Source organism: Saccostrea echinata, unplaced genomic scaffold, assembly GCF_033153115.1.
Source record: "Saccostrea echinata isolate AGI-Se365-2 ecotype Australia unplaced genomic scaffold, CSIRO_AGI_Sech_v1 ptg000054l, whole genome shotgun sequence".
NCBI lineage: Eukaryota > Metazoa > Mollusca > Bivalvia > Ostreida > Ostreidae > Saccostrea > Saccostrea echinata.
In genome coordinates, this window is record NW_026889803.1 from 58488099 (window position 1) to 58555000 (window position 66902).

General features: G+C 32.3%; 1 protein-coding gene and 1 long non-coding RNA gene across 2 annotated transcripts; one reads left to right on the top strand and one right to left on the bottom strand.

The window, feature by feature from the left end:
• The first annotated feature begins 7815 nt into the window (after positions 1–7815).
• LOC133206290 (uncharacterized) lies at positions 7816–24159 on the top strand. The gene is made up of 4 exons (XR_009723735.1): positions 7816–7921; positions 9295–9394; positions 17736–17820; positions 23722–24159. It is a non-coding gene; the product is annotated as an uncharacterized LOC133206290 (long non-coding RNA).
• An 11280-nt stretch (positions 24160–35439) lies between these two features.
• LOC133205048 (paired box protein Pax-7-like) lies at positions 35440–46152 on the bottom strand. The gene is made up of 6 exons (XM_061340790.1): positions 46032–46152; positions 43132–43650; positions 36818–37153; positions 36571–36686; positions 36279–36450; positions 35440–35741 (listed from the first exon to the last, which is right to left on the bottom strand). Exons 1-6 carry the CDS (start codon positions 46150–46152, stop codon positions 35617–35619), a joined length of 1389 nt encoding a protein of 462 aa, XP_061196774.1. The 3' UTR covers positions 35440–35616.
• Positions 46153–66902: the final 20750 nt, after the last annotated feature.

The following is a 66902-nucleotide window of genomic DNA, read 5'->3' on the forward strand; positions in this document are numbered from 1 at the left end:
GAACAAAATAATTGTAATCTGTGCTTATTCATAAATATATACTGAATAGCATAATATTACATGTATTAGGCTGGTGGTATCGTTCTTGCGGAGATAAATTAAATTATTTGATAATTTACCTGCAGTACTAACTCTAATTTCCTATTATACGTGGGGTAGGGTTGGGTTGGAAATGGGAGTAAGGTGTTTCTAAGTTCAAACTTTTTTCACAGCCTAATCCAACCAGCCTTTCCTGAACAATTTTAATAGTAAAAGATTAATTGGGGGAGGGGAGGAGCCCCCCCCCCTCCAACCACGATACCACATCTTTGATGTCTATGGCAGCGGATACATGCATGCATATATGTACATACAAATTTATGTACCTGACAGCATCCCTCTTAGATTTCTTGTACATAAAACATAAAGTTGATTTGGTCAAGCCCAATATAGCAACAATTTTGAAATATCTTTGAAAATAAAGAGGAATTAAGGGCTACAAACTGCTAAAAAATTCAAAGGGACCAGATTAATATTTTTAATCGGGTTAGAACTGGGGTTTGGGTGCAGGATGTGTGGAAATATTTTGTGGTGTATATTCCATATAGGCAAAAAGGCTGTAGGCTACACATCATTTTTTTTTAAGGATAGAAATTTGGTTGAAAAGGGGGGAGAAAAGTTGATGATAAATGTTGTCTATTAATTTCATTTTTTTGCAAATGCCAAAAAAAAAAAAAAAAAAAAAAGCATTTTTGACAATGCGCATTTTTGTACCCATACTTACAGTCTAACTTTCTGTTTAATGACAAAAATATTTCTATAACTGGAAATAAAAATTAAGCCAAGTTCAAGTGTTATATTAGGTCTGCATCAGCCTCCTTGCTTACCCATTACTTGCGCCTCAAGTTAAATCTGTGACATCACACTAGCCGACACATTACATGTAGTAGAAAGTAATAATATTATTATACGCCAATGACATTCTAAACAATCTATTACTAACACTGTACCTTTTGGCATGAATGGAGGATTAATTAACAGGTTATATCAGAGATGAGCATATCAGTTAATAGTTATATGTAATTAAATAATAAAAGATTGAAATTAAAAAATAAAAGAGACCCGAAGAAAAACCGCTTGTTGACAAGCTTGAACAAGTCCTGAATCATATGAAACATATCCTGATCAATTTAAGCATTTTTTTTTTTTTTTTTTTACATATAATGAAAAAAAAAACTGTTTATCTTATGCAGTTGCCATGGAGAAATTAACTTGCTTATATACTCTCAATTTAGTTATAAAACCATATAACAAGCAATAATTTTTTTTTTTACTTTAATAAAATTGTTATGCAGAGTCTACATGTATTACTTGTATATCTACATATGTACATTAGAAACTTTCGGTCGGGTTCAGTTTAATTTTGATCGGGTTAGCTAATACATTGTCGAGTCTTTTGATTAGACTGGCTTGCCTGTCTGATATGCGCGATATATTTCGAACGATAGAGACAGGCAATACCAGTCTATTGATCAGCATGGAGATGGTTTGATGGTATGATAATATTTTTACAGTTTCATTTTCTAAACTTTCCAGGAAAGTTTCCTGCATTTTGTACAATGGCTATTTATATGCCGTATATTTTCCCATGAATTTTTTTTTTAATTATGTTTTAAAATTCTGACCATTTTTAACTGCCTAGGGTGAGATTTATGACAGAGACATATAAAACCAAGTCTCTGAATAAATTAGATTTTGTTTACTTGTTTGCATTTATGCATTTATTTTTATTATAGTGTGTTCGGTACCACATAACATGCGAGAATACCTTCTCCAGTATGTTGGAGAAGATTAGCAAGAAAAAAGCGGGTGAGAAAATGAGAAGTTGACAGAAAAAGATTTTTTTCGTTATGGAAAGGGACATGTACAACATCCATAATGGTAAGAAAAGATAATTATTTATAGTCATATTTATTTGTTTCTATAATGTTTCTTTCGATAACTTTTCACTCATATTGAAAAGCCAGCACTTGAGAACCTCTGTACTCAGGACCCTTGAGCAATGAGTAATTTTGTTCATGCCAGCACCTACTACAACATGGGACCTCAGTTTCATTTGAACACCAGTCTCCACATCCTGCAGTGGGATTCGAACCCCTGATGTTAGGATCAACTCCTATATCTGTGACTCTAAACAAACACTTTAACCACTGCGCCATGCAAGCAGCTAATCATACATGTATTCCTTATGATGTGAGCTAGCATTATGAAAATTACACGTGCTGTAGAGCATAGGTTGCTACATAGTTCTTTGTATGTTGCACTAAAAAATATGGTGTTCATCAATGATTCATTTTGGTGTGTGTCCTGCGTAAGTTATGCACAAATTTTGCTCAGGACGCATTATTTTAATAAATTTACATCCCAATGGATGCAATAAATTTATAGAAGAACGTGTATTATTTGGTATAATCCGATTCTAAACTTGACCGATTGCATCATATCCATGTGCTAAGCGATATGCATGAACAATTTTAACAGGTATATATAAGGTTGCCAACAACAGGTCAGATTTCACAATTGCAGCCAATTAACCAGCAATTATCAGAAAATATTTGAAAGTTAGATAGCATAGTTGGATTATCACTGATTATGTCTATACTGTGGAACATTTCTGAAGCGAATACTATACCTTTGTAAAAGCTATACATGTAACCTGTATCATTTTTTTTTTGTTTTTTCCTTACAAGCTAAGAAGTTTAAAATATAATCATTTTTATTTGACTGTTTTTTCATTTCTTCTTAAAATTTCTTTGCTTCATTCTGCTTCTGTGCATTTTATGACTGATATATTACAATGTGTGAGATCGTATGTACGATCTAAACATAGAACCAAAGTGCACAGTTGACAATATATTATATTTATGACACAAAATCATGTACTCTTACTTGGACAATTGATAGTAAAATTATAGAACTACTCACAGCAACAATAAAGCATTTGCTCTTTCGTGCAATAACTTTTTATATTTCACCAGAATTTCCTCTGTAATATCTAATATATGACCCTTGGATTTGGATGCACTGATTTTGTCATGGGACTCATTGTTGTCATTAAGGGGGGTCCTTTGGACCCATGATAACCATTTTCAAAATGAATCACTGGTTCATAGGTCTGGGACTAAAAGTTTATGAGGGCATACTATCTTAATATCACCCACCCATTATCGTCTGATCAGCATGATCAGTACTATTTAGCAGGAAAACAAATATTTGAAGAGACATACTGTAAAAATAATTTTGTAAGATCTTGGAAAACATGTAATTTTGGAAGTAGATTGACATATAAGTATATAATTTTTTTTTGTGGATAACAGTTGATTAGGGTAGGTGGTCACTGGTGAGATTTTGACCCATTATCTGATTATTTTTCATACTTAAGTTTTGTTCAAGTATATGTCAGTGTTTGTTATGCTACAACGTTTTCTGGGTAATTTTCTCTATGGAATACCTTTTTACAAGATTTCTTTTTTTTTTTAGAATTATTTATTGAATTTGCAGAATACATGTGTTCGACTTACAAGATATATGTGTTGGGTTATTTTGCTAGTTAGAACAATCTAACTGTGTCTCGGAACAAGCCCTCGATCACCACAGTTGGAATATGTCCCATATACTAGCAATGTAGCATTTTGGAAAGGATCCGCTCAGAAATGATTTTGAAGAAAAAAAAAAATTGCACTGAAAATAACTATCAAATTAATCATTACAAACCTTTTTGAGATTTTATAATTATGCCTTTTAACCTAAAAAATAATCCATATAAATAAGAAAATTCAACTCATTTTCTCAACCTTTTTTCCTCGCTTCAAATTTACACACCATGTTGAATTCGGAACTCTCTGGATTGTTCATTGAAAATGCAGTCAGTCCAAGTTATCGAACTTGCTTATTTTGCTACATTGCCAATACACGGAACAAATTCTATCATTAAACCAGGTCCGTAGGACAATATCATTTTAATGATTAGAATGTTCTATCTAGGTTATTGAGATCACAACAACAATATATAAACAAAATTAAAATTGAAATTATAATTCGCATCATCTCTTTTAAAAAAGAAAATATAAATTCCAGGGATCGACATTAACGGTTGTCCGATTGCCCGGGACAAGTAAATTCTTAGTTCGGGCAAGTGAAATTGTCGACATACTTGTCCGATCGGGCAAGTGAATTTTTCTCATACAAATGTACATATTTAGTTTACATTAATTTATAAATAAAACAATAGATTGAACACTTGATTCCCCCCACACACCTGACTGACAATGTTTTCAATTGAAATTTCTTGGTAGCGTTTCTGGATTATACCGTTCATTTAAAAAATCGAGTTCATTATTTTCTTTCGTAGTAAATACGCTCTACGTCTAACAAATTTTGTTAACTTCTTATTTATTTATTTATTTATTTATTCATGCACAGAATATAAGTACGTTGTAACACGATGTATCCTGATCAAGATAAGAGGTACTAAGTATGTTTCGTAGCAACTATCTTCCTTCAGCGTTGCTTCACAGTTATCTCTGAGAATCACGAATCGCAAAATGATCCTACCGCAAATAATTTTCAAAAATATGAATTTTATTAAAAGGAAACGGAGGGTTATTGCTGTATGGCAGTGTGTGTTAACAGGTTATATTTACAGCGATATACGTTTTTGTACAATTTTTTTCAGGTATCTCAAAATGCCAAATTGACAGTAGTGTATTTCGTCACATTTTTTTTTTCTTTCCATAACATTTACAGAATTAATAATTTTTTTCTTAACTTCTATCCTAATTTTGGGCAACCAAGTTTTCCATTCGGACAAGTCAAAGTTTGAGATCACTTGCCCGAAGGGCAAGTGAATCTGAAAGTTAATGTCTATCCCTGAATTCATATTATTTTGTAAAACCAAAAAATATTGGTTTAAATATACATGTACTGACAATGAAAAAAGAGACAATAATTCTCAAATAAAGAATAATTTTAAAACATTGAGTGCACCTACAAGCACAGATCCCATGATTTGTAATAAAATGCACACACAGGCATGTAAACTGAAGGAAATCAAACATAGATTTTTACTGATTAGCTAATATACATGTAGAACTAGTTTGAAACTAAATACTCGTACAAATACAAAAGAAAAAAATAATTATTTTCCAAGCAAATAAAATGAAGAAATTAAAAGTTTTTGATTTTATTTTGATTTAAAAATTATCAAAGAATATTTAAGTCGAACTTCATGAAAAAGAAAAGCTGAAATCAAAATATTTGTATCAATTTAAATGTCATGCTTGATAAATTTTGGAAATACTGACAGATACACCCTTTTATTATATACCCAAGTGTGTATCACTCAATTTTACTGTAGATTTCGTACAATCACTTGACGGTGTGATCCGACTTTCTGGATCACCACACTGTGGTTTTCTGAATCCGTATCACCCCTCTCTGATACTGATGACGTAGTACACAGAAACATGACGTTATTTTTCATGCGCATCAAAAAATTCCTTGACAAAATGGTTTGTTTAATAGAAAAATTGATCTCAAAAGTTTTTTTAAAACTATATTTTGCTAGTTGTAATGGGGTATATAATAAATTTATCATTATAACAGTAACTTGATCCGAAGAGCCGTATCACGTCTTCGTGTCTCGTTTGATCTGATGATCCGCGCCTGTCAACTCGACGTGATATGACTCTTCGGATCAAGTTACTGTTATAATAATGTATATGCATAACACATATACATGACTAAAATTGTGTAAATTTTTAGAGACTTTGGATATGCATGGTGTCAAACTTTGTCTCATTTTAATATAAAATGAAAAAATTATAACCGATTAAAAATATTGTGATCTGTATTGTAGCATAAATATTGTGATACCTAATATAGTATATTAGATATAGAATAGTAGACAAAAGTGTATTATCCCAGCCCTTTATATTTGCAGTGCAGTATAAAACAGTTCAATTATATAATAATGAAGTCAAGAGAATATGTAAATTAATAGATTTTGTTTTCATTTTTGCAGGAGTGTCTGATGGAATTTGTCATTTCATTAATAAATAATGCTGATAAAGATGCAAACTCAGCAATTGTGCCTAAAAAGTGACAGCTTTGACAAGGAAATATTATACATATATTACATGGCTTCGAGGGCAACATACCAGAATATTTGCCCCCGAGGTGACAGGAAAGCCCTGGAGTGTTATGTCGCCCGATGCCGAAGGCAGAGGGCGACATAACACTCCATGGCTTTCCTGTTACCGAGGGGCAAATATTCTGGTATTGTTGCCCGAGAAATCATGTAATATATGGTATATAACATTTTTAAAAAACCAAAATCGGACATATGTATTGAAGACTATGAACCTGTGTAAATATCTGGAAAAAACATGCAAATTGTTTTTTAAATACATGTAGTTGATTGGTGGGTACCAATTGTTTCGATAATAATGCTAAGGAACATTAACACTATTGTTGTTAAAATGATAACGGGGGACAGCTGAAAGTTATGAAGGCTGATTTCTCTTCCTCTATAAATAATTCCGAAATATTCCGTCTTGTTTCATTGCAGAATGTTTTCAGCACGCTGACACTTGTGCTTATAACTTTTGTTGTATTTACGGAATTTTTCTCCTCAATCAAACTATCTAGTTCCTCTGAATTTAAATGAACAAAAAAAAAAAAAACGTAGACGTTTTCCAGACATTTTCATTTTCGCGGAACTGTTTACGTTTGCTTAGCAACTGCCTCTGTGAATTTCGAACCCGATTTAATTAATATGCAGAATGATTACACGCGAGGGAATATAACGGTGTTCAGGAGGGCAACATAACTGTTTCCGGTGTAATATAACTATATCCGGCGTGATTCAGCAGTTTTTCAGGGCATATGGATAAAAATATCATATTTGTGATATAATGGGAAAACTTCTTCAAAAATGTTATATTATACATATATTACATGGCTTCGAGGGCAACATACCAGAATATTTGCCCCCGAGGTGACAGGAAAGCCCTGGAGTGTTATGTCGCCCGATGCCGAAGGCAGAGGGCGACATAACACTCCATGGCTTTCCTGTTACCGAGGGGCAAATATTCTGGTATTGTTGCCCGAGAAATCATGTAATATATGGTATATAACATTTTTAAAAAACCAAAATCGGACATATGTATTGAAGACTATGAACCTGTGTAAATATCTGGAAAAAACATACAAATTGTTTTTTAAATACATGTAGTTGATTGGTGGGTACCAATTGTTTCGATAATAATGCTAAGGAACATTAACACTATTGTTGTTAAAATGATAACGGGGGACAGCTGAAAGTTATGAAGGCTGATTTCTCTTCCTCTATAAATAATTCCGAAATATTCCGTCTTGTTTCATTGCAGAATGTTTTCAGCACGCTGACACTTGTGCTTATAACTTTTGTTGTATTTACGGAATTTTTCTCCTCAATCAAACTATCTAGTTCCTCTGAATTTAAATGAACAAAAAAAAAAAAAACGTAGACGTTTTCCAGACATTTTCATTTTCGCGGAACTGTTTACGTTTGCTTAGCAACTGCCTCTGTGAATTTCGAACCCGATTTAATTAATATGCAGAATGATTACACGCGAGGGAATATAACGGTGTTCAGGAGGGCAACATAACTGTTTCCGGTGTAATATAACTATATCCGGCGTGATTCAGCAGTTTTTCAGGGCATATGGATAAAAATATCATATTTGTGATATAATGGGAAAACTTCTTCAAAAATGTTATATATCCATTTATAACAGTTACTGGTACTGTCTGAATGCAGTGAAAGGATCCAGATGAACAGATGAAGAGATTAAGTACAATGTACATCAATTACTTGGATGAAGAGAATCTGCAACATGGGGTAAGGTATATTTGCTGCTTTATTAGTTATAAACTGTAAAATTAATTTGTTAGCAGAAAATAGACACAAAAGCTTTAATTAAAGCAAATCAGGGGTACCAGTAAATACTAACTTTTAAAGCATGCAGATACTCAGTGATAGACTGATAGTTTGATAGTATCATAAAAACCAAAAGAACTTCAGTGACTTTGAATTCCTGATAGCCCTAGCTGTTAATGAACTAGTTGCCCATTACAGCCTTTGGCTGCTTATGGAGTCATGACTTGATTGTTGCGGGAGGGGGGGGGGAGGAAATGAATTCCCAGTGGAGATGGGTATGAAGGTTAAAAATAGGGCCACAAAGAACCAGGTTATGGTGAGGCAGACTTGCCTCCTTACATTTTATTGTAATTATTTAACCCTTCACTCTTTATGAGTGAAATAATTCTCGAATGGGACATAAAACAACACTCAATCAATCGATCACACTTCACTCGCTGTTCACAGCACTTGTTGCTCTGTACTGGGCTCACTTAAGCAGGTTAAGTTCAGTTTGGTGTTTACTAGTCATTCCAATGATAAATAAGTCACTAGAACATTTTTTGTGAGTCGACTGCACACCAGTGTAACACCTAGGGATCAATTTACCTGGCATCTGTCTGTCTGTCCATCTGTCACACCTTATATCTCGAGAATTGTAAGAGGTTTAATTGTTTTTGATATTTGGTTAATATTTTGCTTGGCACTATGACTTTTTTAAATACCATGGTTGCCAATCTTGTGACCCTTGAACTTACCTTTGACCTACTTATAAAAAAGTTTGAAGTGCCAATATCCAGCATATTTTTGATAATTTAAAAGAGGTAAGTCTATGCTATGCTATGTGCACAATTTTTCATAAATTATAATGAAAAATACCAGCATTACAGTTCACTTGACCTTGACCTTTGTTTTACTTTTCAAAAAATACTTTGAATGGTTAATTTAACTTAAATGTTTTGATTTTCTAGAAGTAGTGTTTTGATAATTAGCATTGATGAGCTCATGACACTCTACTTTGAAACTTTTTGATATCCAGTTATCACACAAACTAAAACTTAAATCCTTTGAAAACAAATCAGGATCAGTATACCACAATGGGTGGTAATGTAGACTGACAATTGCAGTAAAGACAGCCTGAAATCTCTTTAGAAAAAACTGTTGAAAAGATTGCTGACCATTATATGGTGACGTCTCTATTTTAGTGAAAAATTCTTATTAATAAACAGGATGTAAAATGACATACAATTAAACAATCAATCCAACTACTGAGTGGGCTTTCTAGCTTGTGAACTACCAATTATGTTCAATTGGAAGTAATATTTGAATGTTTAAAATGTGATTGTACATTGTAGGAAATAATGTTCCTAAAGAAAAGTCAAAGAATGTATACATGTGAGATTCTGAAGTAGCTGTACATGATGAGTAGGAATTTGAAGTGAATTATGGGAAAAGGTATGTAATATTCCATTAGTTTGCTTTAAAGTTAGTGATTTTAACTCTGAACACACTGTGTAAAAGGAATTTTTCCACAATATTCCTTTATTCATGCTATATTGTAGGGTCCCTATATAAGCCACTCACTTAATCACTGTTCAGTGTAATCTGTTGTCACCTGTCTGTATAGACAGACTGAAGTATGCTACATAGCTCTTGGTAGCAACAAAAAATTGCTGTGTACTTCTTTCATGGCAGGAGAGAAAGATGCCAATGAAACTTACAACAGTTGCACAGGTCAGTGCAGTATACAAACATACACAAGTACACGTAACTGCAATAAAATAAATAAACAAAGGCAATGCAAGATAACCAGCATGAGCATGTGTCACCATTCCACTCCGATACCTGTGACAATAAAGCAGTCAGGTGTAACAAATGCGAAGAGTATACCCCGGTGCTGATATAGTAGATGATACATAATTGAATATGGTGTATGCCTATTTATGAGATGTGTTCAGCTTTAATTGATTGTTTTTCTCTGACAGTATGTACCATAGGTCATAGTCATTTATGGTATATGCAGTGGCGCCATGTTTATCCGAACACTTTTTGTTCTATGTTTATAAATATGAATTTTGAACCACCCTTCTTAGGTCTATTCAGCTATGAAACACACATTTGTTATACATGTACATGTATTTCAATTTTAGTTGTTTGATCAATAATAAAGAAAAAGAAGGTGTGTGTCATTAATTAAGTTAGAGTTCTCTCTTGTTGGGAAGAGATACTTGCCCTCCAGATCACAGCTTTAAATTGCAATCAAAACAAATCAACTCCTCTAAAGAGATATTCATTACATGATTTAGAAGACAAAGCCAATGGAGATAATTATTTCAGTTTAAAATGCTCCGCTAGCTTTAGAAAAGAAAAACTTTCAATTTGATAATTATTTTAACATCTAAACAGATTTTTATGAATGAATTTTCTATCTGAATTCTGATTTATGAAGTAAAATTGTTCAACATAAATAGCAATTTAAGATGTTCAGGTTACCTTCAAAGGAAATATTTAATTTGAGGGGTTACAGATGCGACTCATTTTACTCTATTAAAATACTCACTTTTAATCTAATATCATAAGCCATGCAATTTGTGTACATGTAGGTTTTGTGTGGTGGAAACTGCATCAAACTGATCGCGGATAGTTCATTAAGAGATTCTTATTGTTTTGTAAATAAATGTTATAAATTAAACCACAATGATACACAATGCCTATAGCATATTATTTCTTGTACTTTTTGTGCAGAGGCTGAGCTTATATACAAATAAATGATGTTCTGTATATTCATTGAAAAGGATTATAAAAATTTTCAAAAAAATTAAAAATGTAATTTGTAATTTAATTAATTACTTTTGCAAAGTAATTGTAATTTAATTAATTACATGTCTTAGAAAGCCTGTAATTTAATTGTAATTTAATTGAAGAAAAAGTCAAAGTAATTGTAATTTAATTAATTACTTTTTAAAGTAATTGACCCCATCCCTGCCTTCCAGATGCTATTTTTCGGGAATAGATTTTTTCCATGTCATTCTGTCTCATTAATCCAGAAATTCGTGTTCCGCATCCGGACGGTCGATTTCTACTACAAAACGTAATAGTTCTTTGAAAAATGACTCATTTATCCAGAAGGTAATTTTTCAAGAAATGACTTTTTCACACTTATCTTCAAGGGTTGAATTTTTCCTGGAATTTATCCACTGTATATATCTATAATACATGCAAATGTACTTGCTATTAACAGTGAGTACAATAAAATTTTCCCATTAAGTATATTAATTTTTTCTATGTGGTTTACTTTATGCCCAATTATCAGCAATTTCCTTAATGGCCATATTTAAGTATAAGAACTAGGTTTCTATAGCAGACAAAAGGTAAATATAAAAATCTTAAGTGCAAGGTACTTTATCACTGATTGAATGTTAATTAGGGCCTGCATGAAATGTTAAAGCTATATAGGATTCACATTGTCCATCTTTAAGTCTTTCAGCCAGCAATTAACACTTCAGTTGTGACACAATAAACAAGTTTTAATTTATGCAGTGTAATACTATACACGGTATTGATGCATACAGTAAATGAGATCATTAGAATGGTGTATTTATATACTGTATATGCTTGATATCAACAATTTTTCTTAGTGGTCTACTTTATGCCCGATTATAAGTGGTCTCCTCAATGGCTATATTTAAGTATAACATATGTATAAGTACAGGTTGCTATAGCAGACAAAGGTAAATATAAATATCTAAGTGCAAGGTACTTTATCACTGATTGAATGTTAATTAGAGCCTGCATGAAATGATAAAGCTCTATAGGATTCACATATTGTCCATCTTTATGTCTTTCAGTCCAGCAACACTTCAGTTGTGATACAATAAATAAGTTTTAATTTGATATGCAGCATAATATAATACAGGGTATTGATGCATATAGTGAATAAGATCATTAGAATGGTATATTTATTTATACAGTATATACTTGATATCAAGGGTTAATTCAATTTACTCAATTTTTCTCACTGGTCTACTTTATGCCTAATTATAAGTGGTCTCCTCAATGGCCATATTTAAGTATATAAGTACAGGTTACCATTGAAGACAAAAGGCATATACAAAACTCTAAAGACCATGATACTTTGATACTGATTGAATGCTGATCTGGACCCTTGAAAAGCACTTACTCTTAGTCTTATTTATATGACAATGTGTGGTTTGATATAAGTTAACTTAATTACTTAGGTAACCGTGGTAACATATTTCTATCTGTTTTTGTATGTTTTTGCATGAGCAAGGGCTTGGGTCATGCATAAACTTTTCACATTTTTCAACTTCTTCTCAAGAACTACTGGACCAGTTTAAATCAAACTTGTCACAAAGTATCTTTAAAATAAGGATGGCAATGATTAACTGGTTTATTAACTATTGAGAAAGATCATAACCAGTTCAAATTTTCATAACCAGTTTTATAACCAGTTACAATTTACATACTAAACACTTAGTAGATAGTAGGGATGGCAATCGTATACAGAATTGCAAATCGGTTAACCACAAAACGTTCCGACCGATTAACCGGTTAATCGTATCAAACTACACAATGTCATTTTCTTGACTTTTTTAGCTCACCTGAGCTGAAAGCTCAAGTGAGCTTTTCTGATCACATTTTGTCTGTAGTCCGTCTGTCCGTCTGTCTGTAAACTTTTCACATTTTCGACTTCTTCTCCAGAACCACTGGGCCAATTTCAACCAAACTTGCCACAAAGCATCCTTGGGTAAAGGGGATTCAAGTTTGTTCAAATGAAGGGCCATGCCCTCTTTCAAGGGGAGATAATTAAGAATTAGTGAAAAATGAATAGCATCTTTAAAAAATCTTCTTCTCAAGAACCACAGGGCCAGGAAAGATGAAACTCACATGGAAGCATCCCCAGGTAGTGTAGATTCAAGTTTGTTCAAATCATGACCCCCGGGGGTAGGGTGGGGCCACAATGGAGGATCAAAGTTTTACATAGAAATATATAGGAAAAATCTTTAAAAATCTTCTTTTCAAGAACAGTAAAGCCATGAAGAGTCATATTTTTATGGAAGCATCCTCAGGTAGTGTAGATTCAAGTTTGTTCAAATGATGACCCCCGGGGGTAGGGCGGGGCCACAATGGAGGATCAAAGTTTTACATAGAAATATATAGGAAAAATCTTTAAAAATCTTCTTTTCAAGAACAGTAAAGCCATGAAGAGTCATATTTATATGGAAGCATCCTCAGGAAGTGTAGATTCAATTTTGTTCAAATCATGACCCCCGGGGGTAGGGCGGGGCCACAATGGAGGATCAAAATTTTACATAGAAATATATAGGAAAAATCTTTAAAAATCTTCTTCTCAAGAACAGTAAAGCCATGAAGAGTCATATTTATACGGAAGCATCCTCAGGTAGTGTAGATTCAAGTTTGTTCAAATCATGACCCCCCGGGGTAGGGCGGGGCCACAATGGAGGATCCAAATTTTACTTAGAAATATATAGGAAAAATCTTTAAAAATCTTCTTTTCAAGAACAATAGAGCCATGAAGAGTCATATTTATATGGAAGCATCCTCAGGAAGTGTAGATTCAATTTTGTTCAAATCATGGCTCCCGGGGGTAGGGCGGGGCCACAATGGAGGATCAAAGTTTTACATAGAAATATATAGGAAAAATCTTCTTCTCAAGAACAGCAAAGCCATGATGAGTCAAATTTATATGGAAGCATCCTCAAGTAGTGTAGATTCAATTTTGTTCAAATGATGACCCCCGGGGGTAGGGTGGGGCCCAATGGGGGATCGAAAGTTTTACATAAGAACATATAGAAAAAAAAATTTCTTCTCAAGAACAGAAAAGCTATGTTAGTCTTATTGATATGGAAGCATCCTCGGGTAATGTAGATTCAAGTTTGTTCAAATGATGACCCCTGAGATAGGGAGGAGCTACAATGGGGGATCAAATTTTTACAAAGGAATAAATGGGAAAATTCTTTTAAAATCTTCTCAAGTACAACAAATTCATTTGTTATATTGACATGAAAGCATCATCAGGTAGTTTAAAATTCAAGCCCCCACCCCCCCTTTCATTACTGAACTGATTTGTGCCTTAGTCTAGCCAGTGTGCTCAGGTGAGCAATGTGGCCCATGGGCCTCTTGTTCAAGTAGCTCTATTCCTATGCACAAGAAGTCTTAAAAAAAAGATGTTAGAGGTCAAAATCATTCTATTTGTCTTTAGTCTTGATCATAAAACTACGCGCATATTTTTTTCAATAGACAAGAAAAAATTCAGAAAACCATGAACCATGCCTGAAATATTGTGGATAATTTTCCAGAGCGGATGTCACACAAGTTCATTCTTCATTATCACCATAATCAAAACTAAGTATAAAATGTATCACTTAATTTACAATGTTTGTATAATAATTTAATGTGATAGATAACTGCAAAAGATACACACACCAATTCACGGTGCTCAACGGTGATTATTATCATTCAAGAATTAGAGGACAGTCGGGGTAACGACATGATGTTTTAACAGTAATTAACATATCTCAGACTGACCAATTACCCTGCAATTTTAATCTGGAGAGCCATAATGACCTCCCAATCAGCCTAAATAAATAAATGAAAATGCTAAATTAAACATTTAGATAGGAATTTCTATTTTGAAAATGAATTTTAGTACATTGCTTTCAGTTTTACATATATTATAATTTTTTTCCAACTAATCGATTGCAGATTTTCTAACCGATTGCCATCGTTCCGACCGAGTAATCGGTTAGAAATTGCCATCCCTAGTAGATAGTTTTTGTCAATGAGTATTTGTATTTACTTTTTCAATAATATTTTCATTTTTTGAAATAAAACTTGTAACATGTTTCAAACTGAAATGTGACAATCAAGCAGTTACCATATCTTGCCGAATATAATATGCATTGGTTTAAGTATGCATCCCCTTTTTCAGCCTGATAACTTGGGGAAAATTGCAGCTCGGTTGTAAAGATTATTTGCTACAAAATCTTATTTCCTACAGGGCACAAGTTATTTAATAAAACATTAAGATTTTAACAGACTTGAAATTTCTTTGACAATAACTTTAAGATAAGTCACTTGACAACTTTGATATGTTGTAATCAACACACACCCAAAGCTTAAAAAAATGAAGAACGAAGGTTATAAATCGACCTCTCAAATATGAAACAGGGCTCTCAATTCTCTATAATTGGGGTCGTTCAAGGGCCTCACTCTCAATTCAAAAAAGGTACCTTTTTTCCCAATTAATGTGTTAATTTTCCCAATAGTCATTTCTCCCAAAAATTAAAGAAAATATAGCTGGATATATACTTAATAACTTAACTTGCTATTCATATTCCTCTGTTTTATAAAACAAATTTAGTTGATAGCAAAGACCGGAAACCCAATATATATGATTTTAAAGTACGTATAATGGATATTCCAAAATTTCCTAAAAGGTCTTTATTTTCCCAATCTTTACAGCCCAGCCCCATTCCCAAAAAGCAGTGTTAGATCGAGTCCTGTGAAAATGAAAACAATTATATGTACAGCAAATAAGAAGTGCCATATCTTGTAAAAAATGTGATTGGAATAGATAGACCATTTCTTTATCCAGGTGAATATCATTACCATGATTACCGCTACATTTTCAAAATGGTAATTATTTACCGCTACATACTCATTACCGCTGCAAAAAATGTACACATTACCACTACATTTAAAAGTTTACATTACGAATACATTGCCTCTTTCATTAGCCAATGGATTATGCATGTACAGATTGATACAAAGTACATGTACAACATATCCAAGCATAAGACCTTTTTCCACTGCTCACCATGGGAGACGAAAGTAGGGCTTAACAGGGTGGCTTTTTCCCACTTTTTTTATTAGTCCCCTACCAGTGAAACCAGAGGGAATTATAGGTTTCCTCTGAGTCTGTCCATCTGTCTGTCTGTCCCTCTTTCAGTCTGTCTCATTTGTTTTCTGCACTTTTTTCTAAACGCTTGCAGATTTTGAGCTGAGTTTTGGTATGTAAGTGTATCTTGATGAGTTACAGTTCAAGTTTGCATTTTGTTATGCTTCTGAATCAATGATTTTTAATGGAATTGTGGCAATTCAATTTTTAGTGGGAACCAGATTACACTTGCTGGTAGGGGACTAGTATTGCTAATGCAATACTTTAAGAATGCTTGTTTAATCTTAATTGTAGTAGGTATTTAAGTATGCAAGTACAGGGGTGTCGGCAAGTATTTGACATTGGGGAGGCGAAGTGGATCGAAAAAATCTGGGGGTGGGGGTCCTAACTAACTTGTTGTGACTTAAACTACTTAAATTTTCAGCCAAAATCTTGATATTTTTCCTATTAAGTCAATAGCCTAAAGGTATTTTCTGATTCAAAAAGAACAATTATTAAACATACAAAATAAATAAATAAAAATGTTTTATTTGTTTTTATTCACATTTCTTGTCATAAATATATACATATAAAAGCTGTAAGTTCATAAGAGAATCTCAGGCCAAATATACTTAATAACGAAATATTGTTAATTCCAGACCTATAAGGACCTCAGTTTTAAGTTACTATAAATGAAACAAAACCGGAAAATTCTTAAAAAGGATTTTTTCCCCCTCGAAACAGCAATTTCTCCGAAACTTAAGCGCGACGGTCACCTTAAACATAGGCTTTATGAAGAGATAAAGATATTTTTCTATGACTGTATAATATTTGTTTCTTGCCGAAAGAATGCAATTTAAAATGAACAGGCTGATTAATACCTCTTAACCCCTTCTATTTTTGAAATGCAGAAATACATGTATGTACGACATTATAGAAAAATCAAGTGAAGTTGTTTTAAATAATAATTTTGCCCAGTATTTTAGTATTTTCCTTTAATTCATACGATCATACTTTGTAATATTATTTGATAATTGTTTAGTGATTCATCAAAGATTTCCAAACATCGATCGACCAATTGACATGATTGATTCTAATAGACAATGAACATGCCTGTTATACGCGGGGGAAGGGGGAATACTTTTTTCTACTTTCAACACTTTTTTTTCTGAGAATAGTTTTTTTTTGCTTAAAAAAGACTCCCTACCCCTTCAACACACACGGTTTGTTGCTGTAAGGTCGAACTCGGGCAGATTCCCGTTTTTGAAAAGAACAAAAAATAAGGAAATGTAGAGAACCCCCATCTCCGCCCCAAAGAAATACAATTTCTCAAAACATTGCTAAAGCTGTGGGTCTGATGAAGAATTTGTAGCAAACCAGCACGTGGAGCGATGGATACCCTGCCTATTGTTTACACGCCCCAGGTATAGGTATATGTACTTGCGTCTTCGTAAACAATAGCTTTCACATTCTGCCGCTCCAATGAAATTCTATATTTTTCATTTATTTTTATTTTGTTGTTGCTGTTGGTTTTTTTTTTTTTCAAAATTATTGGGGCGGCGATCGCTGCCCCTGCCTACCCTTTGCCGACGCCCTTGAAGTACAATACTGTACATATAAATGCTTGTTCAAAATTAAGTTTTTCTCGTAATTTCAGCGCAATTCAACAGAAACTAAAAATTCAAGAACCTATTCGTAATTAATCTGATGTTTTTTAAATAGATTGATTGAAAGTACATGCAGTATAATTCGTACTATATAAAGGTACAGTGTTTAATTGATTTGTTACAAAAAAGAGCAATGACCATATCACCAATGCTAATGTAGTGGTAAATATTTTTAATATTTAATAAGTTCCACATTTTTTTTTCACAGTGAAATGGTAAAAAAGAAACTGCTAGCGCTACTGTGCAGACTACCATCAATCAACATTATCAACAAAATCAAGTAATCCTTCTGAGTAAGTGACCTGTAGTATTATCTGTTTTCACCTAGGCCAATATGAAAAGGATGAAAGTTATTATACTCAATACACAAGTTTGGAGATTATATCTCTCCAACAAGAGAAACACAGAAAGTAGCCATATCAGTGTGAAAGTGGCAGAGATTGTTGATAAAGTATACACAATCATGCATAAATAAATGTCAGAATGATGGCTTAATTAGGGCCTTTTAAAATGTATTTAATATTAAAGAAAGATTATACATGCATATTATGTCAAGCAATGATGATTTTGGTGATCATATTGAGCTATACTTTAGTAATACAGGTTTTTGGATGCTTGAGTCTCTGATTAACAATATATATGTAGTTTTTGGAGACCAGGTCTTCCAATAATCTGTCAGAATTCCCATGGGTACCAATTGCAACCTGTTATTAGGCTAGCAGACCTCTTTTTATATTCATATGAAGCAGAATTTATTCAAAATCTTACACATGAGAAGAAGAAAACACTTGCTGTGGTCTTGAACTCGTGAGATATATCGATGATGTATTATCAATTAACAATAGTTATTTCCATTCATATGTCAACTCTATATATACCAGGGTTGGCAAAAAACTGGGAAATACTCATATTTCCCAGGACGGTGGGAAATACTGGTAATTACCGGGAATTACTGGTATTTCTCGGGAAATACTGGGAAATAAGAAATAGCTACATATTTCATTCATATTGACATCTTATTGGCTAAGATATCTACCTGGTATCACTGTCCCTGATTTAAAAAAAAATTCCAAGTAATTCATTTGTATAATTATAAAACAGTTTATTCATATACCAGTCATGAGTGTCATTTGTTTGATGCTTTAGTCAGTTGTAGTCTATAAAGGTCCATAAAATGAACCCAAAGATCCCAATTGGGTTTTTTAAGTAACTAAAAAGGGATCTAGGAAATTCTTAATTGTAGAGTATGGTATAAATATCTTCTTTCTTCATTATTGTTACTTTAAGCTTTGGAGCTTATCAGTCTGTACATGTACAATATGATACAAATAGATACAGTACAGAAATGGATAATAATATCAAACCTAAGAAGAAGCCTTTCAGTTCTACTCAAGGTAATTATCTCTCAAAACAGGAGCACAAAACTGTCAAGAGCAATTTGTTAAAACAACATGATTGATTGTAATAACTCCAGTGTTTAAAGAAGGATTGAAATGAGTTTGTTTTGTTCTTGGATTTATAATTAATAAACTTAATAATTTTACAAAACTGAAAAGAAACTTGACTTGGAAAACTTAAGTTTCACACAGCCAGGGAAATGTTTCAGAATGCTTATGGGTATGGGACCTTGAGTAGTGATACATTCTGAATATGTTAAATTGCAATTTGAGACATATTCAATATTATTCATCTTCTGTTTTTATGTTAATTTTATTTTTGAATTTTGTATAAGATTGAAAGAATTAAAGAAATAAAAATCTTTAACTTTGTATTTCCCAATATTTCCCAGTTTAGACAAAATTTGTAGTATTTCCCGGGACGGGAAATACCGGTATTTACCACTGGTAATTACCACCACTGGTATTTCCCGACCAACCCTGATATATACCCCAGTGAGCTTGAAATAAAAGATACCACAGAGTCTGACACATCTGTTTCATGTTTGGATATTATTTATTTCCATCCCTAATTAAAATTTTATAAATTGATTATGTACATGTAATATTAAATGCATGTTTCTTGGAAAGTAATGTTCCAAGTGTTTCCTTACTGCTCTTAAGGATTTTCATGGTATATCAGATTCTTGTTTATTATCCTTTTCTAAGTGTTACTTTTCTCTAAGCAGTAAACAGGCAGTTGTATCACTAATGATAGGTGGAGACACATATCAAGTTACCTACAGTTACAGCCAAGGTTTGATGAAGGTGGCAGAATCATCTGGAGTCTGCCAGCAGGAGTGACCAGTCAGCAGTGGATACTCACTCCTCTATGGCACCTGATCCCACCTCGGATGTTTTTGAGGTAGAGGTTGCACTGCTCAAATCATAATTTGAATGGACTTTTGAGCTTAAATACTGTTCATTGTCTCCATATTTCGTTTTATAAAATCTAGTTTTAATTAGGATGATTGAAAACAAATGAATCATCAATCCCTTTGAGAGAAGACACTTCCTAGATTGTACAAATTTATTCTAAAAAAAATAGTGGAATCTTTAAAATTATTACGAGGGGAAAGAGTCAGTGTTTCATTTAGAATCCTGACGTGCAGTGATCAGTTGCCTATATATTAGAGATCCATTTTTCTTTCTTCGTATTATTAAGATTTTTCCAGTATGTGTTTTTTCCTCTTATATTTTTGGTATTTATTATTTAAATTTTGAGCTGATTAGTGCATCCAAATAAACAGTTGTAGACCAGTATATTGAACATGTCCTACTAGCAGGTTTATGAAATATATGGAAATAACAAACAGTATTAAAGCTCAAAAGTTCGTTCAAACAATACAATTCAGGAGCAGAACAATAGGGACCTCTAAAACATCAGAGGTGGGATCAGGTACCATGGAGGAGTGACCATCCTCTGCTGACCGGTCACACCCGCCATGTGCTTCCTGGCATGATCCGGGAAAAATTAGAAAAATCCGTAGGCAATTCAGTGTGTAAATAATGGCCTGAAAATTAGATTTAAAACGTCAATCAGCACTTGACATAATGACAGATTGTATTTTCTGACAAGCAACAAGGTCATTGTATCGACCATATAACTTTTGTAATGATGACTTTAAACAAGACTGATGATATTCTTGTTTCATCAACTTGTTTGTCAGTAACTTACTTTGTTTTAGAAATTGTTCATAGGTAGAGCATGCTCTTGCGTATCGAATCAACAAAGAGATATGAACCCTGTATGCAGGTGATGAGGGTATATTGCTGCATAAGTAAGGGAAGTTGATGATTGAAAAGTTAGTCATAGTTTGTTGTTAGGTTACCATTAACCTCTTTTTATAGTAAATTATCAAAATATGAAACAGATGTGTCGGACTCCAGGGATAGACATTAACTTTCATATTCACTTGTCCTTTGAGACAACAAATTTTGACTTGTCCAAATGCAAAACTTGGTTGCCCAAACCTTAGAAAGAAGAAAATTTGGGTAATTTAATTTATTTGCAATAAAGTACTTTCTATTGGCAAGTTAACGGCCAGAAAAAATGTTGATGTGTCAGTTATCCTACAATTGTAAATTATGTACATGTATACCACTGTCCTTTCATTTATCCTGAAAACTTGCACTGCCATGCAGCAGTATATATTTTCTTTAAAATAAAATTCATATTTTAAATATATATATATATATATATATATTATTTTGATTTTTTTTCTCTGGAAAACTGAGGCCACACTAAAGGAAAACAGTTGTTATGTTTTGAAACACACATATCCTGATAAGAATACATCATTTGCCGAGAATAACTGGTGTTCTCTGAGTGAAAAAACAAACTATTCTTGTTTAAGAAACTATTTTTGATATGTTCTTGGCAGAAAGTGTTATTGTTTTGTTTAAAACTATTGCAAGATATGAAAAAAAATTTTTTTTTATCTGAAATATTCACTTGCCCAATCGGACAAGTACATTGGCATTTTCACTTGCCTTAACTGGGAATTTACTTGCCCCGGGCAATTGGACAACAGTTAATGTTGATCCCTGGACTCTGTGGTATCTTTAAATTATCAAGATCATTGGGATAATTGTGTTGAAATATGAATGGAAATAATTAATACCGTAAAGTCACGTGTATTGGACACACTTTTTTTTCAGAAAAATTGTTCAAAAGTGTGGATGCGTGCATTGCATAGGAACTAAATTCAACCCCTTTTTCTGGACATTTTTTCTTAACTCTTATGAGTGATTTTCACTGTTATCACATTGTAAGTTTATTACATATTCCCCAATTCTTGAATGATAGTCACGTATGACAGATTGCTGGTAAATAAATCAACAAACAGAAATATAAAAAGATATATCCATTAAAATGATATTATTCAAAATTAAATATATATATATATATATATATATGTATATTTAAAATAAATTATCTTTTTCTAACTTGGATATCATCACTGCCAAATTTAACTCCTCTCGACCCTAATGTAGGTCATATTTGTTTATATAACAATTTCCGGCCATTTGGTTTCGAAACAACTGCCATTTTAAACAATACACTTGTTATCAGTAAAGTTTATTTAATGATAAATATTTTACACACCTTTTTAATTACCTGGTATCACTTGTATACATAAGTGTGACATTAATTACACTTGGGATGATTTGTTTACGTACACACAGACACCTGCTTGGAATGCATTTTCAGCACAATATCGTAAAATGCTTAGGGTTATAGGGAAAAAAAAATAAGGGACTTAATTTTTAATTTATACCATAACAATTAAAATACAGACTATACTTAAATACTTATAAATAAAGCTTATATGTAAACTGAATTTTCCAAGAAAATTAAAAGTTGTATCCTACTTTCGTTTTTGAAATAATACGAATATTTAACATTTTAAACTTTTTCTTTGGAATAGTTGTGCTGTGAAAATAAGAGATACATCCGCATTTTTGGGGTAGCGTTTTATCCATAGGAACTGCATTTTTCTCAGGATTTTCCCCCCAATTTTGGGGGTGTGTCTATAACAAGACTACGCCTTTACACGTGACAATATGGTACTTCGTCAATATATCTAAATGTTAAAGGTGACAGCATGTATTTTCTTCTTCTCATGTATAAGATTTTAAATAAATTCTGCTTTGTATGAATACAAAAATAGGTTTGATAATAACGGAGCACAATTGGTACCTATGGAAATTCCAAGAGATTTTTGGAAGACCTTGTCTCTAAAAATCACAGAGATATTGTCAATCAGAAACTCAAGAATCTTTTTAATATCAACTTCAGAGTACTTGTGTGTACAATCAGTGTTTTTTACAAATAATTTTGCAAATGACCAATGACAAGATAAGTTAATTTTTGAGTTCCACTTTTAATGAAAAAGCAGCTGTCAATAAACAAATCTCTCATCCATACAAAAAACAAAAAAGCAAACCAAGGGTGATAATCTCAAAACTTAAGCATTGATCTGTTCGAAATATTTTTTTTATTGACACACGTTTAAGGATAAACAACAATACTTGATATCGCGATTACTTAAATTAGCCGAACTCTTTCATGGAGGTAGGAAACATCTGTTGGATGGGGGCAGTGTACTATTGAATGGAATACATGATCGATCATTGTGGAATTTATAAGGACTGATAAGAAAGAAATCCTAGAGAAATATCTTGCTAAACATGCGCTGAACCAGCCTTATAAATTTTTGAGAGGAGCTAGTCCTATATGTTACATTTTTTTATGATACTTTTTACTAAGCGGACTTTTCTTATTAAATTCTAAATGAAAATCGTTACTTTTGAAAGTTGATAAAATACTCTAAACTTTCCTTATTTGACAATCTACTATTTGGAGTTCAACTCTTGGCAATACATTGTAGTTTCGGCATAATGATTGTTCGAATCATTCCATTGTCACCACTGTAATGTTATGCCCCAGAAATCTTGTGAGATTTAGAGCTTCCTTGACTCCCATGCTAAAGAGCGGTTGTAAGTTAGATAACTGCGAGATACTCGCAATACTTGCAAATACTGGTACTTTTAATTCAATTCACATGTGCTCACTTTTGAAATGCATTCACAATTCTTTATAAAGTTGGTGACATTATGTATGAAAATATCATAAAGTCTAGTTACATGTTTAAACTATGCTTGTGGTATGCATTTTTTTTTCTTGAACAGTAAAGGAAGGGATGAGAGAGTTCATTGAGTGTCATAAACTTTCATTTGTATGTTATTTTTTAGAGATGGAGTAGTACACAAGCACAATTTTTTAAAGAAAGAAAAGTCAATGGAATGAATCTAAAGAAAAGGTGAAGTGAATTGTCACTCATTATATTTTTTTTTAATGTGGACATGGTCATTATTTTAGTTATGTCATAACCTTCTTATCAATTTTAAGCAGTGCAGACAGATGCATTTCTTATTGCTTTGAATAGAATAAATTATCAAAAAAGTTTGTATATGTTTTTTGATATAGAATTTAAATTAAAAAAAAAAACAAATTATCAATTACTGAAGTTTTGAATTTCAGTACACTAGAAATTTTTCTACCCTGCCATGAATATGGCTGGGGCATATAGAGTTTATCATGTCCGTCTTCCATCCTTCCAACCTTCTGTCTGTCCTTCCATTCCGCTTTGCTTTTAGCTCAGTTCAAAACTAAGTTTCAAAGACACTATTCAAGATATTTTTATCAATCTTCATATGCTGATACATATTGATGAGAGGTATTCAATTTCATCAACATTTTTTTTACCTTGACCGTTCCTTTAACTTTGACCTCACTTTTCTTAAATTAGTGTTTAGCTCAGTTTTAAAGAAACCATTCAAGATAGTGTAATCAAACTTCATATGCTGATACATACTGAATCAACATTTTTTTACCTTGACCTTTCCTTTGACCTTGACCATACTTATCTTAAATAAGTGTTTAGCTCAGTTTTAAAGAAACCATTCAGGATAGCGAAATCAAACTTCGTTTGCTGATACATACTGATGAGAGCTATTTAACTACATCAACATTTTTTGATCTTGATCTTTCCTTTGACCTTCACCTCACTTTTCCTAAATTAGTGTCAAACTTCATATGCTGATACAGACTGATGTAAAGTATTCGACTGTATCAACATTTTTGACCTTGACATTTCATTTGACCTTGACTTCATTTTTCTTGAAATAGTGATTAGCTCAGTGTTAAATAAACGGTTTCCATTCAAAATATTTTTATCAAACTTATTTTGCTTATGCGTATTAGTGAGAACTATTCAACTGCATCAAAAATGTATGACCTTGAACTTTCCTGTGACCTGGACCTCACTTTTCTTAAATTTGCATTTTGCTTAGTTTTAAAGAAACCATTAAAGATAATTTTATGTGAGCTTATGCACTTAACAGAATTTGGTGAGAATTTATCATCTATATCCAACTTTTTCGATTTCAATGTTAAAGAAACTATTTTAAGATATTCTCATCAAATTTCATACACTAATATGCCCACATGGTGCAGTGGTTAAAGCTCTAGAGTTGCTGAGTAAGGAGTTGATTCTTATGTCGCTGGTTTGAATCCCACTGTGGGACGTGGAGACCGTATAAACCGAGGTCCCATGTCACAGTAGGTGCTGGCACGAAAAAGATCCCTCACTGCTTAATGGCCCTTAGTGCCGAGTATAGGTCAAAATTTGCAGCTCTCCACCGGCAAGAGGTGGCGTCTCCATATGAGTGAAAAATTCTCGAGAGGGATGTTAAACAATAGACAGGCAAATAAAAATTAATATACCTTCAGCGGGGCATTCATGTCCTATGGACATATTTCTAGTTTTGCCCTCTTTTACATTTGTACATGGATATACTTTTTATTTTTGCTCTGTAAACAACAACAACAAAAACATTATACCATATGATATGCACAAAATTATATGCTAGGATTGCCTAGGAATGTATTGTGAAAGATGCATTTCAGCTGACAAATGTAGCATCTTTAAGCCAGCTTTTTAAATTTTTTTCTGAATGACTTTCAGGTACTTCTCTTATATTTGCAACTCATTTATAGGGATGTATTAGTATGGTAGCCTGTCTGCCAACACCTTGTAGATGAGATTCTAGCACAAATTGTGTGAAATGGTTCTCTTAATTGACATGAGAAGGTCACCATTTTTTATCAAGATAAAAATTACTTGTATGTCTTGTAATAACATTATTTAATATATCCCTTTCATAGCACACATGTTTCTTTCAAAGAGAAGAAAGCATTTATATTTTTTCAAGGTCAGTTTTCTCATGGATGAAATGCAAACTGTACTATTTGAAATAGGTGGTATAGGTATTTCAGAGTCTGTATTACAGCTTGCCAGTTTATTGTTGGAGGGAATATTCTCAATAAATAAACTATGTAAAGATTTGCTTTTTAATGCAAAGTATTTTTATAAGTAATAACTTCATTTCAACTTACAAAGAACAGTTAATCAATGCATCTCACTTTGTATCTAATGCATTTTTAGAACACACATTTGTGGTTTAAAACATGTTGTAATAGTTTAATAATGCTATTCATTTTTTTTAATTGACAAGAAATGAAAATGTAATGATTATTTCAAAATAGTGTTTTATTCCTCTTATCTATATGTATATTTATAGATATGTAAAAGATTGTTATTTTTATTGATGTTATGTTTGTGTACAAAATGCTAGTTATTTATTACTTTATACAAAACTAATGTTGTGAAGATTGATAATAATAGAAGTCCTTATGCATATATTGAACAGTATACAAATGTCACCAATGTAATACACATTTACAAATAAAATGAAATTTTACATGACTTGCACATATTTGCATTATTTGTTACAGTTACAACAAATCTAATTCATTGTATTTATGGTTTCCAATTTTTATTGTCTATTCAAACATGAAAAATTATATGTGTAATGATGTTAAAGACACAAGAATATGAATTAAAATAAGACTGTATGAACTACCTTTAGATTTATGAATTCAGTAGACAGTGACTGTGACAAATGTGTATTTAGGATAGAGATCTTAGACATGAGAAGAAAAGGTTGTTTTACAAACTTTTTTTTTGCATGGGGAAATATTGACATTTTTATACAACAAATGAAGTTACTGGAATTGTGAAGTCTATGTGTCTTCTGTGAGTAGACATCTTTTGAAACAAAGGTAGCTTGTGGCCAGAAATATTCTTGACCCAGTAGTAATGGTCTTTTGCACAAGGTCATAGTCACTGTATATCAAAGTATTAAATACTTACCAATAATTGTTTGTAACCTCAGAGTATGGTCCTAACACAGGTTAATACAGGTCAAGGCCATAGGGTTTAGAAATGTAATAAATATTCAGATAAACACATAATTCTGTTTGTTTATTTGTTTGTTATACATCCTTTAAGAATTTTTCACTAGTATTGAGACACCACAACTTGCTGGTTGAGGGCTGCAAATTTAGACCTGTACTTTTGAGCAGTGAGAGGTCTTTTCTTGTCCCAGCATATACTGCAACAAGGGAATTTGGTTTCATTGGAAGAACCGGTCTCCACGTCCTTCAGTGGGATTTGTACCTATGACTTAAGGAACAAGTCCTTACTCCACTACTCTAGAGCAAATGCTCTGACCACTGCGCCAAGCGGGCAATCACATTATTGTTATACTCGATGTAAATCAAGGCAAAGGGATAATTGTGACTTGGGGATGTATAACAAACCTGCATCAAGTTCAATTTTTGTCCACTATAAAATAACTTTCAAAGATTATATTATCCTAGGGTTCATTATGCTCAGAGTATATAACATAAACTGGATATATAAAATTCTAAAATACATTTTTTTAAAGAAAAGTACAAGGTTATAGTTTCAAGAGGTCATATCTAGCATGTACAGGTGATTGTGGCTTAGATGATGATTCTATACCATAAGTCATCATGTGAGTACGAAGTTTTAAATCAATGTGTTTCTTTGGTGGTGGATGAAATATTTTCTTAACGTAACAATTACTATCGGTCATTTACTATATTTCCATAAGATTCAGGACATGAAAATTTGTCTATGAATAGACATCACCCTATTAGTTCCTTCTAGTTAAAATAAGGAATCATCATACTGGGTTTTAAAGTGCCTAATATTTTACTTAAGATAAAAGCAAATTGACCAATAAATACTGGTATGAGAAGTACATTTATGCATGTGTAGTTTTTTCTTTAAATAATTAGAAAAAAGAAAATGGTCTACATAATCATGTATATATATATATTCTAGTCCCCTTTATGCATTATATATACTTGGTCTACTTTAACCCTTCGGGATCCTCATAAAATATATACATGTCTACCTAAAACCTCCAATGTATTTACAAAATATTAAGGAGACCAGAAATGTCGTATATTTGTCAGGAAGCAACATTTAGGGCTGAGGGGGTAAAATTTTCATTTTTGAAGCCTATTAGAATAAATTTGGGTGAAAGTGTGAATCAAAATGTCTCAAATAAAAGAAATGAAAAATGTCTACTTAATGCCTCAAAATAAGTGCGGTCTACTTTATGCCAAAGTCCACCTTATATATATATATATATATATATATATATATATATATATATATATATATATATATATATATATATATATATATATATATATATATATATATATATATATATATAAAACACCAATCAGCTTAAAATAAAATAAACTTATTCAATTGCAAAATCAACAGACTATTAGCAATTTTCTTATATTTAAAGCGACACATTAAGCGCACAAACGGGAAAATTGACAAACATAGAATTTTTGCATGGCCCGTGCAAATTTTGTTCAATTCCTGAAAGTATAAGGTTTCAGAAAATTACAGGTTTGGGAACCTAAAAAATCTATTTTTATGGAGAAAAAAAAAATAATTTCTGTATGGCCCAACACGAAAATATTGCTTCACTTTTTCCTCCTTATTGTACGCGTGCGCAGAAAAGTTGAAAAAGTTACCATGGTCTCAAGTACCAAAAAATGAATGTCGGTAGACCAAGAATTTTGATACAATCTTCAAAAAAGATCTGCATGATCCGATTGAATGTTGTTTATAAGATTACGCTGAAAATTAGAGTGGCGTGACCTTGACGTGCACGATAACAACGAAACGGTAGATACATCTACAACCTTTGTTTTTCCGGTACTTATATTGTGCAGCCTTTTCTTGCATTGCAGTGCAAGTTAAGTTGTCATATCTTCGCTATACTCATAATTTTCATTAATCTTCGCTTTAAGATACAGATGTCTTAAAAGAAACACATGATTTAGACTCATTATGTAACTTTAGAGGAAATATTACTTGTATATTTACATATTATTTCAAAAATTTTCATCATTGGTATGTAATATAAGAAGTATAAAGACCCTAAATCTTCAAAAAAGTTCTACAGTAAAGTTTCAAAGTAAATCAAAGTATCCAAGTTTTTACTGTACTGTAGTTAACTATAGTAAATTTTTGTTAGGGATATACCTACCTCTTCTTTGTTGGAACTACATGTAGCTTCAATCTTGCACGCCGCGTTTTTTGAATTAAGTATTGCAAACGTCTGATAAATGTAAATTAACAAGAATTAACAATTAAGTCATAAGAACTAAATCAAAACACCTAAGAAGTAAGTTATGTCCTTGCAGGGCCTCCGTACATTCTCTTTCAAAGTAAATAAAGATTGAACTCAAGATAGGTTACAGATGTGACTGTTATGCTCCATAATGACACAATTACATATTTTTTGTAACAATAAAGAGATAGGTTTATTTAGAGAATGGGATTGTGATGTGATACTGAAGTGAAAGAAAGAAAAAAGATGGCCAAAATTTTAATTAAAAATTCAATTGTTGCTTAAATTTGAAAAGATTTATGCCATAATTATTTATATCTTTTAAAAATATTGTTTAAGTATGGCCCATCTAATAAAAGCACGAAATATCAGACCATTTGAAAAGAAAAATACAATCAGCAAAAAAATCAAGGGGAATATATTTTCATCACTTCTAAATATAGCAAAGGTACCTATATATTAAAAAAATATTAAGTATGGTCCATCTAATAATAGTACGAAATACCAACATTTGAAAAAAAATACAATCTGCAAAAACTTTAGGGAAATATTTTCATACCAAAAGTACCTATATAAGATATTGCACTGTTATTAAAACTTTGCTTACACAGGGAAACCCCACTTTTATTTATAACGGAATATCTGGGAATCTGTCATCATTTCCGGTGAGTTACCTTAGTTTGGATCTCTCCCATATCACATAAATGTGTGGCATATTTCATTTATTTTTATATATTTCATTATTATAGAAATTTGAAGACAACAAAATGATGGAGGATTCTCTCCTTTTTCATACTATGGAGCATCGATGGTTTAATTTTATTTTGATTTTTTCCCATTAGTGACGGATTAAAAGTTATCTCTTTGTTGTATAAAGTCAATGAAAATTAACTATTTTCATGAAACAAATTTTCACATGTTAGAAATATTATACATGCATCATATAACAAGAGGTCCAAGGGCCTTAACGGTCACCTGAGTATAATGTAACGATCCATAGATAAAATAAGCTGATAAATAAAGCTTTGGTGTCCAAAAGCTTGAGAAATAAAGCGAAATATCAATTTAGTACTCATTAACAAATCTTAAAGTTAATCTGTTTATTTGCCTGTACCTTCCCCTATTTGTCACTATCCTCATGTGGACTTAATAAAGCAATAGTTCTAGAGCATTATTAATTAACACATTTCATTCCCCCTCACATTGGCCTCTCTTAAAGATTATTGTACAAAGATACGGTATTATTGTCCCATTTTCATTTATCTATTATTTAAAAGTTAACCTGACCATTAAAATCTATGAATGTACTTTTGTATTGAATGTTATAAAAATTCTTGTAACTCAATTGACTTTTTAAGTTATATTATTTACAGTGATTAACTATCATAGGTGAATAACAAAGGGTAATACATTCTTTCAGTAGAAATTAACAAATTGACCAAAGGGTACAGAATTTCAAAATCTGGCAAAACACCCTTGCTTAATACAACTTTATATACTCTATTTGCTTCCTAGATGCCCAGGAACAGAGAAGATTTTCAAGGAAATAATCCATTTTCACTATAGATTCAATAAAGCCCCACCCTCATACCAAAGCCCCTGACCTAGAGGCCAAGATATTAACAATTTTGGAAGTTGGAAGAGGCACTCTTGCTCATCATAACCATGCACTTAGTATAGTCCCTTAATAGCAATGGGCAGAGAAGATTTTCAAAGAAATATTGAAGTTCTACTTTATTCAAAAGAGCCTCACCATAACACCATAATCCTTGACTCCGGAGTATGAATTTTAAACTTTTTGAAAAGGTTCTCTTGCTCATCATAACCAAGCAATTAGTTTTTCTGTTAAATACCCAGGGAAGAGAAGACGATTTAAAAAAGGCATTTCCACTATATATTAAATACCCCCCCCCCCCTCGACATGAACACCTGACCCTGGGGCCACAAATTTCACAATTTTGGAAGAGGCATCCTTGATCATCATAACCATGGACTTAGTTTATCTGCTAAATAACCGGGAGCAGAGACGATTTTCAAAGAATTAATGCAATTTAACTATTATAATCAATAGAGCCCGACCCCTACACCAGAACCCCTGACCCAGGGGCCAAGATATTCACAATTTTGGAGGAGGCGTCCTTGCTTATCATAACTATATACTAGTATTTGGTATATCTGCTAAATACCTAGGAGCAGAGAAGAAGATTTTCAAAGAAATAATGCACTTTCACTATATCATCAATAGAGCCCCCTTCTCCCGGAGAACCCCTCACCCTGGGGCCACAAATTTCATAATTTTGTAAGAGGCATCCTTGATCATCATAACTATGCATTTAGTTAAACTGCTAAATACCCAGGAGCAGAGAAGATTTTCAAAGAATTAATTCAATTTCACTATTATAATCAATAGAGCCCCGCCCTAACACCAGAACCCCTGACCCAGGGGTCAAGGAATTCACAATTTTGGAAGAGACTCTCTTTCTCATCATAACTATGTGCTTAGTTCATCGGCTTAATACCCAAGAGCAGAGGAGAAGATTTTTAAGAAATAATTCATTTTCACTATATATTCAACAGAGTCCCACACTAGCACCAGAACCCTTGACCCTGGGGCCATGAATTTCACAATTTGGGTAGCGGGCTCAATGCTTATTACATTCATGCCAACAGTTTAACTGCTTAATATCCAGGAGTAAAGTAGAAGATTTTTTAAAGATTGCATTAATTTTGATGGTTTTAGCTCTACCCCTCAGCCCCCCTTGTGGAGGGGTGCAGGGGCCATGAGTTTCACAATTTTACTCCCCTTTACCCATAAATGCTATATGCCAAAATTTTTGGTTCAGCCCTTTCAGAGAAGAAGCTGAAAATGCACAACAATGTTAACAAACGACGCACGTCGCACGACGGACGAAAAGAGATAGCAATGAGTGACTCAGGTGACCTAAAAATATGATTTGCACATTATGTAATCTTTGAATGCTCATTCACCTTTTTTTCCCCTGTGATGATATTATCTTCCCATTAATATGTAATAGTGTTATAATATCAAAATAATAATTATCTCAATTGAATTGATGTGTACAATATATTTACTTCTTTTTTTTTATATCGCCCTACAATATCTAAGAGCCGTTCTAATTATGCCATGCAGAATGAGAATTTTCGTCAACTATAACGTCGGGTATGTTTATTGGAAAATACAGAAACTTTGTGGATCAAAGTTTTAAAAAAAGGAGAGAGAGTAATGAGAACAGCAATGAACATAGTGCCAAATTCGTTCCAAGTGCGGTAACTCTTGTCTAATATTGCTTACTCTCATTGGATATACACTTATAGAACAGGTAGCAGTAATTAAAAGAGATTGGCGAAATTATTGTTGGATTCATTAATATGTTTACATGTATATTTTTCGAATGTTTTTTTTATTTGGTTACAATGCAGAAATCTTCAAATTCCATTAAATATACACAGAAGATCCGAATTCCTCTTGCACAGTTAACCATCTTCCTTGGAGCTGAAGTATTTTACGGTCTTCAAGATTTACGTGATTGGTAGAAAATGCATGATGTGAAAATTTCATTTATTTTATTAGCTGGATTGTTTTTCAACGCAAGGGAGATAATTTGATGGGATCTAATTTACGTATGATTTTCCAACACGGAAAAAAACACCGAATAATGAAACTACAATTTATTTTTTAAAGCTTTTAAAAGGCGTTTTTAAATTTTTATAATTAACATACCGTTAAATGTTAAGATCTCACTTGCAGATTTGTTCGTTCCTCTCGCAGACACGTGATCGAATGTATGAGCCGATGGTAGAGTGGTTAATATTTTTTGGCACGCAAAAGGTTTTAAAAAAAAGAAAAAAGGTAAGTCCAATGTCTGCAAGAAGATGCTGCAGAAATACAAACTAAGAACGGCCTGATACGTTTATATAAGTTTACTATTTGAGTTTTTTGTTAAAGTGTACTGTTTGAGGTTTTCCCTGACGAGGCCCACAAAGCTCTTTTTTTCTTTCTTTCTTTTTTTTTCTTTTTTTTTTTTACAGCTATACTTGAATTCCACGACAGCTGGATTGATAGAATGTTGCTATCTATGTATATTACAGAATTTCAGTTTCAAATGAGGCATCAAAATGGCACATTAAACACCGCATGGTAAAACGGATTAGAATCATCAGACATTTTCTTTGATGATATAGAAATGATTTTTTTTATGACCGCACAATATTTTCATATTCACTTTTTACCGATGGAAACCACTCGATTTACATATGTAAATGGCCAATAAAGGTGCTTGAAATCCAATCAGCCTCGCTTTGGCAATGATATTCAGATTTGTGTTGAAATTATGCGGAAACCTTTCACGATTAACGAGGTAGTTTCTCTGAACTAAATTGCGTTGAATTGATTTATATCGTTTTTTGTTACGCATTTTTCCACAAATTCTTTCAATCCATTTAACTCAAATTATTCTGGGAGGTATTTTGTTCCGAGTTTTTGTATTATTTTTTTTTGTACACACTACAATAAAGCCAAGATAGATGGTTATCTTTTGTGTCAGAAACCTGCATTTATGAAATTCAATTTTTAATTATTTTCCAGAGAATATGCTTCATTACAAATTAAATTTCACGTTCATCAATGAAATCTTCCGAAAGAGAGTATAGATAATTCACTCCAAAAAATTATATTCTGAATTAAGAGATATTTCAATCTTGTAAGAGAAAACTACTGGTATTATAATTTTGCAAAAGGGACTGGAGATTTGCCTATCAGAATCCTTGATTCTTTTTAGAATGCAAAAAGATGCCCATGGTCCGCAAGGCAGTTCATTGCTCTTACTAACATTTTGATGAATTACCTTCAAAGCATAACACTGCTTATTGGGACCACTTACTTAAGACCAGGGCCATGTATAACGTAAATGATGTCCTGTTTATCATGAGGAAAAATAGTGCATGTAAATAGGTTTTTTGCACAGTCTTCTGGGTTTTTTTTTTATCAAAATACTAAATGTATACATGTAGTTATGATGAGCAAGGATGCCTCGTGCAAAATTGTAAATTCCATGGTCCCTGGGTCAGAGGTTCTGATGTTAGGGTGGGGCTCTATTGATTATATAGTGAAAATAAATTATTGAAAATCTTCCTCTGTTACTGAGTATTAAGTAAACAAACTAAATGCATATTTATGAAAAGCATGGGTGCCTCTTCCAAAATCGTGAATTCTCTGGCCCCTGGGTTCAGAGGTTCTGATGTTCGGGTGGGGCTCAATTGATTATATACTAAAAATGCATCAATTCTTTGAAAGTCTTCTTCTCTGCTCCTGTGTATCCAGCATATCAACCATGTGCATAGTTATGATGAACAAGAGTGCCTCTTTCAAATTGTGAAATGTGCGGTCCCAGGATCAGAGGTTCCTGTGGGGTGAGGGGGGGGGGGCTCTATTGATTATACAGTGAAAGTGCATTATTTCTTTGATAATCTGCTCTTGGATATTAAGTAAATAAACTAAGTATATAGTTATGATGAGCAAGGGTGCCTCTTCCGAAATTGTGAATGTCATGGCCCTTGTTCAGGGAGTGTTAGTCTCTATTGATTATGTATGAAAAAAAAAGCATAAAAAACAAAAAGAAAAACAAAAACAAACAAACAAACAAAAAACATTTTTTCTTTGAAAATCTTCAAATAAGTGCATAGCTATGATAAGCAAATGTGCCTCTTCCGGGCCTCTTTTTTTTATTTTATACTTCTGTGGATTCTTTACAGTGTTGTATTATACTCAGGTGACCGTTAAGGCCCTTGGGCCTCTTGTTTTCAGATTCACATACGGTATAACATTTCACCTACTATTTTGAACAATATATTTCATTTTACATATTTACAGTGTATGCCCCCCGTAATGGTAGATTCGGAGGTGGGCATATAGTTTATGATCTGTCCGTCTCATGCTCTGCATGTCTGTTCGGTCCGCAAAAACTTTAACCTTGCCAATATCTTTTGAACGGCTGGTGATAGGACTTTCATATTTCACTATGTGTTTCTTGTGACGAGACCTTTTTTGAATACCAGCATTTTTAAACTCATGATCTTGACCTTGGGGTTTGAATTACGTTTTTTAAAAACATAACTTATGAACGGTTGATGCTGGATATTTCCTAGTATTTCACATGTTTATTTCTTGTGACAAGACCTTTCTTTGTGTACTATTTTTTTTTATCTCTTGACCCTGACCTTTATTTTCCTAAAAGTAACATTTCAGTTTCTTTACTAAAAAAAAAACAAAACAAAAAAAAAAACAAATGTTTTATTTCTTCAATTTAAATAAAAATTAGACTAACTTTCTAAGCTATACATAAACAATACTTTGGAAGGTAAGATCAAGAATTAAGTAAACAATGTCTATGCATTTACTTTTTTTTGTTTTGGAAATTATCTTTAATTTTTTTTTTTTAGAGATAACAAAGGATGGCAATGTTTGATGCTGCGTGGTGATTTTCATCGATTACACATTTGGACGGAAGTTATGTCCCTTGATATTGTCATGGTTCATCAGAAAGACGCTGACATTTTATTATCTGTCACCTGCATCAAACTCAGAGCTGCCGAGTGTTCACGAGACTTCATTCGTAATGCCACGAGACTTTCATCAATGGAACACCTTTCAGAACTTGAAACTGCAAAGGAAAGGATTTTTTAAGAGGCGGTACATCATTTTCAACACCATGCACACAATCCCAAGATTACAAATACGTCATTACATGCAATGAGATCATATGTAGAGCACAATTTTCCACCCATTGTCATGAAATGTACAATTACACTTATTTGCAATTGTATATTATAACTTCTTCCATTCCCATTTTCGACTCTTCTGAGTTGACTAAAACTGCTGACACGATATGTTCTGGCGACAAAACATATATCAAATTCATATTAGAACCTATCATGTTCAATTTGCAGTGGCCTCTACCACTTCCTACATTTTATTGATAGATCTAATCACATGAATGTGAGCAACACCTGTTGCAATGATAACCAAAGAAGCACCTAAAGCATTTTGAGAGGTCTCACTTGGCGCCATTTTGTTACGAAGGTATAAAACTGGATTTTACTGGCACTGTTACATTATTTGATTTCCATTCACTTTAAGTTTGTTCCCACGTTTTATACTGAACCCCCCCCCCCCCCAAAAAAAAAACCCTTTAACTTACCGGAAGCAATATGAGCACTGTATGGGTGAAGTGTGGATTTGGTGACGTCACTGAACCCATGGGGATTGAAATGGTTGGAAGATGACGGATATGCGAGAGCAGACACCGATGACGTCACGGGTGAACACCAGTTACTTGACAGTGAATCGTTTGGATTTGGTAAGCCGTGCATCTGTAAAATTAAACGGTACTTCATGCATTGCTGGCAGTTTTATATTGCAGTGATTATTCTAGCTGACCAATCAACTTCTACTTCTTATTCCTTAAAATGATAAGAAAAGATGATCAATACCTGTGAGGCGTGCGATAGGTAATTCTCCATTAGTCCGGCGTAAGCACTATCATTGGTTTTCATGGAGGTGATGTTTTGGAGGTGATGGGTCATGGAATTCCGATGCCAGATCGTGTCTTAAAAATATAATGGATACTACAAGCATTAGTTTTCCCTCAAACTTTTGATCCCTCCAAAAGGTAAAAAAAAAAAGCTGTTCCTTACTGTTTAAAAGATCAAAGCATTGTTTTCAGAATTGAGAATTTACCTGATACGGAGGGTAGTGTGTAACTTGGGGCAGCTTCGTGAAGAAGGTATGGTGAGGCACCCCCTTGTGGCATATGTAGAATGCTGTTCAAAGTGGAAATCTGGTTACTTCCCATTTGTTTCCGCCATCTTGCTCTTCTATTACTGAACCAGACTTGGACTCGGGCCTCTGTCAGTTTAGTCCTCTGTGCTAGCTCCTCTCGCGTATATATATCCGGGTAGTGAGTCCTTTCAAAAGCACGTTCTAATTCTTCTAATTGTTCCGCAGTGAACGTAGTGCGACTCCGCCTTTGCTTCCTTTTAACGGACAAACCTGGTTCAGAGTCGCAGTCAGATTCTGAAAAAAGTATATAAAAGATACAGTCTTTTGAACCATTAGAACAATATATATAACAGAATTTCTTTGGTTGCCTTGTATGCCTTAAATGTACTTTCAGTACAAATTGTGACCACTTACATAGCTTTTATTAACATCATGCAAAAAAATTGCTTCTACAGTACATGTAATTAATAAATCTGCATCACCAATTGTATAACTGATATATTTTTTGATCTTTATTGTTACGGTCAGATATGCAGTTGTGTCCACACGCTGAGAATTTAAGATTGATTCTTACGCTAATGTCAAACGATTTCGTTAACCAACAGTTAATCCACAAATGATCAGTTTTTATTATTTCTTTTGTGAATTCTTTACAGGTCTGTTTACTCTGGGCTGGGTTACTGGGGACAATCTGGAGGACAGCGCTGGATTAAAGCGATCGTGCGGAAGATGTTTGAAAATTCGCAGCAGGCATCGTCTCGGCCGATATAAAGAGAAATTCTTTCTCCATTGGTTGCTTATTTGATAGGGTGTTCAGACGGAAATTTCATGTATAATTGTACATTATTGCATCGAAAATTTCATTTTCTTTCTATTTTACTTTTTACAATGTGCTTGGTAAACAAAAATTAAATTATGGATATTTTAGGTTTGCGCGAATCGAGTTGAAAATTAGCAGGGGTCACGATGGGAAAGCATAGAGACCTTTTCTAATTTCCTCAAACGAAATAATGCACAAACAATCAGTATCATCGCATGCCTCAGATATATAAGACTGTAATATCCCTGATCCCACCAGGGCGCTTTAATCTTTTTTAGACTTTAATTCTTGTCTTCATATTTTTCAAATCTGGAAATGACTTTCTTTTTCCCATAAAAAGTCATCATTTGGAACCCTATCGGGAGAGATCATTGATGTGATACCCACCACGCCGTTAAGGTCGCGTTCGGGTTCCCTCGGGTCATATTAACAACTGTCATAAACCACTTAAGAAAATGATATCCTATGCTTTCCAGGTGTGTTCAATAACAGAAATTTGGAGATGAAAAATCATTAATCTTCAAAATTGAAATTGCAAGCTTTGTGCATTTTGTTAGGAAATTATTCACCCATATTAGTGAATTTTCCACATCAATGTTATAAACAGCGTGAAATTTTTATGTCTTTTTTCTGAAGTTTAGAAAATAAATGATGTATTTCTAATCTATCCGTTGCTTTAATAAACCATAAAGACATTTAGGGTCATAGATTGCAGATGAAAATGACCGAAGCATGATTTCAATTTTCTGCGTGTTTTGTTTAGGGCATTTTGATGGAAACTGGCATTAGCAATTACATGCAGAGGCAGATGTATCTTACAGCTTTGTGTTGGTCTTTAGAAACCTGTACTACGGTCCTTTACTAACTTAAAGTAAAATCAGAACACACTATATATTCGTGAGCTTATTTTGATGTAAAAAAAATTTTTAAAAAAAAATAGAAATAGAAAAAAGGACCAGTAAACGATATGGGTGTAAAACGTGGCAATATTTTACAAATATTGAGTTATATTTGAAAAACCTTTTTATTCATACTGGAAAACTTGTTATTCATATTTATAAATTTGTACATGTGTTATTCATATTTTGATTCTTATGATTTATAGTCGAAAATTGCTTTTCACGTTCGTAAACGTGATTTATATGTGAAATCTTGTGATTTATATTCAAGAATTTGATATTTATATTGGAAAACGTGATATTAATATGCAATATTTGATAATTTTGTAATCTATATTCGAAATTTATATACCAATAGTTGATATTCTAATCTAGAACTTAAATTGTTATCTATACGGAAAAAAATGTGATTCATATACGATAATCTTGTGATTTATATTGAATATTTATTTGATTTATATGCGAAAAGTTGATATTCATTTTTTTAGAACTTTTTTTTAATTTCACAAACTTATGATTCATATTTGAAAATATATATATATATATATATATATATATATATATATATATATATATATATATATATATATATATATATATATATATATATATATATATATATATTCGATAATATGTTGATTAATATTGCATTGCATATTGATAACAGGGTTATCGCAAATAAATAGCAAGATTATTGCATATGAATCAAAAGTTTATGAATGTAAATTTTGAGATTTCTCCTAAAAACATAAGATTACCGCATAATAATTACAAATTCTTGTGCATGAATAACAACCTTTTGACTGTATCAATTTTAGAATACCGATCACAAGTTTACGAATATGAATTGAATATAACTCACGAGGTTTAGAATATGAATCGGAAGTTTTCGAATATTTATAACAAGACCTTACATATAAATATTAATTAGTTTTATCGATAACAATATCAGATTTATTAATAATGCAACGCTTTACACGCCATAAAACGACACTATGTATGTTTGCATAATGTATGTACATGTATATTTATAATCTACATTGTATAATGTAACAAAACAGTCGTTACGTTAATTGTAATTAATTTTCCAGGAAATCTCTCGAAGGTGATTGGGCCAATATCTTTATCTGCTTTTCCCCAATTTTAAATATGATTTGTTTACAGTATAAATTGATAATTGATTGGCTTTAGTATTTATTTACATATATTTGAGAAAAAAATTGAATTATTTACATTTTTAATTGCCTTTTTAAAAGAAAATTTCAAATCGCAAAATATTTAATAAATCTTATAAATCTACTTTCTTTTAAGACACACACCGTTAAATTTTAATTGTGGTTCAAAGATCTTAAATCAACGGGACCAAGACATTTTCTTTTGATTTGATCAATGTTAATTTTGTTTGACCACACCAAACGACTGAATCATTTCCGGTCGCCTGCAAGTCTGCTATAGAGGAATCCTAAAAAGACATTCAATTTCTTGTTCACCGCACACGACTTTGTTTCAGTCTTGGTAAAATAAACATTGTTTGTTTTTCTTTTCTTTATTTGATGAGCATTCGCTATCAGTATGGAAAACCCCATTCTTAACTTGAACATTTGCAGTCTCGTATATACCCTAACAAAAAATACTATAGTTAACTATAGTTTACTATAGTAAATTTACAGTTTACTATAGTAACATTTTTTTTTACTATAGTAAATTAAAGTAATTTCACAATGTATTTCAGATTGTTATATTTTTGTTCTTCAATTCATTCCTGCAATTTTTTTTTTATATTAAATGGAACTGCTATTGTATTTCCACATTTTAATATACTGTTATCGACTCTAAGAGATTCAAACTTTGAAATCTCAAAAAAAGTTCCAGAGTAAAGATTCAGAGTTAATCAAAGTATCAAAGTTTTTTTACTATAGTTAACAATAGTTAATTTTCGTTAGTATATACCTGATTCACTGTATAACAATTTTATGATTTAAAAATTACATTTACATTCCAGTTTTGTGGTTCAATGTGTATTTTTTTACTGGACAATCAATTAGAGTATTAAACTTGATGTTTAAAAATATATCATTTTAAAAGATGAATTTCATACCAGGATTACAAAATAATTCTGAATTCTATTACAATCAATAAAGAAGGGCTTTAGACGTGAAATTTTCTGTAAATAAATTTTTATGCTAAATTTATCATTATTTTTGTTAATTTATATGTAATTGTGCTTTTTTGTCATTCTATGTGAAGATACAATATTAACGTGCATTATCCACATATAAATAGCGCGCTCAAGAAAATGATTTGTGTAAATTAGCTGCATCCCAGATGGTCAGTTTCCGCAAGGCTATTTCAGTATCGACAGCACGCGGCATGAAAGTGACGTCATGTTGTTTCAATTTCACACCCCGTGGTCCATTCAGAAATCGATTGGATCGACTTCATTGACTTCAAAGTTAATAAAGGTGGAAGTAATATTTCTACTCAGCACGGTCTTTTCAATAAACTTTGTATTTCTTTAAACCATACGTATTTAGGCTCGATGAAATTATCTTTTTAAGGTTGAAAACTATAGGAGGTGTGTCGGAAGACCTTTTCTTTCCTGCTGTGAAATACCCACGGGTTATGTGACGATACATGGGGTTACATAAGGGACCAACAAAAAATCAGATCGATTTGATCATCCAACTTAAGCTTCGTGGCCCCCTTTCATATATTTTAATGTATATTTGAGTGATGCAACAATCTCCGAGCTTCCAGAAATATAGCTGACACGTGTTTTTATCTCATCTTAATTGATTGCCTTAATTGATTGACACCGTCAATATTAATTTGGTATGCTAATAAGATGTACATAGCTCTGATAAATTCGGCGATTCGACGACCCGCTCAGCAAAGCAATATTTACCTAAAGGTGCTTATTCCAAATAAATAAAAAAAAACTAAGGACTTTTATTCTTTTTCTATGAGGGTATAATATCTTATGTTTTATATGTTGACTCGTTAGGGTTTATGGCTTAAATTTGGTTTGGAGACAACAGAATATTACAAGCATATTTATGCACATCCATTTGTTATCATATGACATTGTACTGTCATAGTCATTGCTGTTTTGGAGTATAAACCATTTTACAAGTTCAATGCATCTTGCCCCCCCCCCCCCAGCATTTTATAGTATTCCGAAAGTTTCAATCTCTCCACCATTTTAATGTTACCCTACTATCTATACTGTAAATTATCGCATTGATACAAATGCGAACCCGTGTTTGAATCCTTGTTTGTTTATGATTTTAATCATTAGTGTTCATTTTCTTGTACAATAGACCTATTTTACGTAAGTCCGCTCCGCAGTAAAATCTGACTTCACACCGTTACCAATCTCCGGCACTACGTAACACGATTTTATCAGGATATAATTAGAGGCATGAAATCGGTAATCTAAAGTCATCACAAGTAAAGAAAGTTTGTAGAGTAATAGATTTTTATCAGTGACCCAAGAGAGTGTTTGGATGACATTGTTCACTCGCCATGTGACTTGATTTAGCACGTCACGGGTGTCCGTGAAAACTCAACGAAAACATTGTGTAATTTCCTAATCTCTCACAACTTCTACAGGAATTTTTCCAATTTATTCTTAATTCTCGATGAGGAAATAATTCTGTTTAATTAATGATAAAGACGGGAACTTAATGCATTGTTTTATTTAAGGAGAAATGACGTTTGCAGTAAAACTGCGAATTAAAGTAGAAATTCTTTATTAAAGGACCAGCCTGTCTTATATCTTACAACTGGTTCAACTGAGCAGAACAAGCAAAAATAAATAAAATTTAATCCGTAACTCAAAGCACAGCTTTAAATAAGGAAATGTTTAAATTTTTTTCATACATGTTTAAGAAATACTACTGAATTCACACAGTTTTTCCCTTCGAAAAAAATCGTCAGAAATACCAAGAATAGAGTCAAACTTCCCAACAGTTGATGAATTGATCAAAAATTTCTAACAATTTTATTAAATAAATTTTGTAGCGAATATTTTAATTATGACTACTATTGTGTCGATAGCATCAAGAATCAATGATGCAACTAGATCAAATACTGAAACAGTTAAGGTTTATTCAACAGATAAGGCCTTTAAGTCACGTTGATATGACAGAAATTTCCAAAACTGTCCAAGAAAATAGCTCGGCAAATTATTCCAAATATCACAAAATGACGATTTTTTGTTTAAAATAGCGCATAGTGTGAAAAACACTAGATCATTTTGATGATTTTCTTTCTTCTTTTTTAATTATTCTATAAATCTAAAATATTTCAACTTTTACCAAATTTTAGTGATCTTTTCTTTACACATATTACAGCGATTTTAAAATTTAAATATTGGATTACGAACTTTTTTGTGTAATTTCTGAAATGAAAACGAGCAACTTTGTCAAAAATAAATGCAACAGTACTGTTGCATACTTTCATGTATATTAAAAAAAAAATCCACCAATCTTAATAATTTACGCAATTTTACACCGATGATTTTGTTTTATGATAAGCAATAAAATATTTACCATTATCCGATTTAACGCTTTTGTCGTCCGCCAGCAGATCGTCGATACTGTACTTGTTAGACATTTCGTTGTCGTTTCCGTTGTTGTCGTCGCTTGTCCTCGGTTCGTCGTCGTCAGATTCGCTGCTAACATTCTGGAACTTGCTTCTCAATACCCGACTTATAGAACTAACACTGGGGACGGATGATCTGTCGCAAATTCCATCCTTCAGTAACCGATCACGAATCTCCCAGCTAAATATTCCTGAATTTTCACGTTTGTACTGTTCAATTTTCTTTTCTACTTCCGGAGTAGCTACCCGGGGTTTACTTCCACCTATGACTCCAGGACGAATACTTCCGGTCTCCTGGTACCTTTGTAAAATTTTACTGACGCAACCGTGAGATACCCGTAATTGGCGACTTATGACGCAAGGTCGAACTCCCTGGGCTGCCAACTCGACGATCTTCAGACGAATATGATTTGGGAGGGGTCTACCGTTGATGAAAACTCCACCCAGCTGGTTTACTCTCCCCTGCCCTGAAAAATAATCAAAAAGCGAATTAGCTCATTTGTGTTTCCTTATTTCGTCTGCTCCTACAAATGATTTTATGGATGCGGGGATTATCGTAGCGTTACGGGGAAATTGGATGGTATTTGAACACAAAAATGCATTAACTACTTATAACGAAACTACATAAAAAATGTTCGTATAGTTTTTTGTCATTTATAAGTGATAGGAAGGTCGTGGGTTCATACCCCGGCCCCGCAGGAGCGTCGGCAAAGGGGCAGCAGGGGCGGCGGTCGCCGCCCCAATAATTTTGTCCCAAAAAAATTTAAATGAGAAATTCAGAACAACAAAATTTGTAATGGCAATATTGTGGTCAATGGAGCAGCAAGAATTTTCGACAATCAGAGGTCAATGGAGCGGCAAAGTGTCTTCGACCTAACAGCAACAAAAAGTGTATATGAAAGGGGGGGGGGGGACAAGCAGTGTCTAAGTGAATGAAGATTTATTTATCAAAACTTAAGCAAAAAAGACTTTTCTCAGAAAACAAGTGGAGAAAGAGAGGGAGGGGAAATTGGAGCCCCCCTTCCTGACACCTTCTCCTGCATATAACAGGCCTGTTCATTGTCTAACCAAACGGTCGATCAGTGTTAGGAAATCTTTGATGAGTCGAAGTTGTAAGCTATTAAATTAAAGCAAAATACTGACATACTGGGTAAAATTACCAATTAAACAACTTCATTTGATTTTCTATTAATGTCATACGTACACATGTATTTCTGCATGTCAAAAATGGAGGTATTATTATGAGGATTAATCCCCCTGTTCATTTTAAATTTCATAATTATGCATTCTTTCAGCAAGTAACAATAAATATTATACAATAATAGAAAATTATATGTATTTTAATCTTTACCTCGTCATAAACCCTTCAAAGTTCTTTCTATGCCGTTTCGAAAAAAAAAATTAAATAAACTATCTCCTAGCCATTTAAAAATGACTCAGTTTTGTTTTATTTATAGTATATGTAACTAAAAACACATAAAGCATTTTTTTGGTTGTTGTTGCATATTTATTTGTTCTTTTTAATCAGGATATACCTCTAAGCTACTGTCTTAAAGGAAAAAATATCAGGATTTTGACAGAAATTTAAATTATTTAGTTTAAGTCACAAAAAGTTAGTTAGGACCCCCCTTTTCGATCCAGTTCGTCTCCCCAATGTGAAATACTTGCCGACGCCCCTGCCCCGACATACTGAAGTCGACAAAAAATATATAGTTTAGCAACTGTTCCTTCGCCAAGCGCTCGGCATATTGAAGTGAAAGTTGCGGGTCTTTCGGATGAAACCTTAAAAACCCAGGCCCTAGCTGTGTCACGGTAGGCTTTGGCACGATAAAGCAGAGTAAAACCTAAAGGTCTAAATATGGTGCCCCTCACCGGTATATGGTGACGTCTCTGTATGAGTGAAAAATTCTCGAAAGCAACATACAATCATTCATTCAATCTTAGAAATATAATTGCATATATATACTTACCTGTAAACATATGTTTACAATCAAATATCTTTACAAATGGTTTTATTTGCAGCTTTATCACAAAAAATAAAGGCATTTCTTAACGAAAATAAATCAGCATATACAGAAACACGAGAAAAAGACTCCCATTCAAAATTTTTAACTTTCAAGGTTTGATTTTAAAAACTGATTTGGAAAAAAGTAATGCCAAAATTATGCAGAATCATTTTACGAGGCTGTGATAAAACATGCTGGTTTTCATTTTATTCGAATGGAAAATCGCTGAATAGTTAGGTTTGTAACAGATGGTTTTCCCTATAAATACAAATACGGAACTATAACTCAATTTTTGTGAGACGAGTAAATAAAAAAAAATCTGCATGAAATAGTTGGTTTGGTTGATGTAATGGCTCTATTCAAATGTAATGGATTAAAAAATGAAACAGATTTTCACTAAAACTCAGAAGCTGAGTAATGTCAATAACGTTTTGTTACGTCACGGATGTTAAACTTATATGAAAAAGATATATATTACATGTCATTAAAAAAAATTCCCCTTCACTCTAAACTTGGTTAATACTTACAACAAAGATAGTAAAAAAAAAAATTATCTTTAAATGTTGATAAAATGAAAAAAAAGGGTGACGATAACGAACATTGATCAAGCTAGAAATATCTATCGAAAACACCATGTATTGGTCGCTTTAACGATTTGTATCCTAATTTCAAAGAAAAAATAAAGTATTTATTTGTAAATTTTCATATGTACACGTATTATACTTTATTATAAAATGTGTAAATTAATGAATTTTTTCTTTAAGTGCTTAACAAGTGATAATTAAAAAAAACTATATTAACTATTTTTGTAAATAATATATTAAATTTCCCATTTCACAAACCTTTGATCAAAGCCTCCGTTTCCATTTTACTATAATCCATGGTATTGTTATAATAGTCATGTTGGTAATTTGGATAGTAACAGTGATTTTCCGCCCTCTGTGGGATTTGCATTTTCTGCATTGTTGTACTTGTTACATCAAGCAGTGGACGATGTGTAACAATTTAGTTAGAATGTGACCACCAATACACCCTACCCAAATTATATGCAAATTCCCCTCATGAATAATTTACCGAAAACAATCCCGGCCGGGGATTCGTTAGAACGAGGGGTTTCCCTCTTATGTGCTATCAAATTTCTTGTCGATGGGTCGTCTCTTCTTCATCACAACAAATCAAACATTTTAATGAAGTCCCAGCCATAAAGTATATCTTACAATTAAAAGGAATCCGCCAAGTGGTCAGCATCGGAGCAAAGGTGTCCGAAGAAACAGCATCGTACATCAAAGTAATTAAACACACGTCCGAGACCCCAATCCCCCTTGTCCCGGGCGCGATAGGCATCAACAGACGCTTACTGGTCGCCAAAATCGCTGGATCCAATCGTTTTATCCAAGGTTGGGAATCCGAGATTAATCGCTAATTAATGATTAACAAGTGAGGAACTTTATGGTGATTAAGAAAACATTGTATATGATTGTGGAAACATAACTGTTGCATTGACCACTGAAAAACGGTTAAATCCGGTTTCAAACAACTTGAAAACAAAGCAAAAACGGGAACAAATTTCAAAACTTTGAAGAAAGATCTAGCATTCATTAATTTAGGTATATACAACCTAACAATTTACTAATAGTTCTACAATTCAATTCAATCTCATCAATTATATGTGATAAACATAGAAACATTAATAGTAGAATGTTTTTTATTCATGAATTTGTTAGTTTTTTTTTGGGGGGGGGGGGAGAGTGGGGATTAAACCTCCACGTACATGATGTATGTCAAAAACAGTCTTCACTCTGTAAAATAATCCTGTCCTTAAGTTTGATAAAACCTCTGGCTGTATTACTTTAATGCCAAGTTACTTATCGCACATTACGATATTTTTTTTTCAAAATTATATTCAGGAATTTTGAGATTTTTTTTTATTCATGGCATCATAAAATTCAGTATACATCAATGTAGAAACACAGGTACACCTGTTATTCAACATATTTCTTTTCTCCAAAACGTGAAATAATTTATTCAAACCCGTGAGAAATGACTAATTAACGATTTCACGGAACATGTACTTGAATTTCATTTGGACGAGATCTGTATATCCTAAGGGAGGGACATTTTCTGTGATGTAATCGGGGTTTGCTACAGATACTGTCCGCTCTCTTTCAAGTCTGGCCGCGAACGACGCGTACCTGGTAAAGGTAATTTATACGAGAAATCGTAACCTGGATGCAAAAAGTTAAATTTACACGAGTTAACGGCATTTTCAAAAACTTTTTAAGTTAATTTAGTCTCTCAAGAAAAGTGAAAAAGAAGGTTATCTTCCAATAAGCTAATAAACAAATCTGCAGCATATCAAATGCGACATAATTAGAAATTATTGAATGTATCAGGAAAGGGAATCTTACATTATTCCGTTTCTGAGAAACAAAAATTAAAGAACTTTCAAAAAAAAATTATTCAGGAAAGGGAGTATAGTATGATATAGAATATAAATGAAGATCAGCGCGCTTTGCACTCCATGACCTAAAGTTGTTGGTCAATTTTGGCTGTAATGATCTACAACATTGATTAATTAAGAACTGGTTAGTTTGGATGAAACTAATCAAATTTGGACGGTCGATCCTGGAAAATTGAAAAGCTTCTTCATTCCTTCGAAGCACTGGTATTATGTTCAGACTTTAATAAGTTAAAGGAATTTTCTTCTGCTTTTTGAGATGATAAAACACATTACACATATTATTATATCATTTTATATTATCTATAGTTCTGAATTCACGATTTTATAACATGTAAACATTCATTTTTCATATTTTGGAGAAAAACGGAGTGTTTGGCAAAAATTTTAGAGAAAAAAAATCATTTAGAATCACTTTGTACTTTTTTCTTGTAAGGACACTGTAGCAAAAGTACACAGGACATGCACATCAAAACACAAGTTTAAATTCATCCTACCTAGTGAAATATTTCTGAAAAAAAAAAGATTTGTAAGGAAATATTGCAGCATTTATTTAATATATGGGTGCTCTAGTGTAAGCAACCAGCTGAGTGCAGCGAAATTGAATCTTTGAAGTTATTTTTTCTGTTTGAGTTTTTGCTCTTGATTTTATGTATTATAGCAAGCTGGTATACATCAACATATATGTATCTATCATTCCCCCCCCCCTCCCCCCCCCAAAAAAAAAAATAATAAAAATATTAAAAAAAAATAATAATAAGGCAAATTAGCTGCAGAACTGTAGCGTTATGGTTTTATATTTTAGTCTTTCACAATGGTCATAGTCTAAAATAATAATAATAATAGTACTAATAAAAAACATTACGCTACAGTTCTGCAGCTAAAATTTTAATGTGAAGGATCAAAACATCATATATTTGCTGTAGATTTCTTTTGTGTACTTACAGCAAATAAGTTTTTGCCTCGTGTCTATATGTTTTTGTTTAACGTTTAACTATTATTTATCATATTGTCAAATATATAGATTAATTTTATCTTCTTGATATGAAGAATCATTTTCTTAAATTAGCATATCTATGTACATGTAAATCGTTTACATTGACCATAGTTTTAACAAGAGCTAAAAGATCAACAACAGACAATGCGCCTCCAAAATACAATGACCTCTTGAAAATCTTACCAAAGAGATTTTTATTTAAAAATGTTTTTGCAATTGGTTATACCCTAAACTCCATATTTTATAATATCCTATTTTTCCGTTACTTCAGATAATTATAAGATACAGAACAAAATTAAAATATTTGCTTGGAAATATCAGCTTAATAAGGAGGACTGCAGTAATTAAAAAAAGAACATGTATACTCGTATTCAATCCTTTTGGGATATATTAAATAAATAAAATATATTCTAGTCAAACATTCTTTATAAATTACAAAAAATATACATACAAGATTATTTGACTAAAAAAAAAAACAGATTGTAGCGAAGAAAAAGAATCATTGTATATACCTTCCATTTGAAAGGATGGCATCAAACCAAGCGCCGCAAGATGGTAGGAAAACATGATTCAAAAGGACAAAACCAAAATATCCTTGTTATATTCCCTGTCCAAACGTTGCTCACGCCAAACTATTTTGTCATCTGATTGTATCAATTTATGGACCTAATATTCACGTTTGAAATACAGCTCATGGAAAAAAGTGCCATCAAATGTGCAAATGTTTTGGAAATGTTTATTTTTAAAAACAGAAAATATCTGTTGTGTCAATCAGAGAAAAAAGGCGGTGACATCTCAAATTGAAGACAAGTGATGCGTGTCGATATTGCTTCCGTATCAAATGGAAAAGACATCAACCCGAAGGTGTGAAAGCAACAAATAGAGGGCGGGGCTTTGAGATTAATTTAGCACACCTGAAGCAATATGGTCACGGGATATTGGCGATTTCTGAACTTCATCCCGGGAAAGCGAGGCGGGAAACCTTAGCGAAATCGGATTATCGTGGCATCATTGACAAACGATGGGCTCTCGATATTTTAGAGAACTATCAGTTTTTAACATTAAAAAAGAAACTTGATTCAATAGTGGTCTTTTCTTTCCTTGCTAGGTAATATCCGGGATAAAACTTACATCTTTTAAGGGAGTTCTGGATATCGAACAAGGCGGAAGGAAGAAGAATTTCAGTAAGATTTTCACATATCCACGCTTCTTGACGTGGAACCAAGTAATCCGCTTTCATTTGCTAAATTTGATTACAACTATTGAATAAAATATATGCAGATCTAATCTGGAGATTAACAGAAGAACCATGCTTTATACCTGGAAGGTAAATACCTGGAGAAAGAAGATACAAACAAGAAGGCACCTTAAATTATCATAAGCTATAGAATCTAAAGACAAAAATCTGAACTGAAAATAAATCAAATATAGATCTAAATTCTTATCCTCAGTTGTTTTTGACAGAGCATTTAAAAAAGTAATATAATTAAAAAGCATTAAAATGAGATTAAAAATATGGCTGTAATATAAAGGACAGAATGCGGAGTCGTGGAAACCAACAAACATTTTTTTTTTCACTTTAATACATTTTTGATTCATTTAATGAAATGCATTAAAAAACTAATGTTTTAAAGTTTAGCGAATTTTAAGTCCCTTAACATGTTTTCTTAATCTCTTTGACCTGCAATATTAAAGAAAAAATAATATACACATTTCTCAATGAGATCACAATAATGTCACAGTGACTACTTTTAAGATAAAGACCACATATATCTTACAGGTATACAAAGTACCATATGAAACAAAAGCACTTGGGTAGTGCATGAATGGTATGACAGTCCAAAGGAGGGGTCCTTAACTTTATACATCATGTTCTAACAGAAATATCACGTTGTAAAATTTGAATTTACTCCGCGGATGTCAATGAAAAATTTACAAATGTTAACAGTTATCATGTTGTAAATTTTTACATTTACCTCCACATAGTAAATTCAAAATTTACATCATGATAGGAAAAAAGATTAGTACATGCATTCAAATACAAAATTTTACCCATTAAAAAAATGAATATGTTATTCTTCTTACCTCTTTCTTTTTAAGGTTTATAATGAATTACAACTTTGCTATAAAACAAGTTTTGTAAGATTCACATTACCATCCTCTCTGAAAAAATCTTGTACTTTTAGTTTACTTCAAAATTCATTAACCATAAAATCAAATGATTGTAACTACTTGAAATATTTTTGCCTCTGATGAAATTTTATAAACAAAAAGTCTATCTATTTATCTATTTAAATATATAAGCAAATCTAACAAGGAAATGTCCGTTTATTACAAAATGTAGATACAAATAACAATTAGTGCTGTAATTAGTATGGGATATTCTAAAACCATTTCTTTGTTTTAGGCCAACTTTTTTTTCAAATATGAACTTTATTTTATACTTTTATATGGTTGTCTTTTAGAATGTGAATTTTGGAAATTCTAATTTTCTGTTAATTTCATTTTAATTTGCTAACTTCAGAATCCTCTATAAATCAAATGATTTACAACATGCATTAAATGATTTTTCTGTATATTGTAAAACATGGAAACTCCATGTTAATGTTAATAAAACAAAAATTGTCATTTTTTCGAAAGGACCATCACCCAAACATACATATAAATACAATACCGATCTTTAGAAACTGTAAAAGATTTCAATTACCTTGCTATTTTATTCTCAAGATCAGGGTCATTTTCAAAGGCTAAGAAACACCTGTGTAATCAAGCACAAAGGCAATGTACGGCATTATAAGAAAAATTCGTTTATATAATCTACCTTTTGATTGTCAGCTAGATCTGTTTGATAAAGTTGTTGTTCCTGTTTTGTTATATGGGTGCGAAATATGGGGATTTGAAAATATCGATATTATTGAAAGTCTGCATTTAAGATTTTTGAAATAAATTTTTAACCTAAAATCTAGTACAACGAGTTTTATGGTATACGGGGGGACTGGGCGTTACCCGATGTACGTACTCATTTATAACTGGGACGATATCCACTTATTATACGAAGGAAATTGAAAATTATGAAATTCTGGTGTAAATTATTAAAAACAGAAAACTGCATTTTAAAATCTTCTTATGAATACCTGCGATATGATGCAGAGAATGGGTCGGGAACGAGTATAAACTGGGCGCGTGATGTAAAACTTGAACTATCTAGATTGGGTCTGGGAGAATTTTAGATAAAACAGCAAGCAATAAACTTTGCTCATTTTATGCACGTGTATAAAAAGAGAATCCTAGATATACCTCCAAGAGTGCACTGCATTTATGGATAATTCGTCAAAAATATATTGTCCAATCTGACTTCTGTAAAATGCAATCCTATTTAACAAAACCTTTTCAGAGTAATTTAAAAAAACATATTTCCCGCATTAGACTTTCGTCTCACTATCTTAACATAGAATGCAGAAGGTACCAAGGCAAAAGTAGAGAGGATAGATTATGCGATGTTTATAATACACGTGAAATAGAAGACGAATTCCATTTCATTCTTCAATGCCCTAGATATCTAAATTTAAGAAAAAAATATATATATGAATATTATTACAAATCGCCAAGTACTTTTAAATTAATCCAATTGTTGGGTACCAACCGCATATCTACCCTGGTTGGTTTAGAGAAATATATTCATTATGCTCTAATATTACGTAACGAAAATCAATCAGGTTAACCTATTTTCTATCTGTGTAAGGTTTATATTTTCAGATGTCTGTACATTAAAACATCATTGCTATATATTGTATTATAACTTTGAATTATGTATTGTACTGCTTATTGTATTGTACTTATTTTGTTCAATATATTATTGTATACTATAAACAATGAGTGGAACTGTGGGACTGAGGAACACTTGACCAGGGGTTTCACCCCCCAATTTAGGCTCACTGAGAGTCTTAAATTTTGCAATGTATGTTATTATATGTTATTTTTGTAAACTGATGGGCTGTATTGCCCAAAGTTATATCTTGAATAAACTTATATACATACAAGAATGATATCTTTCTGGGGAAAACTGTTACATGGAAATGGGAATAAGATCTGTAGAATTATTTATTTACATCTTTATAATAAATATACCAAAAATGGGATCAGTAATCCATGGATATCTTGCATACAGAATATTCTTAACACAACTATATGTAATGTTTGGAATGATCAAAATGTTCATAGTGTTAAATGGATTGCGACTGCGATAAACCAAAAGCTCTAAGATAAGTTTTTACAAAAATGGTATAGTGATATGAATAATTCCAGTAAAGGTATTACATATAGAATTTTTAAAACAAAGTTTGAATGTGAAAAATACTTAAGTATTTTACCAAAAAAATTTAGAAATACCCTTTCAAAATTCAGAACAAGTATCCATCGTCTTCTCATAGAGGTGGGTAGATGGAATAATGTTGAAAGAAATGAAAGAGCGTGCTATTTATGTAATAATAATCAAATTGGAGACGAATTTCATTACTTACTGGAATGTAATGTATTATATAATAATTGAAAAGATTTTATGTTTATCACCAAAATTTTTGACACTGTCTCTCTTCCTGTAATCTCTGCTCGTCCATAATTATTGAAAATATGTATATATGTACCTCTTGTATCATTCATATGGTTTTTGAGAGAATAAAATGAATGAATATACACTAGTAATAGACACTGAAAAGTTCTTATTCCACGGTACTTTTATGCATTTAGAGTGATCCGCCCTTTGATTTAAAATGCAATTTAATATATTTACATTACACATGTATTTTGCTTATAAAGTGTGAGGGAAGCTACGGCATTCAAAACACCATAACACGGACGGGGGTCAAAAGGTTAAAGTATGCGTTTTATTTTGACGTCACAAACGTTGAACGCCGTGGAAGTGCAACGTCATAAGCGAAAATCAAAATTCACGTTCATATTGAACAGAAGCTGTTGCTCTTTCATAAATTGTATCTTACCCGAAGGATAATACAGGGATTTTTAAATATAAATCACATTTAATTGCAATCAAGGCAAGGAGTTAAAAATGTAAATATAAGCATTGAATAATTATTTTTTTTGAAAGATATAGTCTCATAACTTAAAATTCTAAAAATAATTTTAATAACGCGCTAAAGCGATTTACTCAATTTGTTTGGACACACCTTTGCAGTTATGAGACTACATCTTTTAAAAAAATGATTCAATGCTTAATTATTGACAACGCCATGTTGATATAAAGTCAAAATAACAAATCAAAAGACAGACAGCAGAAAAAAAAGGAAATACATATTATAATACATATAACATAATGGCTATAGCATGCAAGACAAAACACGAATCTTTATTAGTCCATGGATTTGTTTTCTCTGCATAAAGCATTTATCTAAATAGTTTACATAAAGATTTTGTAGTATTATAATCATATGAGTTAACAATTTCTTTAATGGGAGTATAATTTTATTATCACTAAAATATCATAATATTGAAATTGAAAATTAAATCAACTGAAATACGATATAATTTCTCCAAGTCAAAAAAAAACATTTTTCATTAGGGGAGTAGATAGAGGATATTCAATGTTTTGTAGATGAATATGGAATTTATTTCACGAGTGGGACAGGATTTTTTGATATTTTCACGAGTGCGAAGCACGAGTGAAAATATCAAAAAATCCTGTCTCACGAGTGAAATAAATTCCATATTCATCTACAAAACGTTGAATTTTCTGTTTATTACATTTTTTTTTATTTTCCCTTTGCCTCTGTCTTTTCTTAACACAGTGTCATAGGCTTGACGTCATAGTTGAGCGGTTGAGACGTTATAGTTTACCAGTTGTGCGATTCAAGACATTACATAGCATGGATTTTAGCAACATTTTTGGGAAGAAATTTGCAGGTTTAGCTCTATCAAGATGGTTGGTTACTATCTCTATCTTATGACAGGCCAGGAATTATTTTTAACTTACTTTGATATCCTTTCACACTGTGAGAGAATATCATTTTGATATCCTTTCACACTGTGAGAGAATATCACTTTTATTCAATAAATAAATCACAGTATTTCACTGTTGAAAATGTAATAAAAGGCACTATCCAATAAAGGCAGGTAGATCTTTTACTGTTTATAAAATTAAAAATTATTCATGTCAATGAAAAGCATTTATTTGTTAATTATTATTTGTTAATTTATTTTAAATGTATTGTTAGAAAAGAAATATTAGACAGTATTTTAAAAAGAAATAAAATATAAAATAAACATTGCTTATGTTTAAATTTAAATCAATCTTGATTGAAATAAAACCGACACCTATTACATGTAATTTATATTTATAGAAAATAATTTTAAAAAAGTCAAATTACTGTCTATCTGATGGTGTTTCCATCGAAAAATCAATTTATGTTATAAGTTCATTTCATTTGCAAACCCAAATATGCTATTAACATCAACAACCAAGCAATCTAATTTTTTTTTATGAATCATAGTTACATATTTCCAATATATTTAAATTGGTCGGGATAAGTTAATTAAATTTCAATCGAAAATTAGAAGGTCTGTCATAAAATATGTGCAGCTGCAAATTGAAGTTTCTAGTCTCTCCCACATTCAGCTCCAAAACTTTACTCAAAGCTTGTAACGCATATTCAAGTATGTGTCTAAAAATGTAATATACATGTAAATATCTTTTTTTACAATTTTAATCTTACGGAGGACTTTAATAACTTAATCTCATAACATTACCATTTTATAATTTTTGAGCACTGTATTCTTAAAGTCATTCTCTCATTTTTCAAGATCAGTGATTAGTAAGTCTTTTACGTCATGTATTGCTACGATATTATCATGTTGTAAATTTTGAATTTACTAGGGGGAGGTAAATGCAAAATTTACAACATGTTTTATAGTTATCATGTTGTAAATTTTGCATTTACCTCCCCCTAGTAAATTCAAAATTTACAACATGATAATATACTTAATGTTATCGATTTTGTCATATGAATTTTGATTTTTTTTTTTTAAATATGTAAATAATAGCAAAATAAAATGTTTTTATGTCATGCAGAAATGTTCTTAAGATGTCAATCGGTTTAGACAAAAATTCCCTCCTTCCCCTATGCAATAAATTGAAATTACATTCTCAAAATGTCTAAACCATATTTATTCCAGGACGGATCATTCAAAATGGAACGAGTATTCCTTTCAAAGAAACCAATTGCAAAGCGTAATACGAGGGTCATTCAAACTTAACGTCATATTTTAACCATATTTGGTAGACATATTTTAACAATAAATTCAAATAAATTGAATTTTAAATATTGAATACATTTTATCTTGATATTTATCAAAATTATCTAAAATTTAAGACAGCGAAAATAATGTCACGGAGCACGGCCAAAATTGAGTAATTCACTTACAACAGACTTTATTATGTCTATACAAGTAGTTATACCTCTAATAAATGGCGCTCAAACGAAATGAAATTTAAATATTCAAATTTAGTATTGTTATATAAATTTCAGATGCCAAATTGTAAAGTAATACATTGCTTTGTTTAAAAGAAAATCATTTTCAACGGACAAGTAGGCCTCATTAAAAAAAAAGAAGATGGTGACGTCGAAGGACGTCACAGCGTAGCGAGTAGCGATCAAACTTTGTTTTGCACTCGGGAAACTTCTTAAACAAACTCTGAAAATGCTGGAGGAAGTAGAAAATATATATTAAGAAAATGAGCCGTTCATTGGTATATAAATGGAAAAGAAAATTTTTGGATGGTAGAGACTTTGAATCGGACGATGGATGGTCTGCAGAAAAGAAAACATTATAGTTAAAAATTAAGAAGGGATTCTTGTCTGGGTTCTGACTAAATGAAATACTCAAAGTATATTTGCTTACATGTCTTTTATATTTGGATGTTAAGGATTTTAAGATCATATTTTTCTTTTTTTAATAATTGTACAATTTGAAATAGTAATGGTTAACTGACTTTGAAATCTAGCAGGGATTATATTTTTGGCGGAAGGGCGTGTATGAAAATATCTCCTTTTCTGCTTCTCAAAATACTATAGAACAAGGAATTCAAAAGGCATTTTTAAACAATCAAAGGCTTACGGAAGTTTTTGTAGTAACTGAAATTAGTAATAATAGACTAAAGTTTTAAAATATATCAAATAAATATGATTTTCTAGACAGATGGCAATCTTATAGCCTTTGAAAGCTAAGGGTTCTAAGAACAGATTCGAGTAAAAAATCAGTAAAAAAAAATTTTTTTTTTCTCTTATTAAACGGCCAAAAACTATTGGTTTTTGAATCATTTTGTACCTTTACATGACTACTTTACCATATGTAAAAATAATAAAGGAGATGGGCGAACATAGTGTGCAGAAAGCCTATAGCTTCAGATATATGAAAAATCATGTTCAATTTGTGAATTCAGTATTGAGAGTAAAGTTCTCATTATTGAAATTTATGAAATTTTAATAAACAAAACTTTCCTGAGGAAAATTTTCTCGGCAAAATTTATTCTTTTATTGAAAAAATAATGTTATATTCGTGGGGTTCGAACCCTAGCAATAAAAATTCTGAGAAACATTTTCTTACGAGACTAGCACGCTAACCACTAGACTACACAAGTCCTGATGAACAGTGGCATTTAAATCATGTTTGTGATATGACCCTTGACTTAATGGACTTCAAGTATTTCTCGAAAAGATGCGAATGATTTGTCATAAAAGTATATTTTTAATGTATAATGGGTCCTTGCTCCATATATTTGGAAACCAAAAAATGTATATTCTTATACAAACTTCGAGGATTAACTTTAAAAAAAATGGAGCGAAGACCCACTCCTATAGAAAAATAGTGTTATAGTATGAGAAAATGACCCTTTTTGCCCACTTTTGTGTGTGTACAATATTTCATACGCAAATAATTTCAATCTTTGTGAGATTTTTGTAAATTGTAGAGATTTTACATAAAGTATATTTTAATGTTAGATGAAATATCAAGGAAAATTTTGATATGATTGACATTTAATTTTTCACATTCATGTTTGTCACACTATAGGCTTTTTGCTCGTCATGTTCACCCATCTTCTTTTGAATATACAAAGCATACTAAAATAACTAATATTCCATACAAAATGAAGAAAAATAGAGGAAATTCGGGTTACCCAATATCTATAATTTAGTTTAACTGTTTATCTCAATTTGATATTATCATCTGATAGACCTTTTGTTGTATCAACTTTTTATGTAAAAAGAAAAAGATTGAATCTTTTTAAATAAAAATAAGTATTATATGACTGGCAACAATAATTTCTGATTCTTAATGACAAGGAAAAGATTATGACCTGGACACGAACATGACCTTTTAATGAAACGGTAAAATATAATGTAATTGACGTCATCACTTGGTGATATTGTCTTCGTGAATCTGTGAAAATTTCATTAATTTTTAAATATGATAAACATGAGAAGAATCCCTCCTCAAGTAACGTCATGGAAAGTGATGTGCACTTCAGTATGGCGTTACTTGTGAAAGCAGAGTTACGAGGTAAAGAATTTGAAAACTCTTACAAACTAACTCGAATAATTGTTGGCAAACTAGGTGTCAAGTGTTACGGGTAGGTTTTAAGAATGGTTAAGGAGCTTCAGACTCTGTATGAAATTAAAAGGCAGAGTCATTTTGAGAAACTCTCTTGACGTTGTTTTTGACGTTACAGTGTTGTTTTGCGTGTTCCTTGGTGATACATGTACAACATGTTGATTTTAAAATTGAACATGAGTTCCATTTAATCAAATAGAATGAAACTTCACACATCGATAAATTAAATCTTTTTACATATGAAAATGTGTTGATCTTAAATCATGTAAAAATAATATGATGAAGAGGGGCATTGCCTATGTATTTTTTGAATGACCCTCGTACTTAGTTGTGTTTACTCTTCAAACCCGCGGAGAAGAAACAGAACGGGCAGTAACCTCATTAACGAAAAATCTTTGGTTTACACTATTTGAAAGTAGAAAGAAAGTTTATAGACACTATTGAAAGAAAAATCCCGAAAGGGAATATGATTGTTTCTATGTTGTTTGACATCCCAGTCGAGGATTTTTCACTCATGAATATAGAGACGTCACCATATCTCGGGGAAAGGCTTCATTTAGACCTATATTCGGAACTCTAGGCCATTGAGCAGTGAGGGTTCTTTATCGTGCCAACGCCTACCGTGACACGGGACTTCGGTTTTTAAGGTCTCATCCGAAAGATCCGTGACTTTCACTTCTAATGCCGGGCGCTTGACGAAGGAGGGAACAGTCAGTACATGTATGTTTACGTCTTAAGTTTGACGCGGCGCGGCGAACGAGAATCTAACCCGGGCCTCCCGATCACAAAGCGAGCGTCCTACCACAAGGCTACCGTGACCGATCCAAAGGGTATATGTGAACTTCCGTTTTAGAGGTGAACAGAATTCTTGCACATATATTTAAACGTAGGTTTATAACCAAATAACTGTATAAATATTTGTATCTCAATATAAGAAAAAGAAATCGCGAAGAATTTACAGGAAGCTATCAGTCAAAATGACACGAAGTAAGGGCCGGTACACACGGTAAGGCTTGCCTTATAAGTAATGGAACTTAAGTTCTAGCCTTACCGTGTGTACCGGCACACACGCACGACCAGGAACACGTTAAGTTCCTTTACAGTACCGTTGTCAGAGACCTTTAAAGTTAAGCACTAAAACTGGTTCGTTGTCATGACCTCACAGGTGAGGTTAAGATGATATCCGTCCGGTGTCATAACTTCAGAGAACTAATAATTAGTTTAATTTCATTTTCCAAGTGAGTTAATTGATTACAATCCCTCAAATTGCAATGAGGAACAGAACTGACAATATATTTGTTAGTGCATCAATAACGTCAGATATTAACAGGTTATATCACTGTAGTTTGCGTTGGCGATACACCACCCTGCTTAAAACATATTTTGATTTGTTTAAATTTTCTTTGAAATGAACATATTTTTCTCTCACACAATAAACAATACCCAACACTAGGAAGAGGTAATATTAAGGGATATTGTTAGCCCCTGAAAGAAAAATCAAAGCAAAATAAAACTGAAAATTAAAGCTATAATTCAAATGATGTCCGTTGTCATGTCAGGTTACGAAAATTCAGTCCGTTGTCATCGGTCCGTTGTCAGAATTATACAGTATACAACATTGGTAAACTACTGTTTAATGCATTCTATTTATCAATTATACCTGAAAATAGAGGGAAAAGATGTTGGAAAGGAAAACCGGTCATACATGTATCATTTCGCCGAACGAATATGTAATTTGTCCGAACAAATATCTTATTCGTCCGAACAAATAAATATTTTTTCTCTGACCCTCCAAAGTTGCCGTAGGTTTCGAACAATTAAGTGCTATTAATAAAAAAATTTAAAAGCATGTTTCATCGATAACATGGCACTGATTCTTCTATAATTGTTTCTATGAGAAAACCTTAATAATTCAAATTAAATTCAAAGAACCAATCTCATTATAAAACAAAAATAATTGAATATATCAATGGGTAGACGATTTAATGACAAAGGAATTTAAGATTTACTGAGCTTCAAAGTTAGACTTTTAAGGGTGGACACCTTAGCAGCACGAAGAGCATGCATGTAATTAAAGCATTTCACTCTAGTGTAGAGGAGCAAGAGAATTGATCCTTACGTCACTGGTTCGAATTTCAACGCGGACGTCGAGACCGGTAATAGTCCCGTATCATAGTAGTCAGTTGTTGGTACGAAATAAATCTTTTTCTGTTCTATGTTCATGGGTGCTGAGTACAGATCTAAAGCATCCCTCAATAGGCAGCCAGAAGTGTTCAAGGGACATGGAGCAAGCAAGCAGCCAACCAAGAGACTTTGGCATCGTGTATAGCTGACAATATTTCACTTTATAACTCATAAAATTATCTTTACTTTTTACCAATAGTAAAATAAAACGCATACTATTCAGTATGTCTATTATGTTTTTTTTTTTTTTTTTTTTTTTTTTTTTGGTACTGCTGAAATGTACACCAAAATACATGCACGTACCTAGTAGAATTGGAATTGAAATTACTTTATTGCATTTTTTTAATTTCAAATTGTTGAACCTTGAGCTGCTTTCAGACAACCAACAAAATTTAAAATTATTACTACAATCATCATGATATTTGCTTAAATCTGTTATCTCTTCATGCATATAGCATTACTTTAGAAAGGTGGGGGAGGGGCTAGGACAGTACATGTAACTGGTAATTTACCTGAAATTTCTTTGACAAACTACATACAGAGAAGAAAATCCTAATTAGGGGGTGGCTTGATTTCCAACTTCTTGGACGAGAGAATTGACTCTACTGAAACAAAAAGCGGGGGAGGGGGGTTGGGGCAACTGACCTTTCAAAGAATACTTTCATACTAATTAAATAAACGGTATAAGTTTAAGTTGCATGGGGACCACCCCCTCTCCCAATATTATGTGCCTTAAGAATAAATAAATCGGATCATTCTCGCATCATTTCATAGACAGACTTACATGTTAAGACAAGTGACACCGGACCATATCAACTTAACATGTACTGACAACGGACATTTTGCTGATAAATGTCAAGTTCTCATATAGTATGCGTTCTGCAAAAGGACGTAATATGTCTAATGAAATGAAAATAGAGCTACTTTTCAAACTACGAAATTAAAGTGCTTTTTAAATAAATTGACGACGAAAAATATATATATTTTCACCGCACATCCATGCTTTTAAACCATGGTTTGTATTCGCCAATCAAAACTACTCGGAATATATATAGGATATCAGAGACATGACTTTTTGTCATGAATACTGAATGCTGTATCTGTTTCCCAATACTTAAGTGTATTCCTGGAATTGAACAAAAAATGATTTTTTTTATGCATTCAGTAAAAATTCTTGTATATTTTGAATGACACCGGACTGACATTATCTTAACTTCACCTGTGAGGTCATGACAACGAACCAGTTTTAGTGCTTAACTTTAAAGGTCTCTGACAACGGTACTGTAAAGGAACTTAACGTGTTCCTTGCCGTGACACGGTAAGGCTTGCCTTATAAGTAATGGAACTTAAGTTCTAGCCTTACGGACTTCCGGTTTGGTGGCGCCAAGGAATGGCGTGATTTTCTCGGTAGAGAAAAAAGTGGGGGAGAATTCTGTTTAATCCAAAACTTAAAGAAATGTAAGGTTATGTATTTATCTCTCCAATTGTCCCTGGGTACGAATGATATTTTATAACCTAGAACCAAGAACTATACTGCTTAGAGCGAGAGAAGACAGGAACTATTATACTAGTACAGGACAGAGAAAACTCGGGCCACCATGCCACGAACGAAAGACGCTAAGGATAGCAGAAACGATAAGGATAGCACTAGCAGAAACGATAAGGATAACAGAAACGATATGAAAGAGGCAAGTGACCTTACTAATAAAGATTTAAAAGACATATTTACGTCACTTATCGAAAAATTAGATTGTTCAGTGAATGCTAAGCTCAAAAAAAATCCAAGATAAGCTCGATAATGTAGACGAAAATATGAAAGTACTTAGAAAAGATCTCAATGATGTCCAGTTAGCATTAGAGGATCAGGACCTCAGAATTACGGACTTGGAAAGTCTTAAGGTGGAAAAGATTGATTCTCAATGCAAGAGAATATGTGAAATGGAAGACTCTGTGAAAGAACTACAAACGTACATCTTACACCAGGAAAACAGATCAAGGAAATATAATTTGCTATTCTATGGTATTCCTAGAGTCGATCAAGAAAACACAACCGAGGTAGTCCTGAGCTGTTTGGAAAAGAATCTACATATGCCGCCTGAAGATATCCAGAGCATTATTATACAAAACTCACACAGGATACCCAGGAACCCACAGAACACGTATAAACCTGAAGCACCAGATGCACTGATAGTAAAATTTTCGCGAATGGAGGACCGAAACAAAGTGCTGAACCAAGCAAGGACAGTGACCTTACCAAAAGGAATGGCAGTCAGGACAGATTTACCAAATCAGCTGAAAAAGAAAAGGGGCGAGCTCGATCACAAAGCATACCTCATGAGGAAAAATGATCACGTCAAGACCAGAATCATAGAAACCAAAGACAGTGTGATCCTACAGTTCCGTGCTAAAGATGAAACTGTGTGGAAGCAATGCGAGTAAGCTTTCCCTTCACAACTGGTGTATCAGTAACATCTGTCGTTTCTGCAGTATATCTTTCATTGAATCATAACTTGTATATGTAACTATACCAGGTTCTAAGTTAAGGTATCTCATTATTGTATATTTATATACCTATATGAATTGAATAACCTTATTGTTCTCATAATAACCCTCACTTTTTTGATAATATTAAATCTATTGTGAAACTGGTATTTGATAACATGCTGGAAGGTTTTTTTTGTTTTTAGTATGAATGATGGGTATGTAAAAGTTTTTTTTTGTATATGTTGGCTTAATTTGCAAATATTTTACTATGACTAGATTTAAGATTACATCAGTCAATTGCAGGGGACTTCATGATAGTAAAAAAAGAAAAGATGTTTTTAACTATTTAAGGGACTTAAAGTCCTCCATATTTTGTTTACAAGACACTCACTGTACTGAGTCTGAAAAAAAATCAATTTATGCCCAATGGGGTCATGATATATTAATGAGCTCAGGTAGAACTGATGCTAGGGGTACCCTAACACTTTTGAACAATAATATAGAACTAAAAATTTTGACAGTGAAATATGATAACAATGGAAATTACATTATATCTAATATCTTAGTTGAAAATAGATACGCAGTTACTCTTGTTAACTTATATGGCCCAAATAAAGATGATTCTCATTTCTACTCTGAAATAGGAAATTTGATTGAAGATATTGAATCAGATTTTGTCATTATGTGTGGTGATTGGAATGTTGTTCAGGATTTTCAACTAGATTGTTATAATTACATCAGAGAAAACAATTTAAAAAATAGAGAAGAAATTGAAAAACTTAAGAATAAATTTAATTTAATAGATCCTTGGAGGATAAATAATCCCGATTCTAAAATGTACACATGGAATCGAAGGAACCCATTGAAGCAGGCGCGACTTGATTTTTTTCTCATCTCTGAGGAGTTAATGTCAATAGTAGAAGTTAAAATTTTGCCTGGGTACAAAACAGATCATTCTATAATAGAAATTGAGCTCATAATTAATGATTTCCATCGAGGTAAGGGATTTTGGCGTTTCAACAATTCTCTTTTGAGAAATAAGGATTATGTTTCAAATGTAAAACAAGTAATCAAGGAGACACTGTCAGAATATAAAGGCCCAGATTCTAATACCAGTACTGATTCAAGTTTAACAATTCCTGATGATTTGTTCCTTGATATATTGCTAATGAAAATAAGAAGCATGACCCTGTATAATTCAGCTAAAAAAGTTAAGGAAAGAAATAATAGAAAACAAGAACTACGAACTCAAATAAAAGTTGTATTGGAGTTGTACAATGCATATCACTTAGAAATATATTCAAATATGCTTAATGACCTACAGATTGAACTAGAAGAAATAAGAAAATATGAACTAAATGGATTACTATTAAGGAGTAGGTGTAAGTGGATTGAGGATGGTGAGAAACCCACTAAATATTTCCTGGGTCTCGAAAAAAGGAATTATGTCAATAAAAATATAAATAGATTAATTAATATCCAAGGCAAAATTATTAATAAACAAAATGAGATTTTGGAAGAGGTTGCAAATTTTTACAAATCACTTTATAGTAATAAAGAGCAATCATTAAAAGATGTAAACCTAAATGATGTAATACATGACTATGATATTAGAAAGGTATCCTCAGAAGCTCAAAAGAAATTAGAATTGGACATAACTAAACAGGAAATACTTGATACATTAAAAAACTTTAAAAATGATAAATCACCAGGTACAGACGGTTTTACTGCTGAGTTTTTTAAATTCTTCTGGGCAGACATTGGTACACTGCTTCTAAAGTCTTTCAAACATAGTTTAAAGTCCGGTCGACTATCAGCTACTCAAAGACAAGGAATTATTTCAATTCTGCCTAAAGGGAATAAACCTAGAGAGTATTTAAAAAATTGGAGACCAATTTCACTTTTGAATATCACTTATAAATTATTATCTGGTGTATTAGCAAACCGTATTAAACCAATTTTGTCAGAAATAATTCATGAGAATCAAAAAGGCTTTCTTGCAGGACGGTACATTGGTGAAAATTCCAGACTCCTCTATGATATTATACATTATTGTAATGAAAACAATAAACCTGGATTAGTCCTCCTCATTGACTTTGAAAAGGCTTTTGATTCGGTCTCATGGAAATTTATTTTTAAAGTCTTAGATTTTTTCAATTTTGGTGATTTTTTTATAAAGTGTATTAAACTTCTTTTTCAAGATGCCAGATTGTGTGTAATACAGAATGGCATTTTTTCTGAATTCTTCAATATAGGTAGAGGATGCAGACAAGGTGATCCAATTTCTCCATATTTATTTCTCCTTTGTGCTGAGATAATGGGTATAATGATAAGGAATAATTCGTTAATCAGGGGCATTACTACAGTGAGTAAGGAATTTAAATTGCTTCAATATGCAGATGACACAGTATTGCTACTAGATGGTTCCAAAAACTCTTTAAAATCAGCTCTCTCTCTTGTTGATCAATTCTCAAAGTTTTCTGGACTAAAACCTAACTATGAAAAAACACAGTGTATTAAAATAGGATCACTAAGAAACAATTTGAGGTTATCAGATGAATTCAAAAACTTAAACTGGTCTCAAAAACCCTTTACTGTTTTAGGAATAACATATTGTGTAAATCTAGAAAGTAACTCTATGTTGGAATTAAACTTCACACCGAAACTTAAAGAAATAAAAGCACTCATATGTTTATGGTCACGCAGAATGTTATCAACTGCAGGAAGGATTACTGTGGTTAAATCATTGATTCTTCCAAAAATTACACACTTGTTAATTAGTTTACCAACTCCCCCAAAAGAAAAATTGAAAGAAATCGAAAATATTTTTTATCAGTATATATGGAACTTTAAAACTCCAAGAGTTGCAAAGAGTGATATTATTCAAAGCTATGAAAATGGAGGTTTCCAAATGATTTGTCTTGATACTTTTGCTAAAAGTTTGAAAATTACATGGGTTCGCCGCTTTTATGATGATACATGTAAATCCGGCTGGAAACACTTGATAATTGAAACTTTGCCTAATGCATCACAGATAACAGTTTTTGGACCTTCTTTTTTGCAAAAGCTTATTAAAACCAGTACAAATATTTTTTGGATTGATGTTTTTTCAGCTTTTTTAGAATTAAGAAAGTGTATCGAGACTCACTGTATTTTGAGTCCTGTATGGTTTAATGAATCAATATGTATTAATAACAAAAGTGTATTTTATAAACAATGGTTTGAAAAAGGTGTTTGTTACATACTAGATTTTTACAATTACACAGGTGAATTAATGTGTTATGAAGAGTTCTGTAATCAGTACAATTTCTATCCACCATTTACGGGATTATAAATATTATAAAGAAACTAGACTTATATTACAATACAGAGTATATTGTTAATAACTTACCTTTTTACCCACAATTTTTGCAAATAATTAGAAAAAGTAAAAAGGGCTCAAAGGATTACTACAATGTATTTTTGAATCAAAGTTGGAAAAAACCTAAATGTGAAATAAAATGGGAAAAAGAGTTTAATCTAGATGTGAACAGTAATTGGTGGAAAACTAAAAATAGTCTTATTTTTAAAGTTACAAATGACATGCAGCTTAGATGGTTTCAATACCGCATTATGCACAGAATTCTTGCAACAAACACATTTTTAAACAAGATTGGGATTGTAGAATCAGAATTATGTACTTTTTGTAATGTACATCCAGAATCACTGGGACATTTATTTTGGGAGTGTGAATGTGTAAGTGAGATCTGGGAAAAAATTCAAGATTGGATAAAAGAACTATCTGGAATTGATATTGCAATGAATAAATTGGACATTATTATTGGAAAAGATGATAAGTATTATAACATTACATATCTAATAACATGTATTGTAAAGAAGCACATATACCGAAAAAGATGTTTAAAACAAATTCCCTCATTTGAAGGAGCTAAAAACGAAATTTTGTATTATTATAAATGTGAGAAATAT

What these genes read in the sequence shown, in the direction of transcription:
- LOC133205048 (XM_061340790.1), bottom strand. Translation starts at nt 46,152, where the DNA reads ATGCAGAAAATGCAAATCCCACAGAGGGCGGAAAATCACTGTTACTAT. An exon ending in AAGCGTTAAATCGGATAATG is followed by an intron (nt 37,154 to 43,131) that starts GTAAATATTTTA and finishes TACTTTTTTCAG; the next exon opens with AATCTGACTGCGACTCTGAA. An exon ending in ACCTATCGCACGCCTCACAG is followed by an intron (nt 36,451 to 36,570) that starts GTATTGATCATC and finishes TTAATTTTACAG; the next exon opens with ATGCACGGCTTACCAAATCC.